The following is a 72,089-nucleotide window of genomic DNA, read 5'->3' as shown; positions in this document are numbered from 1 at the left end:
CAGCATACCATGAAAAGAAAAGGAGTACTTGTGGCACCTTAGAGACTAACCAATTTATTTGAGCATAAGCTTTCGTGAGCTACAGCTCACTTCATTGGATGCATACTGTGGAAAGTATAGAAGATCTTTTTATACACACAAAGCATGAAAAAATGGGTGTTTACCACTACAAAAGGTTTTCTCTCCCCCCACCCCACTCTCCTGCTGGTTATAGCTTATCTAAAGTGATCACTCTCCTTACAATGTGTATGATAATCAAGGTGGAAACGATCTGAATATCTTTAAAGTATTAACTTGATAAAATAGGCTAGTAGCTAAAAAACAATAAGTATTTGGTATATTGTGGTGTCTGGGATGAAATCTTGGTTCCACTAAGATCAGTGAGAATTTTGTCCTTGACTTCAATAAGGCCAGCATTTCATCCCTAAACTCCAATCTGATCTGCCAAAGCCTGGATTTGGTAATTTTCCAGGCACACTGCACAGGTCATTTCTTTTCTCAGGCACTTGAGGAAGGAAGCTAGCAGGATTTTAATTATTATGACCACTATGGAGCAGGTCTTATTTTTATTGTATCTGCTGGTGCATTTTTGTATATAACTGGCATGGGATGGACAGGCCATTCTGACATTTTACTGTGAAATTTAAATTATGTACAGGTACTCCGAGCCTAAAATGGGGGATATTTCTGCTTTAAAAAAATCAAAATTAATTAATGCATTAAATCAAACTTTTATGTAGGACATGAGAACCACAGAGCTGTTACAGTAAGGTGCTGCTGTAATATAATCATCCTGTAGAATAAAGATTAAGTACATACTCTTTCTGTTGCTCCAGATGACATAGATGTTCTTGGTGATTACTGATTATATAAATGATGGGTCTCACTAACCTATATGTGTCAGATAGATGAGGTGTGGTACATCTAGACAAACTCACTCTGCTATCTCAAACAACAGGGAAGGAGCACGTTCTGTGAGGAGAGGGTGCACTATGCTAATTACTGTATTAATTCAGGGAGCAAGCCCAGTATCAAGCAGATTTTTCCTGAAATTTGAGAAGATTCAATGAGAGCTGAGTGTTTGTGCTATTTAGAACTAGTCACATATTTTCCATCCAAATGATTTTTTTGACAGAAAATGCAGTTTCCATAAAATTGAAACTTTTCACAATTTTTTTTTATTATTATTATTTCAAGAAAACCAAAACAAGATATTTTGTTTGGGGCTGGCTTGAAACAAATTGAAATATTTTGAATTGTTGAACAGGCCTGAAACATTTAATTTCAAGTCAGTTCAACATTAAACTATATTTCCCTATTGTGGCACATTGCCTCATATGGATGATAGTTCAGCCCCTCTCTTCCATTTGACTCCCATGATACATCAAACAGTCTGGTCCGTAGGGATTCCACTGTGGATTATGGGATGTGCAGTCCAGCCAGGGACCTTAGTCCATAGGAGAAAATGGGGTCATCAGGTTCCCCAATTCCTATAAGGCACTGCACCATAATAAGGAAATGGAGTTTAATGTTGAAATGAATCAAAAGGAAGTGTTTGGGGTCAGTTCACAAATCAAAACAAAATATTTTGATTCAGGAATTTCAGAATGTTTCATTAGGATCCAAAATATCAAAACAAAAAGTTTCACCATTCCCTAATCAAATTTATTTTTTGGAATATTTTGTTCTGAGATACTTTTTGCTATTTCCATTTTTCCTCCCCATTTATGAAGAAAGCAAATGTTGATATATTGGAATTTTCTGCAGGATGGGGAAGACAATTTTACTCTGCTTTATCACTGTTAATAAAAGTGCCATAACTTCTTTCCATCCGGGAGTGTCACCTCTGAGAGAGTTCTAAAACAAAGTTCCAAATACGTGTTACTTAGTTTCCTGTAATTCCTCCCATCCACATCCTATAGGAAAACTATTTTCAAAATCTTGAATGCTTAATAACTCTGAAGTTACTCCATGAAGTCAGTGAATGTCTTTTTATTGATTTCAATGGGCTTTAATCAGGCTCTGGCCCTGTCATTTGTATAACACCCTTCTGCTTCTACTTCCCCACACCCTTGTCATTTTGAAATCATCTACTGCACTGAGGGCTGGTCTGCACAAGAAAAATAGATCAACCAACTACATTTCTCAGGGATGGGAAAAATACACAATCCTGAGTGATGTAGTAAAGACAACCTAAGAATTCTTCCATCAACCAAGCCACTGCCTATTGGGGTGGTGGATTACCTATGCCAATGGGAGAACCCCTTCCATCAGCTACAGCTGTGCCACTGGAGTGTTTCAAGTGTAGACAAGCTCTGAGAGATTCTGAGTTGATGAAGTTCAGCCTCCTCAGCTTCTGAACTAATTTAACAAGTGGCTCGTGACTCATGGCTCTGGCAGATGTTTCTGGTATCAAGGACATTAGGAATTTTATGGGCCTTTTCTTAAGTCCCTGACAGGAATGGGATTTCTCACCGAAACTTGAAATTAATTTAATAGTTCAGTAAATTGCTACATATTTTTACAGTCCATACCACATCACTTAGGGAAAATACTGATCTCAATTTCAGTCCTATAACAACCAAACCAAAAATATAATTTATTTTAAAGCTGGTTGCCTAATTACCTGACTCAGGGTTGCCTCTGGAGACAATTTTTTATCTCACATGTTTGTGTCAATTGTTACTTAGTATAAATATTCAAGTATTGCTGTTTATAGTGCAAAATGTACTTTGGCCATTAGCAGAATTATTCAAATGCAGTTTTGCAAAAAAAAAAAATATTTATTAATAAAATCTACATATTCATTTCAGCGCTATTCACAACCCCTTTTGTTACCTACCTGTAAGAATGTGGGCAGGCTAAATTTTGTTGGAATAATGTTCCTTGAGAAGTGAAATTGTCACAAATATTTTTATAAATGTATAAGGAATGGGCAGTCTGGATCACCTAATAACCATTTCTCCCTAAAACACTGCCTATCTTCTTCCTTAAGGAATCAGTCCCTCCCCACCACCAGTGACTTGTTCAGGCATTTCTCCTGTTTATAAAATGTACATCATCCAGTCAGGCATCAGAAACAATACCATGTGACTTACAAGATGACACACAGCACAAACTTTCAATATTCAAGTAAACAGTTACAGCAAACAATTTGTGAGCAATCCATTGGCTGAAATTTGTTTGCATAAAAAAAACTAACAGGTATGAATACCAAATAAATCTTTAAAAAATATGTTTTGCAAACAATTTGCCCAGCTTCAGTTATAAGTAATACAAAAGATGATTGGGCCTTCCAGAATATTTTAATACAATGTCTTAGTCTCACTTTCACTCTCAGTATTTTTACAGGAAGTGAAAACAACAATTACTCCCTTCCCTCTTTTTTTCTCTCCTGTCCCTCTAACTGTCCCTTGAAGCATATCCTATCATTCATTTTTGTTAGGCCTAGTAATAGACAGTGGTTGCCATTAAAAAGTAATCACTTATAAATAATTATATACAGCCAACAGAACAATTATTTCTTATTTTGCATATAGGCAAATGTGGAGTATGTCTTAGATATCACATTGTGATAACTTTTCGTACATGTGGTTTTATTAATGGCACCCATTCTAGTGCTGGGCAAAAAGTCACTTTCATTATCCCAATTCTACCTAGGATATGAAAGTTCACAAATGCAAAATTGAGGGCTGGCTGTGAAGGTTGTTATGAAACTAGTCCCCAGTAAGAACATGACTGTCTCATTATTTGTTCACACACGTTACTTCAGGACTGCTGACAGCATGTAATTATTCCTACTGAAGGGCACTACCACTACATCAGGTGTTTCAATTGATCTGCTATTATCTAGCATCATATAGTTTTAAACCCACTGTGTGCAGATGTCTGACAATATGTAGTTTGCCTTGGAAAGCAACTTGCAAAGACAGCAACTAATAGCCAACCAACTGTCAGTCATTATGCCCAGTTCATTTTGAGATTCTGCTGCTCAGATGTGTGAATGATTTCCATCTGTTCTATTGCATGATAAAGGTTTATAACTACTGGCACTGGTGAGCATTCTCTAAAAAGGCCAACTTATGTCAGTGTGGGTTGGTTGTTCATGTATACATGTATCTTTGTAACAAGCACTGTGCAAATTGTCAATCTCTTGACAAACAAACCATACAGACTTCATTTCTTATGGATATTACTTTTCTAGCTACAATCAAAAAGCCTCTTTTTTTTTTTTTTGTAGACAGTGTGATGGCACCAGATGCTGTTGTGTCTGCCAACTGGTGGCCGACAATAGAACAGATTTAACCGATTATTAGAGGCCCCCTATGGCTGGAGTTGCTGCACATACATCCTGAATATTACCGTACCTAAGACTCAAACACAGCTCTGCCAGATAAGCCAAAAGGGTTCCCTGTGTCTGAGCCAGAAGACAAGCTTGCTGAAGACCGAAGTTAGGTTTTGCATCACTTGCACCTAGCACACATGCAGTAACACTGGCTGGGTTAAATTTACCTTCAGACTTGCTAAACCCATGAAAAAAATGTAGAAATTGGGCTTGCTTTTTGCTTAATTGGCTTGTGAGTTGTTTGTTGGCTAGTTTTTGGCTTGTAGCTTGTTGCTTCTTTTTTTTTTTATCAGCTCCCGGCAAGCAGAGTCGGGGGGGGGGGGGGGGGAGAGTCAGGGGGCCCACCACAGTCCCAGATTGCATGCCTGGGGGATCTAGTCACATAGAGTGCTGAGGTTTTTAGGGATTGGCTTGTTTTGGCCTTGTTTTAAAATGGGATTAGCTTGATTTTTAGCATATTATGAAAGTCAGGGTGCTTATTTACCATGTGAAAGTTGGCAACTGTGTTTACAAGACGATATGGGTGTCCCCAGCAAAAGAAAGACCAATTTCCTTGCAAGTGGCAATAGAAAGGAGAAACATCGAGGAGTCCTTGTGGCACCTTAGAGACTATTTATATAAACTTTCGTGGGCTAAAACCCACTTCATCAGATGCATGGAGTGGAAAATACAGTGGAGAGGTATAAATACACAGTATATGAAAAGATAGGAATTGCTTTACCACGTAGCGGGTCAGTGCTAACAAGCCAATTCAATTAAAGTGGAAGTGGGCTATTCTCAGCAGTTGAGAAGAGGGAGGAAAAATCACTTTTGGAGTGCTAATGAGTTCAATGTAATCAAGGTGGCCCATTTCAAACAGTTGACAAGAAGATGTGAGTATCAGCAGGGGGAAAATTAGTTTTTGTAATGACCCATTCACTCCCAGTCTTTATTCAGGCCTAATGTGATGGTGTCCAGTTTGCAAATTAATTCCAGTTCTGCAGTTTCTCGCTGGAGTCTGTTTTTGAAGTTTTTTTGTTGAAGAATGGCCACTTTTAAATCTGTTATTGAGGGTCCAGGGTGACTGAAGTCTTCTCCTACTGGAAGAAGTGTTCTCCTATTGGTTTTTGAATGTTATAATTTTGAATTGTTATAATTCAGAAAGGAGGTTAATCATAGCTCTGATTTGTGGAACATATCTTCAAAAGTTTCTGTTCATCTGCTCATAGATGAGCGAATCTTCGACAATGTCTTCGGTACCAAATACTGTGACGGGGCAAGGCCAGATGGCTATAGAAAAGTAGTCGGAGATAGGTAAATTAGTTCCAGGCTAAACAAATCCCTGGTACCTGGATAAGTGAAATGGCAGCTGCTCCAGTTCTATTAAGACACCTGGGGCCAATTAAGAACTTTCCAGAAGGCAGGGAGAATGCTAGGTTGATTGGGACACCTGAAGCCAATCAGGAGGTGGCTGAAAGTAGTTAAAAGCCTCCCAGTTAGTCAGGTGGGGGTGGATGTCAGGAGCTGTGGGAGGAAGTTGCCCTGTTGGAGAGACTGAGCAGTACACACCATATCAGGCACAAGGAACCAGGCCCTGAGGTAGGGGTGAAGTGGAGCTTGAGGAAGTGGGGGCTGCTGTGGGGAAGTAGCCCAGGGAATTGTACGTGTCATGTTTCTAAAAGGTCAGCTACTATAGCTGATACTATTAGGGTTCCTGGGCTGGAGCCTGGAGTAGAGGGCAGGCCTGGGCTCCCCCTTTTGTCCCCCCATTAATCACTGAGACTGGGAGACATCAGAGACTGTGCAAGCAAGGATAGCTTCTCCTCACCTCCCTCGCTGGCTTATGATGAAAATGGCTCAGTAGACTGTGGCCCTTGTCTCTAGAGAGAGAAGGGTTATGTGGAGGGTCACAGTGAGCCTCTGAGGCTAGCAAAATCCACCAGGAAATGAGGGACCCATGGAGACAAGGATAGAGCTTTGTCACAATACCTACTTACTAAAGGGAGTTTCACAGGGAAGTTTAAGAGTAATTGCCTTCCCATATCTTGCCTCTGGCATGGAGAAAGGGCAGGACCTGTGTATTTAATACCAATCAGGTAGGCAGGGTGTGTGGAGCAGGCAGGGCACACAGAAGATGGGAGTGGGCAGTAATTTTGCATTTATCTCTTGGAGAAAGATAAGAGCAGAAAGCCTGAATTCCTTCTCAGGACTCCTCTTTGGGCAGTGCAGTGCAGGCCTGAGCCTAAAGGCTTTGGGTAGCCCTAAGTGGGATGACTTTCACTCTGGCACATCATTCACTGTGGTCATGTCATGTTAATTTCCTCATTGTCCAATCAGCATGAACTGTATATATCTTATTGTATATATCCTACTGTGTATGTTGAGACCAAGCAATTCATTGTTAACAACACACAAACCTTAATTCAACTAGTCAAGCCAAGGAGTGTGATCTGTAGCTCTGGGTACAATATATTTCATATACTCTTGAGCAACAGTACCAACTTAATTAATTATGCAGGGGAACATTAAAATTGCAGTATGCATGGGACAAGTAGTAAAATAGAGTTTCTATGAAGCCATCATATTAATGCTGTTGCTTAGTGACATTGATTGGGAAAGAATACAAATTGCTTCTAATGTCTACAGTTTAGGCAGCTAAATTATTTGCAGCACAGATCTGCACAAGGAAGCAGTCTCCTTAACTAATGCCAATTTTTTTGTACTTCCTCTTAGCTTTTGAAGAGATCTGTCTGGATTTCAATTATGTGTACAATTATTGACTCAAGAGACAAAGGTGATGGGTGAGTAGAGGTTGTAGGACAGGACTGAGGTGTGCGAGAAAAGCTACTTAGGGAAGCTTGCAAAGTACCGACATACACTGTATCCGTCTTAAAGCAGTGCTATCAGTTCCTAACTTTCACATATATGAAATGCCAAAACTTGGTCCAGTCCGCTTTCTAAATGGACACCCATCTTTTGTTCTTCTAAGCCCCTGGGGGCTGGGCAATGACTGATAACTGTTGTCTAAAGTGCACACCCAGTTTTCGTCCCCATGTCTGACAACTTTCTTGGAAAGTGGGACCCCCACAGTTGGGCTGCTTAGACCTGGAACCAGTGACTCAGCCCTACCAGGTTCCCCCAGTGCTTAGACATGTACCCCCTCAACACATTCCACTGGCTTTGGGAGCTTTTATTTTCTAGTTACACCTTTCAGTGACCACATATCGCTAAAGAAGAAAACAGGCTTGGCAAAGAAATTTCTTCTACAAAAACTTTACTCTCAAAGCGCAAAAGAGTTACAGACCTACAGTAAACAGCAAAATCCTGAGCACAAACATTGTGTGTCCTCACCACATCTGTGAGCCTAGGGTAAGGTCAGCCTGCTTAAGGGAAGCCTAGTCCCTCCTGCCTCCACTCTCTCACTTGGATCTTCTGTTTCTGGCTATGAAATGGCTTCCTTGCTCAAAACAGTATTCCTGTTTTAAAATGGCTTATGACACCTTTCCTGCCCCTGCATTTCTGCTAAGGAACCGTGCCTCACTTTCCCCTGGGCTCCTAGGCAGAGAGTCATTCAAAGTTAATGGCCCTGCTGGAAGCAAATCTGTTGTTCCAATGGGGTGAAGCCATTCAGTTCTGATGACCCTTGATTGCTCTCTCACAGCTTACCAAATATAGTCTATCCACTAAATATCAAGCTACACTTTCAAAATGAATGCTGAAAACCACACACTTATGTTTACATTCAAAATGGAGTTTGAAATAAAACAGTGCATTCAGAAAACCAATGGCTGACAAAGACATACCTCCCAAACTGTCACACTAAATCACTGTTAATATTTTGGATGCGGATGGTAGGGGGAAATGTATCAGAGAGAAAACACTTTTTGCAGGGCTCGTAGACCCTCCCATTACTAAGCTTGACCAACACTTCCCATTATAAGACCCTGTTTTCAGTTACTTATAACTTTGCCAAACGCTAACCATTTAGACTGAAATTATCCAGGTTGGCTGTCTGCCTCAGGCTGAATTAAAAAAAACAACCTAAAAATGTTCTACCATTTCTGAGAACAAGGCTATAGAAAAGTGCATTGTTTTGCTGAATGAGGCAATGGTCCTGTGGAAAAATATTATGATCATTTCAAAAATACTTAGGCACCTAACTCCCATCAATTTCAATGGGAGTTAAGCACTGTCAAGGTTCCTTCCCCACTCTGAACTCTAGGGTACAGATGTGGGGACCTGCATGAAAACCTCCTAAGCTCACTTTTACCAGCTTAGGTTAAAACTTCCCCAAGGTACAAACTATTTTACCTTTTGCCCTTGGACTTCATCACTGCCACCACCAAATGTCTAACATGTATATAACTGGGAAATAGCCCGATTGGAAATGTCTTTCCCCCCAGAATCCTCCCAAATTTTACACTCCCTTTCCTGGGGAAGGTTTGATAAAAATCCTCACCAATTTGCATAGGTGACCACAGACCCAAACCCTGGATCATAAGAACAATGAAAAAGCATTCAGTTTCTTAAAAGAAGAATTTTAATAGAAGAAAAAGTAAAAAGAATCACCTCTGTAAAATCAGGATGGTAAATACCTTACAGGGTAATCAGATTCAAAACACAGATAATCCCTCTAGGCAAAACCTTAAATTACAAAAAGACACAAAAACAAGAATCTACATTCCATTCAGCACAGCTTATTTTCTCAGCCATATAAAGGCATCAGAATCTAACGCATATCTAGCTAGATTACTTACTAAGTTCTAAGACTCCATTCCCGTTCTGTCCCTGGCAAAAGCATCACACAGACAGAGAGAGAGGCTTTGTTTCTCCCTCCCCCCAGCTTTTGAAAGTACCTTGTCTCCTCATTGGTCATTTTGGTCAGGTGCCAGCGAGGTTATCCTAGCTTCTTAACCCTTTACAGGTGAAAGGGTTTTTTCTCTGGCCAGGAGGGATTTTAAAGGTGTTTACCCTTCCCTTTATATTTATGACAGGCACCTAAACCCATTGCTTTAAAAATGTATTTTGGTGCCTAATTCCCATTTAAACTGATGGGAGGCAGGCCCCCAAAACCTTTGAGAATCTGGGATCTAGGCACTTAAAAAAAAAACCCAGTAGGTGCTTTGCTGAATCTTATGCACTTAAATACCTATAAAATGCATGCATTTAGTCTCATTGTATCTCAGATCCCCATGCTTTAAAATGGGGATAATGGTATTTCCCTACCTCACGGGTGTGCGGTGGGGATAAATACATTAAATTTTGTGAGATGATCAGATAATACAGTAATGGAGGGGCCATGCAAGTACCTAACTTAGCTGCTTGATGCTCAACACTTTTGATAATCAGCCAATTTAGGGCCTGATCCAAAGTCCATTGCTGTCAATAGGAAGGTTTCTATTGACTTCATTGGGTTTGCATCAGGCCCTTAGTGAGGTACCTAAATACAGATTTAAGAGCCTAATTTTGGTTTTTATTTTTTTATCTCTTATTTTATGTGAATGAATAACAAGCCACAGACTGAGATTTTCAAACACATCAAAACGTGTTAGAAAGCCCAAATCCCATTGAATTTCAACTAAATTTGGGTAGCTAGCTAACTCTTTTGGGGTCCTTTGAAAACCTCACCCAATAGAAACCTTTTGTATTTGCCATTGCTTAGTAATTACTGTATCATATTACTAGGGTATTTGTCTAAGGAGCTTACAGGACACAAAGAGATTCACATATTGATGATTCTGTTAAGTGCACAGTGCTCTGCAGTGGTGTGACTACTTTCAACTCCAAAATACACAGATCTCTAAAAATACAGCTTGTCCACACTCAGAACTAGAGTAGTCTTCCCTGGTGCCATTTCCAACATACCCATTCTCTAAAAAGTACACTATTTCCTTTGGGATATAAAGGTTCAGCAGGGTTTGGGATATAAAGGTTCAGCAGGGTTTGGGATATTTTTTAGTCCTCTAAATTGTGTCAAAACATACATCTGTTTATGGTATTTAGCTAACTGTGAGTATTAGAGTATTGTTATCATTGAGCTTAAATGCAGTGCTAACTGATAAATTATCATGCAGAGTTCCCAAGATAGGAGAAGTGAAGCAATGGTAGAATACTATAGTCTTGTTGTGCAAAATAAGGTATGGTTTCCTTATGAGAGGGCAGGATGACCATTTCCGTCATATGATAGGTTGTTAGCCTCTTCCTCAATAAATCTTCTCCTGTTATGAACAATCTTCTAACTACCATCCTATTTCTAGTCATCCCTAGATGATTGAGAAGGTTGTGGCACATCAACTCTGGTGCCAAATGGAGTCCTTAGTCTTCCTTGACCCTTTTTGATGTGATTTCCAGCCTGGGGACAGCACAGAGGCAGAATTGATTTCATTGATCAATGATCTTCTCTTGGAGAAAGACAGAGGTCAAGTTCCCATGCTGGCTCCTACTTCTGTCAGCACGCTTCAATTCCACTGACTGTAATATTTCATAGACTCAGCGGGGATTATGGTAGGGGTGGATAGAATCAAATTTCATTGTTCTATTCTTTCCTCTGTGAGAAGTCCCAGAAGCTAGTATTGGCTAATTGTTCATCTGTCCTCATATAAACTATTCCAGCTTGACAGCTCCTTAGCTCAAGGCTACTCTGCCAGAAGGCACTAGGAGAGTTAAAAATGAAGGTCTTTTTGAACCCACAAGTAATGCTGTGCCTTCTGTCACTTGTGGGTGATTAATAACAAAGTGTTTGACTCTGCTGCAAGTACACATGACTTTCTGTGCTTCTCTCCTGCCTTCACGACAGATGATATGGTGTCAGAACAAGCTGCATGCCACCTCCAGAGATAGAAGAAAACAAACAAAAAATGAAAGTCAGACTATTCTATAGTGAGGAGCTGTGTAGTGCCCCCATCCCATAGATACAGGAGCAACTTGCAGAACAGGCCATACTACCAGGTACCAGTCAGCAACAGAAGGGTAAAGAGCCTGAGATTTTCATCTTGGCTGCTCCCTGACCACATCTCCAAGAGATTGTGTTTGTTTGTTTTATCCACATGTAAAATAAAATAATAACCAATCAACTCCTTAACTTTAATTAGTTTCAGACAACAGGGATTTCAGACAACAGTATTCTTCGTGGTCTGCCTAAACAGGGTCCCATTTCCTTATTCCTCCTCTCTTCTGCTGAAAGTCATGGTCACAGCTGCAACTCTACACAGCCTGAGGGCCTGAGAAATCCCACACATGTCTGTGGCTCAGGTCAAAAGTCTGAGATTAGACAGGTTTGCTGCCAGGGTTCCCTTGAAAAAGTAGGGAGCTGCTAAAGGTTCAGAGAATGGCTGTGAAGGCACGAAAAGCAACAACCTGATGAGGTGGAAAAGAGAAAAGCAGACAGGGCAGAGAAAAATAAATTCCCTTAAAATTAGACTCAGCTGAGAAACTTGGCTGCAGGCCCAAAACACAGCAGCTGAATCAAGATGGCCCATATCCCATGGAAACAGAAGATCCTAAGCCATCTCCACTGGAGCAGTGAGAAAAAACAAGCTGTCGCCTTATAGACACAGAAGTAGCAGGAAGAAAACATTAGAGCAAGGAGTTTGTTAAGAAACAAGTTATTTTGAAGTGCAATGGAGATAATATTTCTTATCCTGTTATATACTGTAAAATTTTTATAGGTGGGGCCAAAACGGTTCATTTGGAACAGTTTCATGTTGTACATAGTTCAGTGATTGCTAATGAGAGTGATAAATACTAAGTACGTTTCTTCCTCAGCTATGTGACGGCATCATTTTCTAATGATATCAGTCTTAATTTGTGATTTTCGGTGTTTGTGGTTAAGCTTCACCTCCCAGATTCATGTGATTCTCAGGTTTCCTTTTATTTTAATTAAAAGAATAAGTTTCTAGTCCTCATGATTGTGGAGAAAAGCTTGAAAATGTGACATGAGTTAACATTAAAGACTCAAAAACCAGAATACAAATGGAGTCACCCCAAATTTATTATTTTTGTACAATTCTTTTAATTTTTTTTTGGGGGGGGGGGCTTTGGCTCATTTTTTAATGCTTGGAGTTGTCAATACTGCAGATTATATAAAATGTGTATAAAATAGAGAAGTTGTTCGACATGTCACAGGAAACCCAAGAAACACCCACACAGAAAATCAAAGAGAACTCTGAGGATGTGTATTTTACAAACTTTTCTGTGCTATAAACTTCTTTGTTGTTCTTGTTCCTGACTACACCACCACATGGCAGCTGTTAAAGAGGTGTTTGAACTGCAAGGCTGTCATTAGGCTAGGGTTATTATTACAATGCTATTTTTTTATTATTTGGTGATGTTTGTTCTTGGAGTGCATTATCTGAGACAAGGTCTTAGATAAGAGTGAGTTAGCTAAACTTCATTAGACAAAAGGTACAGAAAGACAGTGGAAGCATCTAAAGAGTGGAGTTCACCTCTACCGCTGAATTATGTCAACAAGTCGTGCAATCTGATGGTGCTTCTGCTAGCAGCTTCTTCCGGCTCTTCGGGTTTCAATCGCAGCCACAGGTGTTTCTCTTCTGGTTTTGGCTTTAAGCTTCCAACCCTTCTTCTACTACACTGACCTCACCAGCTAACTCATTCATCTGTGATCTACAGATTAAATTAGTATAATAGTGTCATAACAGACTAACACTAACGATTATTTGAAAAAGTCACCTGATGGAGGATGCAGAGGCCCATTTACAGTGTTTACCATGGTTAGCCCTGGAAAGGATACTATAATGGTTTTTCAAAATCTGGTGACCCAGGTGACTCTAGGGTGCAATTCCAGGGGTCAAATTTTGCTTGATGAAAGTAAAATGGATGAGGACTATGCCATTTACACAAGGAATATATTTGGCTCCTATCAAAGCTCTCTAAGGTTTGGATCCTGGCTGCTCTGGATCTCTTTCTATGCATCACTGCAGCATCTGAAGGCTTGTCTACACCTAAAGTGCTACTATAGTGCAGCTGCACCACTGTAGTGCTTCACTGTAAACACTACCTCTGCCAATGGATAGCGTTCTCTCATCATTTTAGGTAATCCAGCTCCCCTAGTGGTGGTAGTTACACTGATGGAAGAACTCTTCTGTTGACCAACACTATCTACATGGGGACTCAGGCTGTCTTAACTACATCACTTAGGGGTGTGGATTTTTCACACTCCTGAGCAACATAGCTGGGTTGACCTAACTTTCTCATGTAAACCTTGAAATTCACAACAGTGCTGCAGACAGTTGATGTTTTTTTTGTTTTTTCCCCCACAATATGTTTCAAAGGATCACCAATTAAATTTATAAAGTCATGGTCCAATACCCAGCAAAGACAATGGAAGTGTTCCCATCAACTTAAGGGTGCATTGTATTGGACCGATATGTTATACTCCAGTTCTCCAAGGACCCGTAACAAGTCTTCTGAATTTGAGGAATCTTACAGCTACATTTCAGCCTTGAATTACAGTATTTCTGAAAATGCAGTTCAGGATATAGATTAGTAACCTGAGGAAATTAGGGCAAATTGGTACAAGACTTAGTAACCATGAAGAAGGGTATGTATACCTGTTTTCATTAATACTATTGATCAGGGACAGTGTGTGCTCATTGCTGGAACAAGAATCCCTAATTTGAGCAAGTTCAGCGTCAAGATTAGACAGATTACAAATTATCCACAGCTGTGGATAAAATGTGTATAACCCTCTGTTTTAAGGGAAGAGTAATGATTAGCACTGAAATGAAGACACTTATATATCATTTCCTAGAGACAGAAAACAATAAAGAGCTATCTGATGAATTGCCATTTTGTAATCCAAAAAAATAAAAATTAAAAAAAAGAAAGATGGCTTTTCTTTCAGTTTTCCTTGTGAACTGAATAGCAAAATGTCTCATGTTTAAAATATCTAAAAAATTATTTGCAGAATGCCTTTTCTTTTCTTTCTGGTTCCGTTTCTTTTAAACACACATCATTGTTAACATGAATTCTCATTAAAGGCAGATTACATGTAGCATGACTTCAGCTTTTACCTGAAATGATCTTGAGATTTATTTAAACCCAGACATTCTGCTATTAAATTCATATTTAAAAAGAAAAAGAGGAAGAAAATCTTGACTGAGGAGCAGAGCAGAACAGATGTACATTGGACGGCTCTCCAGATTTCTTTGTTTAATGATTCTGTAATCTTTCCTTTTTATTCAAAAGCCCCTGTAAAAGTAGATGATGGATGAAATATTAGTGCCAGTGCTCCTGAAACACCAAAGTGTAAAGATAAAGGCTCTCAGTTTGAATCTTTTACATTCTATTCTCCGATTAACAGAGTAAGGAGGGCCTTGTTCTCATCAATGCAAGGCATTTATCTCAGTCCCTGTATACAGCTGTATTGAACGTAAAGAATATTCTTGCTTCTCAAAGAAATGAATGTTAAATGTGATTATGTAGAAAATGCTTTAAACAGTCTGGATAACAAATTTGATCAAATGCAACAGTAGACTTTAACAAAAATAATAAAAACAGAGATGCAGCTATTGTTTGAACAATTAACTGTTATAGCACCGCTCCACTTTTAGTTCCCCTTCCCCACCAGCAAAAAAATCCACTCCATGAAAATACATGGACCCTGACAATACAGTGTCTGATTCTCCTCTCATTTGCCCAGATTTTACAGTGGTATAAAAATGGGTGCCTTCAATGGAGGTACTCCTGATTTACAGCTGTATGATTAAGAGAAGAAACAGGCCTATGGCATCAATCTGTTTGCAATTTTTTTTTGTGGTTTGGTGGTGTGTTTTATTTTGTAGTGAAAAAGCAGATTGCCAGGTCACAACCATCCCACCTTGCTTCCATATGCAAAAACAAACTTCATGACACCACAAACCAAAGACTAGTGAAAACCAAACCACATAAAGGGAATAAAATCAACCAAATGCTTACTTGTCTGAACAACTTTTCTCACAGTAGTAGCACGACTGATGTACAGTGGGACTGCTTGCCTAAGTAAAGTTCCTCAAATGTGACAGTATTAAAAGGGTCAGAACCTAGGTGATTTTGGAAAGGGTAACAGATTGCAGGGAGTCATTATACATGTAATAAGTAGTTGCCAAAACCTCTGTGCATGGGGGTGGTGGGTGTAATTATATAATCATAAAGAGTTACTGGGAGGCTACCTGGTCTAAGGAATTTATCATATTGTAGGGCTGTGATTACCTTCTGGATTTTAATCTCAGTCATTTCATTTTCTAAATACTCCTTAAATTCTTCCATATCAATGAAGTTATGACAAATAGATCAAGGGCAAGTATATCTTTCAGTTTTAGGAGGTTATTTTGTGGAATTGATAAGTAAGGCTGGATGACTATGTTTTTATAATATTGCAAACATATTGTGTTTATGTATCCATTTTATATGTAAGTCTGTTGTTTTCTGGCCACTTCCCAATTCTAGTTCAGGAATAAATCTTGCAGATCTTCCAGTCTAGTTATGCAAACCAAAAGAGTTCTGGGGTTGTTTTATTCACCCCATTCAGACCATCTTTGTTTTAAACATATGTAAGCAGTGTCAGGATGAGCTCCACCCTGACATCTGGTGGTGAGGTGTGGCAAGTTGTGGAAAAGAACTTCAGGGGCTGATCTCATTTGCATAGGCACAACCACCCCGCCTAGCATGAGCCCATAGCTGCCCAAATGGTCACTTTGGCTGCTGTGGGATCCCCAGTGTCTCTGTTATTGGGGCAGGAAGAATAAATTGTTATTACCCTGATTATGGGAACTGTGCTTGGAACTGTACTTGGCCTTTTGTTATGATGGAGGGACTCACCATCAACTAAGTAGCACTCACTAGGCAAGGCTCATGGGTTCCAAAGCTCTGTGAATAGAAAGAGGCTGGGGACAAGTGTTAATACTTGGTGGTATGGGCCCCTTTGTAAGGGCCTTACATGCTAATTGCACTTTCTTCTCTCTCCACTGTGGAACATCAGAGCTAATTTTGATTTCATTAGAAGTCTAGTTACAGGCTGCTGAACTCACTTTGGGCTAATAGTACACCAGTACTGAGGCTCCCCTACTACAAGCTGAATTCACCAAAGAGCTGAACTGACTAAGAGCTGAAATCACTGAGTGTTGTGTTAAGTAGTGGGGGAGCCTGAAGATATATTGTGGAGCAGTTTGCGGGACAGTTGGAGTGCCTTGTGGACAGGCTGCTGGAGCAGTTCATAGAATGGCGGGAGCTGCTGGTAGGACGCGGAGCAGTTCATGGATCAGCTGGTGGAGCAGTTCGTGGGACGGCGGGAGTTGCATGTGGGCCGCAGAGCAAAGCGGAGCTGAACAAAACAGTTTGTGGGGTGGCTGGCGGAGCAAAGCGGAGTGAAGCGAAGGCCTCTGGAGCTGTGGGGCGGTCAGCTTCAGATCATGTAAGGTGCCTCTTACCTCCGCCCCCATCTCCACCCAGGTTGGGAGGTAAAGCTCTGTAGATAAACTTTTGAACTCTGGGGCTGCCCTGACCAGGGACAGAGACTTTTGGGTCATTGGACTTTTGGGACTTTGGGTGATTTGGGGTTGCTGGACTCAAGAACAAAAGGGAATTTTGCCCCAATTTGCTTGGGGTGGGTTTTTTTGCTCATGGGTTGTGTTATGAATCCTGTTGGTGGTGTTTCCCCAACACAATGCCACATTGTTTCTCTCTGTTATTAAAAGGCTTTTTGCTACACTCAGACTATGTGCTTGCGAGAGGGGAAGTATTGCCTCTTGAAGGCGCCCAGCAGTGGTGGTATATATTTGTCCCAGGTCACTGGGTGGGGGCTCGGTCCAGTTTGCATTGTGTTATTGGAATGGATCCCCTAGATATTGAACCCGACCCTTGTTGCTGCCAACTCTGACAGGCAGAAGGGTTACACATACAGACTTTTTGTTCTCAGTAATCAGTTGTTTATTCAAGCTAAGTTATTTTTATTATTAGCAATTAGGTATCTTTCTTTCTTCCTTCCTTTCTTTCAGTTCCTAGAATTCCTCTTTTGTTCCTTCTGCTGTTTCTATAAGGAATAATACTGTCCCCTTATGGCAGCCTGAAAAGTTTCTCATCTGTAGTCAGGGATGGTCAGTGTGCTATTATTTCTCAAGTATTCTTCTCTCTGTGTTGGTATTGTTATTTAAAATGGGAAACTGCATTTCCAAGAATAGTTCTGTTTAACCAGAGGGTACAGACATTCTATTGCTAATAGCAATGGGGAGTGAACTCTCCCCACTTGGGGATCATGCATAAGCCTCTATTTTGCTAAATAGCTCAAACAGAAGAAGCAATTATGTACATGTAAACAGGAAGAAAATTGTGAATCCTAGGTTCACTATATTGCCAGGGTCCTAACTGTTCTCATTCTGTATGTTTTAAACTGACAGTCTTCTTTTTAATATCCTGAAGAGAAGTCACTATGTGGCACCATATTCAGAGGATGGTTTAGACAACTTTGTATGTTACTTAAAATAGGTAGCCAGAAGAATAAGGTCTTACAACTTAAGACCAAAGAAAGTTCTGTTATCCTCTGGAGAACATATTGAGACCACTACTAGAGTTGTCTATAATCAGACATTGCCCTTCTAGATCACAAATACTTTACTTTTGAAAGGACAGACTTTTGTGTACATGAATCACTACCTCCCTAATTCATGATATTGGATACTGCAAATCTTCATCCCATCCACAAGTTTATGTAAATTCAGCATATGCTTCTGCACCAAATAGGATTCCTATATAAATGCTATATTGACACAGAGTCTTTTGATTGTCATAAGCATCCTGGTTCTTTTTCATTAGGCTGTAAAGATCATGAACATTCTACATAACAAATCTTAGCAGCGTATACATTGCCCCACCTTTTATATATATCTGCAAAATACCCTTACCATCTCCAGTGTCTGTCCATCCCTTTATTGCTGCTGCTTCTTTCTCCAACCCCTGTTTTCCCTGACAACCTTCTACAGCAGTTTAGTTTCCTTTCCCCTATAGTATTATGCTGTAATGTTCTAAGTTCAGTGAAAACGTTTGTAAAAATAAGATTTGTAGTGACAGCAACAAGATTGAAAGAATATTTTGCTTTTCTTGCATACAACACGTCACAAATAATGAATTTAAATCTTGCAGATATTCTTCGTCTTATAAACAAGTGGGAGAATACTGAAAGAGGGAGTGCACACACATTGCCCTACTAATACATCTCAATGTTGGTCTTGAGTGGGAGGGGTTATTCCCCTAGTACTGAAAAGGATTATGCAGGCACCATGGTCTATACAATTTGTGACCCTCTCTGCAGTCTAGAAATTAGTACACAGCATTGAGGTGAGTTTTTGATGTAAGATTTGGAACTGAGACCCCAGCTAACTCATCTCATAGAGGAGCCACAAAAAATCCATTAGATGGAAATTACTTTCAGTCTCCACTAAATTAGACTGGATTCAAAATGATACAAATGAAAGGATCTTTCATTCATTAGCAATGCCCTGAGGCACTGAGTCCCCCAGTAAACTCTAACTTGTTTGTAATAGGATTACATACCAAAAAACTATGCTACAAGAACTTTAAGGCTGCAAGGTCAACCATCTGAATGTTAGGAAGTGCTAGGATTAAGGCTGCTTCTATAACATTAATAGGGCCCCTTTGTGTTTATACATTAAGATACAGGCTTAAATTATATGATTATATACCATCAGCAGGACTTTAATCTAGGATCTTCATAGCCACAGCAACAAACCTTTTCCACTTGAGCTCAGGTTGCTACTGGCAAAAATCAATATAAGCAGGTTGTGATGGATTGGGAGCAGCAGCCTGGGGGCTGATAATAGTGAGGGACCAGCACCATCTTCCTCCACATTCTGACCTGGCTCCTTTCAGCTTTTCTGCCCCATTCTATCCATTTTGAGATTTTCCCCTGTTGTGACAATTGGGCCTAAAACTTTTTGTCTGCTTGGGAATTAACTGTGAAAAGTAGGCCAAAAGTTATCATCAATAAAGAATGTTATTAACAGGTGCAAGAAAACCAGACAGAGACTGAACTTGTCCAAACAAAAAGGCCTATGAGTACAACTCCAGGACTGTGTTAGGTCCATGCTTGGTAAACAAGAAGATGTGGGTCTAGAAATTAATGGACCAAAATGGGTATGGCAGATATTAGGCCTAACTGGTGGTCAAATAGCGAGCTAATATGCCGACCATCTTCCTCCCCATACTTTTTTAGGGAGGGTCATAAAAGGATCATTTGAAAAATCATCTTATGTCAATTTGACTCATCTCCTCCAGCTCATGTTTTCTCACTCCCCTGAGCCCCAAGACAGAAGAGCAGGCAAGACGCCAAGGATGTTCTTCCCAAGAACAAGGTGTTATAAAAATAAAGGGAAGGGAAAACCCCTTTAAATCCTTCCTGGCCAGAGGAAAAACCCTTTCACCTGTAAAGGGTTAAGAAGCTAAGACAACCTCGCTGGCACCTGACCAAAATGACCAATGAGGAGACAAGATACTTTCAAAACTGGAGGGGGCAGAACAAAGGGTTCTCTCAGTCTGTGTGTTGCTTTTGCCGGGACTAGAGCAGGAAGGCAGGTCAGAACTCCTGTAAAAAGTCAGTAAGCAATCCAGTTAGATATGCATTAGATTCTGTTTTGTTTAAATGGCTGATAAAATAAGTTGTGCTGAATGGAACGTATATTCCTGTTTTTGTGTCTCTTTGTAACTTAAGGTTTAGCCTAGAGGGATTCTCTATGTGTTGAATCTGATTACCCTCTAAGGTATTTACCATCCTGATTTTACAGAGGTGATTCTTTTACTTTTTCTTTAATTCAAATTCTTCTTTTAAGAACCTTGTTGTTTTTTCATTGTTCTTAAGATCCAAGGGTTTGGGTCTGTGTTCACCAATGCAAATGGGTGAGGATTTTTATCAAGCCTTCCCCAGGAAAGGGGGTGTAGGGCTTGGGGGGATTTTGGGGAGAGACATTTCCAAGTGGGCTCTTTCCCTGTTATATTTATTAGACACTTGGTGGTGGCAGCAATAAAGTCCAGGAACTAATGGTAAAATAGTTTGTACCTTGGGGAAGTTTTAAGGTAAGCTGGTCAGAATAAGCTTGGGGGTTTTTCATGCAGGTCCCCACATCTGTACCCTAGAGTTCAGAGTCGGGAAGGAACCTTGACAAAAGGCCATTAGACCTTCCTCTTGTTTAAGGAAGTTTGTTTTTAATCTGAGTCCTGAAAGTCATCAAATCATGCTAAAAGAACTTTAAGGTTGTGTCATGAATATAAAGGGAAGGGTAAACCCCTTTAAAATCCCTCCTGGCCAGAGGAAAAATCCTCTCACCTGTAAAGGGTTAAGAAGCTAAAAGGTAACCTCGCTGGCACCTGACCAAAATGACCAATGAGGACAAAAGATACTTTCAAAAGCTGGGAGGAGGGAGAGAAACAAAGGGTCTGTGTCTCTGTCAGTATGCTGCTTTTGCCGGGGATAGACCAGGAATGGAGTCTTAGAACTTTTAGTAAGTAATCTAGCTAGGTATGTGTTAGATTATGATTTCTTTAAATAGCTGAGGAAAGAATTGTGCTGAATAGAATGACTATTTCTGTCTGTGTGTCTTTTTTGTAACTTAAGGTTTTGCCTAGAGGGATTCTCTATGTTTTGAATCTAATTACCCTGTAAGGTATCTACCATCCTGATTTTACAGGGGTGATTCCTTTACTTCTATTTACTTCTATTTCTATTAAAAGTCTTCTTGTAAGAAAACTGAATGCTTTTTCATTGTTCTCAGATCCAAGGGTTTGGGTCTGTGGTCACCTATGCAAATTGAGGATTTTTACCAAACCTTTCCCAGGAAGTGGGGTGCAAGGGTTGGGAGGATTTTGGGGGGAAGACGTGTCCAAACTATGTTTCCCAGTAAACCCAGTTAGAGTTTGGTGGTGGCAGTGGATATTCCAAGGACAAAGGATAAAATTAATTTGTACCTTGGGGAAGTTTTAACCTAAGCTGGTAAAAGTAAGCTTAGGAGGTTTTCATGCAGGTCCCCACATCTGTACCTAGGGCTCAGAGTGGGGGAGGAACTTTGACAGGTTGCAAGATCATCAGCCCATCAGAGGGGATTTCTAATTGTCAGCACCACAGGGGCTCCAGGCAGAAGGCATGTAAGATACCATTACACTTCCCTTCCTTCTTGTGTTACTTTCTGTCCCACTATTCTATTTTCTAGCCTATATCTTACTTTCTTGACTTTTCATCAGCTCCTCAAATCAACGACACTGTACGGATCAGCAGAGGAGATGAGACAGCCCACCCAGCCCTGCCCAGTCTACGGAGAAAGCATCCAACAAGATTATATCCTTCACAGTAATATGAGCCAGTGTCCAAGTAACTGCTGTCCTGGCCAACCTGCCAGCCTAAAGCATCCAGTCATGACTGACCAATGTTCTACTAACATCAACAAAAGCCATATTCCCCACCTTTTCTATCCTGTCTCTCCTCCACTTTGCGTGTCTGCCTGTCTGTTCAAAACAGGAGAAGTGAACACCCTTCACACATCAGGACTGAGAATAAAATTAACCCTTTCCTTTTTAGTTTTTTCTTATTTTGTTTGTTTGTTTGGATTCTTGTTCTTTCTTGCATTTTGATCAATAAACTTCCAACTTTCGAATGAATGATTTTGGGTGTTTGCTAAGAAACCAAGTAAACCAGGGTGTCTGTAGAAAACCCCAAAACTTTTGTAATACCGTTTCAGTGTCAGACAGTGAAAGAGTTTACAACACTCTTTTGGCCCTTGATATCAATATAACAGCCCTTAGCCCTACTTCTGTGCCACCTCTAAGCCCCTTCTTTCTCTGTCCTGCATTCCCTATCTGCTGCTGTCATCCCCACCAGCTGCCTCTTGCACTGTAGGGCTTCAAATCAGATGGGCACAAGGAACCAGAGTATAAAGGAGAGAAGCAGACAGGATACCTTGGTGCACGAAACCAGGCCCACCACAGCCTCTGGAGTCATTAGGACAAAACTGCAACTCATGCCTGCGGCTTTGCTGGAAGAGTGAGAATGTAGCTTGGATGTAGGAATGGATGACAGGGCTGCCAAAAAAGTGAGTGGCAGGTGAGAAATGTGACACTTTACTGCCATTTCCAGTAAACATTTAGCAATGTTTCCACTTTTTTGCCATTTCCATATTTTACTCATATTTTAGCTTGCCCACTCCAATTTAATTATTACTCCTGCTCCCATTAGCCACCACTTCTATTCTTTGTATTACAAAGAATAACACCACCTCTTGAGACCAGCTGAGATTGGGACCATGGTGCGATATGCTGCAGCACACATTTTGTAAGAGACAATCCCTGTGCTGATGAGCTTTCATGCTAAATAGTCAAGACTGATACAATGTGGAAGAAAGGAGATATTTTAGATGGGAAACTGAGGCACAGAGATTAAGCTCTACCTAGTCTTTAGTTTGACCTCATGCATGTCAAAACTACCAATTGCCTTGTCTTCACTAGAACTTTACCTAGTGATTGTTAACAAAAATTAGCTATGTCGATTTAAAAACACACACCTTTTTTTTTTCCTACTGAAGGTAAGGCAACTGTGACATTGTTTTTTATCATCACTATCAGACTATTTAGAATGTCACGGAAAACATGCAGTTATAAGAATGTTAGCGATGTCGAAATAAAGCATGCAGGTATTTTATTATTTATTCAGAGGCTTTTCTTTGGTCCTCATCAATACAGTGTTTGAATTTGCCAGAACTCAAACCTTTATATTGTTAATTGTGCCAGTCTTATTTTTTGTCTTAGACTCTCTCAGATAACTTTGGTCAGCTGTCAGTATTTGTTGTTCTTCCAGCAGTCTGTTACACAGCTTTGTGTTACACGTGTGTTGTATCTGTCACGTTTCTCTCTTCCCTTCTACTAATGCTGGGGTGTTCCTTTTAGTTCTAAAATTACCCTTCTCTGCTCTCTACTAGGCTTATTTGAGTGTTGTCTTTCTCCTTATTACACTAAAAAGACACTGGAACTAATTAGCAGAACTAATGATACTTAAGATTAGCATTTATTAAAATGAAAATATCACAGATACTGCAGTCAAAATGTGAGGAAATACACATAACAGTGAGTGACCAAACAATTATCTGAGCTTAAATCAGGAAAAAGCAAAGACAAAATACCAGTTCTCCCATGACACAATTGTCATGATACCTGTATGATAAGTTCCATAACATCCATCCAATAAACACAAGCAGCACGAATTGCTTATAAAAAAAATCTTCTGTGACTTTTTTCTGTGTATTTTTTTCTGGGATTTACAAACACATTGTTTTGGTCACCAGTGGCCAAATACAAGACTTGAATGGCCAGGCTAGTCTCGATGTACTGATTAATATTCCTGCTAGAGCAAGTGCATCTCATAACTGAATGAACAGCTCCTGAGGAGAAACATGTTATGTGAGGCTCTTCCATAGTGATCCCACTGTACGTGGTGAGGGAGCCCTGCTGGAAGCAGAGGGATTCTATGACAAGCAGTGAGGTCATAGAGTCATAGAGCTCAAGGCCGGAAAGTACCACCAGCTCATCTAGTCTGACTTCCTGTATATTACAGCCCACTACCAACACCAAACACCCAAAATTAGACCAAAATACCCCAATCCACAGGAAACTAGACTATTATCAGCCACAGAGAGAGAACAGGCAAATAGGAAGGACGGAGATGCATCAGCACTCAAGGTCCCTGCAGTAGCAGGGAAAAGATTAAGTGATATATACCCAGATAACATAGGCAAGTGACTTGCACCCACACAATGCAAAGGAAGGAATCTGAGGAATTGCCTCTAACTTCTCCTACTCAGTGCGGGAAGAGGCCTACCCACTACTCATATTTTTCCTTTAATATAAATTTAGAGATGCTATTTCTTTACCAACAGTGATAGAATGCACAGTGTGAATCTCTAAGAAGGAGGTGGCTCACACATCCTATGGGACACAACCCAGAGGATATATACTTCTAGCTGTCCACTTTGGAATTCTACTTTGTTTATTGCCATCATGCCTAGTAGTGTCAATTTTGGAAGATAGTACTTCTGGCAGGTAAATCATATCATTACAGATCTGATTTAATGTTGTCTGACATACTCCTGTGGAACAATGTAATTTAAATGCAGTACTTCTGCCTATGCCATGATAGAGCAGTGGGTTAATTAAGCAAGCACTGTGTGCACCTGCAAAGAGATGTAAACAGCGGATATTTTAACATCTGTAAACATTTTCTTTAAGTCAATCGAATTAGCATCCATTTTTCTTTATCAGGTACTTTTAACAAGGCATTTGAGATTTGAAATGCATTTATTTAGTGAAGTCACATGAGCTCAAAAATGTCAGAAAAACAGTTTCTGCACTCATTTAGGTTTAGGGTCAAATCAGAAGTGATGTAAAGCAGACACTCTTAGACTCTTACATTTACTGAGGTCAGGTCTACACTACCACTTACTTCAGTATAACTTATGTGACCAGGGATGTGAACAAGCCACCCCACTGAGCGATGTAAGTTACACCAACCTAAGCGCCGCTGTGAAGAGCGCTATGTTGGCGGGAGAGCGTCTCCTGCTGATATAGCTACCGCGTGGAGGTCAATTTATTATGCTATTGGGAGAGCTCTCTCCCATTGGCATAGAGTGTCTTCACCAGATGTGCTACTGAGGTGCAGCAGCATCAGTGCAGCTTCTAGTGTAGCACTTTTAGTGTAGACTAACTCTGAGAATGCTTTTCACTCAGACACCTTTAGATCTACTGACTAGTGTGTGTGGGAGTCTGAATTGGTGTAACAACTACTCTCCCATCATCTGGTTCCTCAGAGTGTGAGTTACACCAAATTACAGCCCCTAATACTCAAGACTTTAGAAACAACATGTATGGTAAGGTGCAAGTTGCATACTGACAAATGGGTTAGTGTAAGTAGTGAGTTTAAGGGAATCTGTAGAGAGATTCTAAGTAAGCGTATTTACATGTTGGGGAGATGGAAGAAGCTCTGAGACACATCAATTTAGAATCCCTCTGGTTTCCTAAAGTGCATCAATCCCCTCTAAATTTGGCCCATAGTCTCTGAAGATCATTAATGACTCAGAACATTTCCAGAGGTTCCTATGTCCACAATGGAATACAATGTATGCCAAATCAACTGAAAAGAAAAACACCAAAAGGAACATTATCTAAGCTAACACTGCCATCTAAGTCCCAGCAATTTGATATTTGTTTTCATCACAGTGCCGTTGACTTTAAAGTACTGCTTGTAATTCAAGAGAAATACCATACAGTGTGCTCTGTTTATTGGAACAAATTTCAGTCTTGAATTTGAGTTTCACATGGTGCCTCTGCTCAGCTGTTGAAATTACATCTTATAAAGACCTTTAACAAATACCTCTAAACTTAAGTTTCTTTACAATGTATGAAAACATGAAGCATTTTCTTTACATTAAATAAACTTCTGCTTGGCAGTTGTAGACATTATGGGCTAGATTCTCAGCTGGTGTAAATAGGAATAGCTGTACTGAAATCAATATTTCTAGATAAATATGCCTGGTCAATTCAGTCTGTAGTTTAGGGGTTCTCATGGATTCTTTGATGCCGCTAAGCTTTCATATAGCAAGATCCAGAACCAATGTCGTCTACTACCTCCAGTTGACTAGGAGACTCTAACTCATCCTGGCAGACAATGACATGTACTCAGTTGTACAGGCTGTCATTTCCTCCCATCTGGACTACAGCAATGTAATATACATGGACGTGAGGCCACCAGCCCTTAGGTAATACCAACTCATACAAAATGCTGCAGTATGTCTCCTCCCCAACATGGGCTACCATCAGCAAATAAGTCCCATCTTCTGCTTTCTATGCTGGGTTCCCATAAAACAGAACTAAGTTCAAGATCTCACTCCTTATCTTCAAGGTGCTCATTGGCCTAGGTACAGCATATCTAAAAGATCACCTGAAGTTCTGGGGTGAACTCCATGGACAGCAATTACACTCCTCAGGCATAATGGAATTTTCTACCATAAGGGTAAACTCAGCTCTGCGGAAGACAGAACTGTCAAAGGGGCTGTCCCAAAACAGAAACAAACTCCCACTGGCCTAAACGGTAGGGCTGTCCACCTTCCAGGATTGGCCTGAAGTCTCCAAGAGTTAAATATAAACCTTTACTTAAGGATTATGGCATGTGATGAAATCTCCAGGAATACATCCAACCAAAACTGGCAACCCTATCAAAGGGCCATGACAAATCTCACCATCTTCCACTCCAAGTGCAAGGCACACTTCTTTGATCTTCCCTCTCTAATACAAACACAGAGCAGTGTGTACAGTTAATGAAACTCCCAAATCAAAACACTACACTGAACACACAATTCTTCCTACTGGGGAGCGCACGAGAGAAAAAAAGAAAACCACACCTGCCAAAATGTTTGTCACTGTGATGGGTTGGACCCCCCTTTCTGGGATGCCACCTGATGTACTGGGATTTCCCTGAGCTCCTCCTGCTCCACCATCCTGAATTTCCCTATCCCAGTTTTGCTGAATTAGGCTCTCTTGCCGTGCGCACACACACAGATAGGGACACATCACCTGTAGAATCGCATCTTCTGCGAACAGCTCTCTATGGGAAGGATCAGCTAGGAAATTGCCCTTCACTCAAGTGCACCTCCCCTCTGGAGAGGACACCCAAGATAATATTGTCTTGCGCTCTAGAGAAATCTATACAGCATAAGTTCATAAATTTTCCCCCTCCCTCAATGTGGAAGAAGATATGCACAGCTTCTTGCCCCCTCCCCCAGTTATAAATTGTACAAACTGGGTTTTATAACAAACAAAAACAAGTTTATTAACTACAAAAGGCAGATTTTATGTGATTATAAGGGATAGCAAACAGAACAAAGCAGATTACTAAGCAAATAAACAAAACATGCATACTAAGTTTAAGATCTTAAAGAAACTGGTTTCAAGACATTTTTTCTCACCCTAAATGTTGCTTTTGGGGCAAGTAGCAGTAATTTTTGAAGTTTAGCTACCCTGCTTGCAGCTTAATTCTTCAGACACCATATTCATACACCAGATTCCTTTTTCAGCCTGGGCGCAACTCTTCCCCTGCTGTGTCTTTGTTTCTCAGATCTTTCCAGCTGTCATCCTGGGTGAGGATTCAGTGAAGAGTGAACCAAGATCAACTTACTCCCCAACCTTAAATAGAATTTACATTAGGCGGGAACCCTTTGTTTCCCGGTCTTGACCTCCTCCTCCTTTTAATGGAAAATCACTAAAAGTCCAAGATGGTGTTTAGTACCAGGTGATATGATCACATGACCTTATAGTGTCAAAGGAACTTCCCAGGAACCTTCTCAGGAAGGAGAGCAAGATTAGTAACTTCAAAGTCTTATTGTTTCTTCCTAATGGTCCATCAAAAAGCCCATGCTGTTTGGTGGGTGTTTCCCCAAGTACACACACAGTTGTAATTGTTACATAGTCAATATACCTATCTTTAGATACTGTCAAGGTTCCTCCCCCACTCTGAACTCTAGGGTACAGATGTGGGGACCTGCATGAAAACCTCCTAAGCTTACTTTTACCAGCTTAGGTTAAAATTTCCCCAAGGTACAAATTAATTTTATCCTTTGTCCTTGGAATATCCACTGCCACCACCAAACTCTAACTGGGTTTACTGGGAAACATAGTTTGGACACATCTTTCCCCCCAAAATCCTCCCAACCCTTGCACCCCACTTCCTGGGAAAGGTTTGGTAAAAATCCTCACCAATTTGCATAGGTGACCACAGACCCAAACCCTTGGATCTGAGAACAATGAAAAAGCATTCAGTTTTCTTACAAGAAGATTTTTAATAGAAGTAAAGAATTCACCTCTGTAAAATCAGGATGGTAGAAACCTTAAAGGGTAATTAGATTCAAAACATAGAGAATCCCTCTAGGCAAAAACTTAAGTTACAAAAAAGACACACAGACAGAAATAGTCATTCTATTCAGCACAATTCTTTTCTCAGCCATTTAAAGAAATCATAATCTAACACATACCTAGCTAGATTACTTACTAAAAATTCTAAGACTCCATTCCTGGTCTATCCCCGGCAAAAGCAGCATATAGACAGACACAGACCCTTTGTTTCTCTCCCTCCTCCCAGCTTTTGAAAGTATCTTGTCTCCTCATTGGTCATTTTGGTCAGGTACCAGCGAGGTTACCTTTAGCTTCTTAACCCTTTACAGGTGAGAGGATTTTTCCTCTGGTCAGGAGGGATTTTAAAGGGGTTTACCCTTCCCTTTATATTTATGACAGATACAGAAATGATACATGCATACAAATTGGATAATCACATTCAGTAAATCATAACCTTTCCAATGATATCTTACACGACCCATTTTGCATAAAATATATCTTAGTTATGCAATATCCATTTAATAAGCATATTTCTATAAAGAATATGGAGTGTATCGCCACAGTCACATCACTTAATGAATTACTGGAAGGCGCTCAGGTGCTATGGTGATCACAGCAATTTAAGAATCTGGATAGAACAGCATAGAATAGCAGGGTTTATGCAAGATATTGGGCTCAAGTTTCCCATGCTTCTGGGGTACATACAGCACAGGAGTATGAGCAGTTTCAGCTCCCTATTTCTTCACAGGATTGTTCCTAACATGAATTAAAGCAGCCTAAAACTGCTTAAAACTGCTCTCACTTACACCAATGGTGAATTATCCCCAAGGGAACTAATGGCAGTGGAGGATGAACAGAGCAGAGCTCCCTTACAGTGGTGGTGGTTAGACAGCTGGCATGGGAGCTTGCTCTGCCAGTTTTACACTCATGGTCTGCTCTCCTTTCCAGTGAAACCCTCTGCTGGTGAGTTCTATACGGAATATGGCCCCCTATACGTTGCATTTTTTTAAAAAAAAAATTCTGACTGTGTCCTTCAATAACATTGGCTCTGTCTGTGAGTACCAGAAGTACTGCAATTAATAATAAAAAAAAATATTATCATGTGCCCAGGCCTTTGAAGTGCTAAGTGAGCTCCACTCATTAACTTCAATAGGAGCTTTGGGTTCAGGGATCATTTTGCTACTAACTTCAAAGGGTGCAAGCCGCAGGTGCTGGGTGCTCTGTACTACTTGGTATTCTGCAACCCTCACAAGAGTTGCATAATGTGAGTGGCCCCAAACTAATGTTGAGTTAAGGGATGTAGACATGAACCCTGATAAGAAACGATAATTAGCTGTGTTATAGGGGTGTTGTCATGATAAAAGTGTCTGTAGAGCACTTTACAAACTGAGTTTTCAAGGCATCTGACCAGCTTTCCAGATTGGGGTAGCATTCATCTAAGGTGCCCAAATACTAGAAGAAGGTTAAGAAGTCAGCCAGGCCTAAACCTTGGGGTGTCAATTGACAACTGGCAAAGAGAAGCGATGCAGGCCCATCTTCCTCTGGGTTTCTTGTCTCCAGTGCAGATTGGCTCTAATATTCTTTATGTTTTTCATTCACTGTGTGACCCTGAAGAAGAAAAAAAATCACATTCCTGGCTCTGTCATTTTCCATCTCTACCTTGACAGGGAATAAAAAGATCAGCTAGCAGCACTTTAATTTAGGGAAAAACAGAGAATTTGAAAAGACGCTGACTTGATAAATCTGCATTTTCACTAGTTCAGAAAGCTTTGTTGAGGTGTAAGAACCATTCTTTCAATCTGAAAATTAATTTGATATGTAAAGCCAAGAGACCTGGAGCCATATCTTCAGCTGATGGAAGCAGATACAGCCCTATTGATACACTGATTTATGCCTAGCCTTCAAACAGAGGAATGCTACAATAAAGCCTTCAAATCTCAGATGACTATAGCTTTAAATGCATCAGGCATTGTAGCTGAAAGGTCTATTACTTGTAATATCCTTTTTGCATAATACCTGTACTGTATTTGTGAAAGATTTCCTGAAATGTTAATGTTTGAGGATTAGTTTTGTGTAGGTAACTAGGCAATCTATTTCCGTTTGTTTTTAAAATCACTTCTTTACAAATCCCTTTTGTGCCTCTAAATTTGCATGCATTTTTTAATAAAATGATTCTTCCAGTCTCCTACACACACAGCTTGAGCAACTGTATTCACAGAGGCTCTGCAGAGCATAAAAATCCTCCAGTAGTTCTATTAAAAATGTTTTCTTCCTAAAGCAGAAACATTGTCAATCATTCAGAAATACAGTATATGCATAGAGGCAGTCACTAAAAGTTCTACATTCATTGCCTGAAGTATCTGCAGTAACTGAGGTACTTTCCTGGCCTTTTGAAAATCTACTCTTATGGAAATCTGAGTTTCCTAAACCCAAATTACTTGAATGTTCTATGCCATGAGGTCAGACTGAAGACTGGGTAATTATAATAGCAGTTGTCAGAATAAGCTGGGCAGATCTGGCACGAGATCATTTTGTAGAATCTGCTCAAGAATCAACTTCTAGAATTCATAGCGTGTCTTGATTTTATGTGAACCTGGAGCAATCATGTCACTTAATAAAATTTCCCCAATATTTCACAAATTCATTCTTGCGCTAAGACGTAGCCTCATGGATTCAATGCCACACCATTTGTAAAAGATGCAGGTGCTTCATTCGGATGGAAATGTACTCTTTTACATAATCTAGGTAGGTGAAAATCTACTTCAAACATCACACAGTTTAGTCATTAATCTCTTAAAAGTATCCACTGGTAACCCCAAAAGACTTAACTGTGAACTCATAATGATGTGGTCCAACCAAAAAGGCTCTTTTTTCTGCAGTTTCTTTAACAGTAGCTGACAATATCCACAAGCCACTGGACAACTTCAGATTGCTCCAAAATATAATTTGTTTGTTGAAATTGCTATTCACCTTTCTTTGTAACATTAGACATCTTAATCTCAAGCGGTATGTTTTACCTTTTTTTTTTAAACCAGAAGAGTTGAAGATGCCATGGATTTAGGGATGGATGAATTGCACCCTTTGTAAGGCAGCCTGCACCTGAATGTCATTCTGAGCCAGGAGTTTGTTAGGATGTCTTTGATGTGCATCAATGCAGTGTTCTGTCATGTGAGTCACTTCCAGCTTTTCAGTAGGTCCTGTCACAAGGATATATTTGTAACTGAAGCCTCAGCCTTCTATCTGTCAGAGCAGATGGAACTGATTACATTGATGTCAGTGTCCAATTTAGCATGATGTTTATCCCATCTCACTAACAGATTTCCCCCATCTATCACCATCAGATTCCAGACTATAAAATATGTTCTCAACACAGAGTCAGGCATTATATCAATAAAGGTGTGTTGCCTCGTTTATTTGCCAACATAAATAGTAAAGGTTTCTGAATGCATCCGATGAAGTGAGCTGTAGCTCACGAAAGCTCATGCTCAAATAAATTGGTTAGTCTCTAAAGTGCCACAAGTCCTCCTGTTCTTTTTATAAATAGTAAAGTCTGCCATTCCGCTAACAATTCTTGGCTCCCATTTTCTTGAGCACAAAACCAATGAGGAGAAATCAGAAGAATATCTCCAAAGTTCCTCGTCATTAGTACAACAGTAGCGCCAATGTCCACCAACAAAAACAGGTCTTCTGAGGCACAATGGCCTGTACAGCAACAGCATTTATTGTAATACTGCCTATAGAAATGGCTTCATTAGGCTGTTCCCTGGCCACCAACACCAGAACTGCGCTAATTTCCAGGCATTATTTCCAACCCTGCATACACATGGTAAATGTTCTATCTGCCCACACATGTAACAGCCCATTACTCTACTATCGAGATGGACCTGCAGACAGCTGCCACAAGTGCTGAGGAACCATGCTTGACAAATGCAATAAGCACTACCATTTTAAGCGTAGGAAATTAATCCACAGGTGAGAATTTTGTAGTGAGGTTCATAATCCTGGACCTGCTAGCTAGAGCAACAGGGAATCATGTAAAACAGGGCAGGAAGAAATCTATGTCATTGACATTGACAAAGATAATGTTATTTTATTATGGTCCATGCCCTGAACGGACAGTGGAGCAGATAACTTTTGCCATTTTATAGAAAGTTGATTGGTTTATGTTTGTGCTAAAATGTCAAGTTTTTTATGGACAATAAGCAAGAGATTGCTAGAGTTGCTGCTCACCCAGTGGTAGTTATCAACTAATGAGTTGTCCATTTGCTATCTCCAAGTAATAACGATTAATGTGATATTCACAATAACCACTATACTATGTGATACCATCTATTGTGCAACCGGTAATAGGGTAGAGATTCTAGTGGAAATCACTGTAGGTGTAGGCTTTTTAGCTACTGTCCAAAATATGTTTAACCAGCAATGATGCTAAATCTGATTTGTTTCTCTTCTATTTTATTTCTTTATCATAATATCCTGCAGCTGTACCCAGGAAAGAATTATACCTTATCCATCCAGCTGTTTGTTACAAAAACATCATAGGTTTATAAAACATAGTGCACATTGCCAGTTTAAATTACATCATCCAAGTAAAAAAAAAAAAAAGGGAATAGCTGGTATATTCTTAAAAGCCTATGTCACGATGTTATATTGAAATATATGAATGAGCTGACATGCCAGAATACAACTCAAACTGCAAAGGCAGCAGGTGCAAGGCCGTTGAGAAGCAAAGCAATCAATGGAAAAATGCCAAGTTTCATAAAATAAAGATGATTACTGATTCTTCAAATTATTACCCAAAGAATGTATTGTGACAGCACGTTTGAAAAACAACTTGGACGGTGAAGCACTCAAAGTTGGAAATCATTGTTTCGTACTCAGGATGTAAAAAAAATATTTATTTTAGCAGGAGTAGCATAAGAAGTACACCTGTTCAACAGAAATAGGACAAAATTAGAACCATTAATCCAAATTACCTTGAATTTTTGTGGTTTTGATACAATGGATATAAATGGCCTTCATTTGTCAATAGGAGAAGTGGGGAAAACTTTTTTCCTGAACTCCCTTGTCCTGAACTTTGGTGGTTTGCTGATAATTAATTTACTGGTTAGTTTGCCTCTTTTGTTTGTTTGAACAAAGAAAACAATGGAAACTTCTGAGATAATTGAATTTAGAAATTTCATTAAGTTCTCCAGTGCAGCTGGAAACTTCCTTGATCTTGAGATATTCAGCTTGCACTCTTATCTCTCTTAAACTCATCCCTCTTTAACTGAATTATCCTTTACTGAGCTATCCTTAACAAATTCATCCTTAATTATGAGCTCACTAGCAATGTTATCCTTAAATGTATTTTTAAAAGAATAGACAAAATTCTAACTTGTCTACAATAAGTTATCAAAGTTACAAGATCATGACTACACCTAGGGAAAATCCGCACCACTGTGAAAATGCAGAATTCATGTCTCCTGCAGATTCCTCCCTCTCCTCCCCACTGCCAGAATAAAGGATTTTGCCAGGAAGGAGCTGCAATGATAACTTTCACCCACCAGGAGCTGCTGTACTGCCAGAACGGAGGGCAGCTGGCTCACCACCAAAGCAGATATCCACAGAGAGGGAGGAGTTAGAGGCTGCCTTCCTCACAGCATCCTGCCTGTGAGGCCAGGTGAGGAGATATGGGACATGAAGGGACAGATAGAGGGGGTCACACAAGGCTGCTGGGGGGGTCACATACACTGGGGTTCAGAAGGGCTGAGGGGACAGATTGGGGCAGGGGCATAGGAGCTAGTGGGGTGACAACACTGAGCCAGGGGCTGAATGAGAGTGGGGGTGCAGGGCCACATGGGAACAGGGGGCAGGGGGCGCAGGGACACATGGTGAGGTAAAGGGACACATGGGGACAGGGGCAGATATGCCTGACTGAGTGGGAGAGGCTGGGGTGAGCCAGGGTCTGTATGGGGGAGACTCCCCAACGCCCTACCAATCTCTCCTCCCCACCCCCAAATGTCCCATGCTTCTCCCACCCACACCCAACAACCCTAGAGGTTCCCTCACAGGCTCCTTCCCAGCAATTACTTCCCTCCTCCTCAGCTCCTCCGTTACCCGACTCCCCCAAGCCTTTGCACTGCTTCTGAGGGGTGCAGGAAATACATTTTTGTACTGTAGTTTAAATGAATTATTGCTCAGAGTTCTTATTAATATGCCTAAAAAGGAATCTATTTTTCAAAATACATTTCCTGAATCATCTTTTTTGTTGTCTGTGTTGTTGCAGAGATACTTGCTGACAGGGATTTTGAAATAAATTACCAAAATAATTGAAACAGGTGTTATTATATTGTGTTATTTTGACAAATAAAATATGCAGAATTTTAAAATATTGTGTGTCAAAATTTAAATGTCTTGGTGCAGAATTACCCCAGAACTATCATAATGTATAAATAATTGTAGATGCAGAACATTGTGTGCATACTTCAATATTATTGTGGAATATTTTAAGTGAGTAATTCTTACTCAAGTGAGAAGTTTAAATGAGGTCAATGGGATTGCTCACATGAGTAAAGATTTTACTTCAATATATAATGCTCTGATAGATCAAGCCTACAAAGACTGCCACAGTTTTAAGGTTACTGTTAGAAATATTTCAAGCAGATTTAGTCTTCCTATCACAATTTGCTCCCATAACTGATCCCAGTTTGCCAAGTGTATTTTGCCTCAGTGCCTCATCATAAAATTCAAGATACATTATTACTTCTATTTTGATAAGACCTAGAGGATGCCACTGAGAACTGGCCTCCATTGTGTGAGGCCATGCACTTATCCATAGCAAGAGTCAGTCCCTGCCTCACAAATTTTACATTCTAAATAAAAAAAATAAAGGGTGGAAAAAAAGAGGTTCCACAATTTTACAGATAGGGAATTGAGGTACACACAGATTGTCATTTGCCCATGGTCCGCACAGCAAATCTGTGGCAGAACTGGAAAACGGAATCTTTTGGGTGCTGTGCATTATCCATAGCACCATCGTCCTCTTCTCCTACCTTTACATTGCCTATTTAGATTGTAGGCAGGGTTCATTCTCTATATATTTATACAGTGTCTAGCACAGTGGGGGTCCAAATTTCATTTAGTGCCTCTAAGCATTACTGCAATACAAATAATTAAAACAATAAATCAAACATAACCAATGCAACACAAGTTTGGATATTGAATAGTCACAATAATCATGAACAACTTACAGAGCAATTATTTGGCAAGGATTTTTTTTTTTTTGAGGGAGGGGGAAAACAAGCTGTAATTGTGTGAAAGTCATAGACTACATAGGGTATGTCTACACTGCAAGTAAACATCCGTGGCTGGCTTATGTCAGCTGACACAGGCTCATGGGGCTTTGGCTATAGGGCTGTAAAATGACAGTGTAGATGGGTGCGCTCGGGCTGAAGCCTGAGCTCTGGGACTCCGTGAGGAGGTCAAATCTCTGAGCCGGAACATCTACGTTGCAATTTTACAGCCCCATAGCCCAAGCCCCTTGAGCTTGAGTCAACTGAGAGAGGTCATCTGCCAGGGATTAACTGCTGTGTAAACATACCAATGAAGTCTAGGTGAACTAATCAGAACAAACAATTTATGTATTGAATGTTGCCTTTTTTTTCTGCTACTTCTGCCTATTATCCTGCCCTTAGTTAACCAGTAAAATTCCACTGACTTCAGTGAGGTTTCACTGTATAACCGAGAACAGAATTTGACCCTTTGTTTCTAGGCCAGTGTATTACATATGGTTATCCAAATCAGGCCTCATAGCTGCCATTCTGGTATGTGACTATCATCCCATTAGCAGTTCAGCAGGCATTTGCTTTTTAAACTATTCAAGGCTGTTTGGTAAGATAGCAGGAAAGAAGCTATTTGCTATATTAAAGATAGTGTATCTCCTTTGACAATTTTTACCTTTCTAACAAAGTATTTGGCTTCTCTATTAAAAGCATGGATGCTAGAGGCAGATAAAAAATAAGACGTTTGTGATCATGACTATGTTCATTTTCAGTCACAAAAATATTTGTGAAAGCTCCACACTCCAAAAATAAGTTTTGCTAAAGGTCTTGAGGCATAAACAATGGGATGTGCCCCAGACTTGACATAACTGATCCATATACTAAATGATAAGAGGAAGAATCAGAGAGTATCTAGGTCACAGTGTACCAAACTATTAGTGGATACAACCGCATATTTTTGTGTTTAAATGTTGGGCAGGTTGAAATATATCTCCAGGAAATCAACTCTCTGATAATAACTGAGTCAAAAGATTTACCAGTGAGAATCCCTTCAGGACTGCACGTAAACATTTGTTTAAGTCCCAGTGAAGTTTGGCTGAATCAGAAACTGGACATGCAATTACATTTTTTGTAGTTGTTTGCAAGCACAAGGAACAGATGAAACTCTTCTGGAGGTGCTCTTACAACATCTGCCACAGAGGATGGCCTTATATGTCCAGAATTTACAAAAATCCAAGATGCTGAGGAGAGTTTCATGAAGAAGCACTTGGACATGCACTGCTCATCTAAATGATTTAAGACAATCTCCGGATTTTGGTAATGCCCATCACTATTTTTCCAGTGACTGTTAAACCAACTACAGAATACAGCAGTGTCAATGGTCTATTGACATATGTTCTGCCTTTGGCATGAGGACGCATTTTGCTTGGTATGCATGTATATAAATATATTAAGAATAAATAGAAGAAAAAAGGAAATAGAACAAATTATCTGAAAAACAAAATATAAATAATAAATTCTGGCCCTTCATACGTTTGTAACCTCAGTCCTTTCCTGCCTGAACTCTATAGCACATCACCTTCAACCTCTTTTGTCTATCCTCTGTGCCCAATTTCCTAGCATTCCTTTGTGTCATATGTCCACATCTAGGTCAAATGCAATGAGACTTACATCAACACCCATGCTCCTGAGTGCAACTGCTTTAGTTTGCGGAATCCTGTCATTTTGAGTCTGAACCGCATTGTGCAGGAAATGTTAGTTGTTTTAATTAAATATTTTTTAAAAGTTGTGATAGAACATGTGAATGATTATCCCAGTGGACCATGAGAAATACAATTTGACAGTCTTTAAAAGAAGTGTGTAGAGTATTAAATGTCCATTGAAGCTGAGAGAAAAATTAATTTTAAATAAAAGGTCATCATTTTAAAAAAAAAAATTCAGCCATCTCTAATGTCTTTTAGATTTGTTTAAATGCTGCAGTTATCATTTCTGTGATGTATATTCACACACACTCCCTGGAAGAGTGAATCTAATAGATTTTATTTTTCAGAAACACTCCCCATAGCCTAATATATAAAGTAAGTTTGCCTGCAGCATCCACAAGTTCAGCCAATCGCAGCTTCCACTGGCCGCAGTTTACCGTTCCAGGCCAATGGGGGCTGTGGAAAGCGGCCGCCAGCACATCCCTCAGCCTGTGCCGCTTCCCACTGGCTGTGATTCACCTTTCCGGGCCAATGGGGACTGCGGGAAGCAGCATGGGCCACGGGATGTGCTGGCCGCCACTTTCCACAGCCCCCATTGGCCTAGAGCGGCGAACCACGGCTAGTGAGAGCTGCAATCAGCCAAACCTGTGGACACTGCAGGTAAACAAACTGTCCTGGCCTGCCAGCGGATTTCCCTGACGGGCTGCATGCCAAAGGTTGCCAATCCCTGATATAAAGGAAGTACTGGACTGCTACTACAGCACTGCAGCCCTTTGATCTGAAACAGGAGATCCTAAAGGCGGTGTCACTGCTTCATCGTCTCCCTTGTGCCCATACCCAAGGACTCAGTTCCCTTGCTGTATGGACTGCAAACTGGGGGCCTGATCCAAGGCCCACTAGAGTCAACAGAAGTCTTTCCACTTACTTCAAGAGGCTGTGGATTAAGCCTTGAAAGGGCAGCCCTGCCCTGGCTGCTATTCTTCTTCTCTGCCTAGTAGCAGCTAGGACATGATTCTCAGAGAGTATGGTGTAGAGCCTGCAAAGATAAAGGGGCCTTGCCTTTGGTCTGGGGTAAGAGAGAAGCCCCTTCTCTGAGGAAAAGAAGAGTTGCTGTGCATGGCAGAAGTCTGATAAGGGGAATTCTTTCTGAAGGTGGAGGCAGAAGATGATGCTGGAGCAGAGAGATGATCGCTCAGAACTAACCAACTGCTAATGGTTTAAAAGAACTTTTTTGTTTCTTTGTTTGTTTTACAGACTTCACTCACCAGCAGATTGGAGAATGACAGCAGATAATAAGCTTAACAAAGTAACAGCATATGCAATGAAACTGGGTATAGACTGGATACTGGAAAGTGAAAACACTTCCATTCCTTGAGAAAACATCAAGAAAATTCAGCTACTTTCATGGGCAGGGCTGGCAATATCAAAGAACTATGCCAGTCATACTCAGATATTAATGGGAAGTCACTGAATAACTTCTTGAAGACCTGACACCTATAAAATTCTTTACAATTTGGCATCAAGATCTCAAATCTCTAGATATTGATGACATCAAAACGGTTATGGTTGAGTGACAGGATAATGCTACCTGGAAAACCAAGTGTGTTTCTAGGTTGGTTACTAGCTGAAAATTATTAAATATGGCAGGATTGAACAAAACAATCAATCCACTCCCCAAAATTTTGCAAGTGTGGAGCACATTGCTTGATTATTATGTTTCTAAGAATAAACTAGCCATGGCTTTCTTGATGACCTTCAGATTAATGCATTAATGCAAACAAGTTTTTCAAGAATGAACTTCATCAAGTCTGATACCAAGAATCAGCTCGTAAATTATATGAGTACACTATGTGTGGCTCTGAAAACCATCCAATGCAAGCTTATCATTTGAAAAAAAAAAAAACCTGTCATCCAAAATTCAAGAGCAGAAGTCTCGCTGTCTGTTGGTCAGCTGCCTCTGCAAATCATGTGATACTGAGTACATCTTTTCTAACCACTTCACATAGTAAAGGATAATGGTCACTGGAAGATAGCATCCCAGTGCAAGATCTCGAGGAATCATATCCACTGATTGTTAGAAAACAGGTGATGATGAGGCTACAGCCATTCAGTAATGTTTTATAGAAATATAAACCTATCAAAGTATTTATGGTGACACAATCTCATTATTATTTGCTGAAGGCTTGTGACAGGGCCCACTTTCTGCCCTCTGAGTTTCATAGGTCACTGCCTCCTCTAGTTTTCTAACTAGAGGCACTCTTTGACCTGTGAAACTTTTTAGCTCAGCATTTGAGGTTCACGTGGTACTTTTAAAAATCTTTCCTTATAATAGCTTATTTCAGATGGCAAAAATATTGACTGATATAGTTGTGCCCAATTCCATAGTGATGAAATTATCTTGATTTCAAATTCAATCACAGTTTCTGATATTCTTTTGACTTGACACCAATTTATGGTGTGAATAGCAATTCACTATCTGATGTATAATCTCTTTCCCTCAGCAGACTTGACTTGTTTTTCACCTGTAGTCACTCATGTTTGAACTTGTTTCTTTTTAGTTTTCTCATAAATTTTTATTTTGTTCCCTTTCTTTCTTTCTACCTCCCATTAGCATTTTGTTAGGATCACTAAGGTATAAACAACCAATGGATTTTTTTGGATCCCAATCCTGCAATGAGCTCTGCATAAATGCAGGGGACTGGCTGTGTGCAGTTCATCATTCACTATTTGTTGTGAATTTGACAGCCCTGCACTTTTAAGCAGGGCAGGATGGGGGGTGTTGGCTGTCTGACTGAATGAAGGGAACAGTGCTTTATGGCTGGGAGGGGGAGGGGGAGAGAGAGAGATGAAAACCATTGCAAAAGGTCAGTGTGGTCGCTGACTCATTCCCCAGGAATGCATGGTTTAAAAGGGCCTGAAGCTCTTTTACATGGAGCAGGCTGAGGAGGGACTCGCCCTCCCTCCCCTTTATGTGGTAAAATACCAGGTTTGGTCAAGACTTGCTGGAGGCATTACGTTAGCCGCCCCTTTTTTAGGGGGGCTGGGAAGGATTTTTTCCCATATCATCATATTGGCTTGGGTTCAGTTGGGTTTTTTTTTGCCTTCCCCACAGTGGGTTCAGGAAGGGCTCTGTTCATGCATGACATGAAGGGCTGTAGGCTGTATGTTGCAACTTATTATTTAAGTGTAGGGTGGATGTCCAGTGCAGGTACTCCATAGGAAAGGTATACAGTGACCGGAAAAATGGCTTGGAAAAGGACTTTAAAAGGTGTTCATTAAAGGAATAAACAGGGCTGTTGGGGACTCCTATGATTGATACAGCAGGGAGCCAGCCCCCCATTTTTGTAGCCCACCATAACCATCCTACGGGGAGGGGGGTGGATGGTATGCTCCTGGCAATAAATTTGCTGGAGGGACCTGGATGGAAAAAGAGGGGGAGCTGGTAAAATCCCCTGGGTAATTACAGAATAAACGTGGGATTACCTGCAATGTACACTTTTATCTGCTGGGTGGTCCAAGACATCTAATAATAAAGTTGTGGCCTAATTAAAGCCATGTCAAATGTCTCCTGTCCTTCTTTCGGGATAGCCAGACAATAGGACAAAGGGCTCAGAATCCAAAAAAAGAGACAGTTTTTGATTGTATATTTATCCAATAAAACCAACATATTGTCTCAGATGAACAACAGTACTATCAGCTGTATGGCATCGTTAGTGGAACAAAGTACTACAGTGCCAAGGACTGGTAAGCATAAAGTATTGCTTTTATAAAATTTGTTTAAAGAATACTGTATTAATAATAGAAAATACTTTCCATTATTTAACATGAATTAATATTGAAGACTGGAGAAAAATTATGCAAGTAATATTTTTGGAAAGCATCATTTGTATAACAGCCAGTTTTGCAACAATTCATGATGCTGTTTGCATTTTTCTTCTGGATCATTTTCTTTGCTATAACATAGTATTTAAGTTTTAAGAAATTCGATCATATATCACAATATACTTAATTCCTTGTTGTGGCGTTCAAATCAATGATTAAATCCTTTATCCACTAGGTTTTGATTTTACTGTTCAGTTAGAACCTGCTTTATGGAATTTTCTATTGATCCATGAATGTGTACATTGGTTATTCAAAGGCAGGTATTAATTTTAAATAACTGCAGTCATTCCAAACGTATCTGTTCTGTTTGCCTATGTTTACCTCTTAAACTTCATTAAAGCTTAAACCCCTTAAAGTTTAATTACATGTAAGTGCCACATTTTGTAATACAAGAGAGTTATGTTATTTCTGGAATAACACAAGTGACTGTATGTTATTGTGGAATAGATCTTTAATGAAGAAAGAACCAGATTCAGTATGGTGTTTCAGCAAAAATATTTGAAGATTTTTGGATAATGCTTTGTCAGACCACAAGGGTTGTTACCAAATAAAGCAGTCTCCTTGGCAGCATTTGAGAACTTCAGGGCATTAGACCAAATTTCACTCTTTTGGCTTCTGTGTCCTAGGGTAAAACATATTCTTGTTTTGTTTGTTTGTTTTTTTAAAGAGGATTGATACTCCATCGCTTATACCAGATTTACTCCAGTGTAACTCCACTGATTTCAAAGACATTAAGTCCAGTTTACATGACTATGAGAAGACTGAAAGGCCTACAGAGCATTTATCTATATATTGTGTCAGAAAGAGTCTGTTATTCTGTTGTGGGTGAGCTACATTTGGGTCATGACAAGATATGAAATGTAATTCAGATGGAAGGTTAAAAACAAGCTAGAAAGTGGCAGCCCCTGCCTCCAATCCTGGAGGTAGAATTATTGGGCCAGATCCTCAGGAGATGTAAAAAAGTATCTCCAGTGTCTTTAATGGGAGGTACACTGAATTACACCAGTTGAGGCTCTGGCACCAGCTGAGGAGTTATCCAGTGATGACAACTGCTCCATACAAAGGAAGCAATTGCAGTACCCTAGCTTTAAAAATAAAGATTGGGCAGGATAACTGGAATAGTAGTAAATAAACTATTAATTTGGGGAAGAATTCTCTTGTGAATCACACTGATTTTCCATTAAGAGCCATTATAAAAAGTGTCCTTAACTCTTCAAATCATTTAATAATTTTGTTAAAAAAGAGGACTGTTCAAACAGCCTATTTTTGTCCTAATGCTAAGAGCACCTACAAAGTAAAGTATTTATTTGAGCAGATTGGATAGTGGTAGCTGTAGAATTCAGAGAGCTATACTAACTATTACAGACTTCTCCCAGTTAATATGTAGTCATCAATATTCCCCAGATTCTCTGAGTAAGGATGTTGAAGAAATATTAACAGATCACTAGTATATAGAAAAGCATTGCTGGAAACATTGCCACTCTGAATTCAAGTGAGGAGTAGGTTGTTTCATAGCAAAACTGCTAAGGGTTCTATAGCCTGATTTAACTCCCACTGAGTTAACTCAATGAGAAAATTCCCATTTATTGTTATGGGAGCTGTATCAGGACTTGTAACCTGATAAGCCCTTATAAACATAAAAGAAGAGGGGAAAGCACATGCCTCTATGGAAGTTAAGTTTGGGGGAAGGTTGCAATTGATTATGATTATGCTTTGTCAGTTACTAAATACCATGTTTATCATTTTAATCATATTGAGGCCAAAGCCAGTTCTATCAGCATATTCCATACAGATGCTAAAGCTACTTCCGCAATCCCCCTTGCCTGATATCATCTCTCCCAATTTTTCATGTCACATCTAACCTAGGCCCTGATCCTGCAGTGGGGTCTACGTGGGCACAGAGATCCATGTGTACAGAGTTCATTGTGTGATTAGGATCCTAGACTGCAAGCTCCTCAAGGACACGGACTGTCTTTGTTCTCTCTCTAGAGTGCCATACACTCTCACAGCAAAATGCTAGTAATAAATAATAAAGTTAATGAATTCCCAAGAGGAGAAGGTGGGTGGTGGTGGTTGGGGACTCTCTCCTCCGGGGGACTGAGTCATCTATCTGCCGCCCTGACCGGGAAAACCGAGAAGTCTGCTGCTTGCCGGGGGCTAAGATTCGCGATGTGACGGAGAGACTGCCGAGACTCATCAAGCCCTCAGATCGCTACCCCTTCCTGCTTCTCCACGTGGGCACCAATGATACTGCCAAGAATGACCTTGAGCGGATCACTGCGGACTATGTGGCTCTAGGAAGAAGGATAAAGGAGTTGAAGGCGCAAGTGGTGTTCTCGTCCATCCTCCCCGTGGAAGGAAAAGGCCTAGGTAGGGAGCGTCGAATCGTGGAAGTCAATGAATGGCTACGCAGGTGGTGTCGGAGAGAAGGCTTTGGATTCTTCGACCATGGGATGGTGTTCCAAGAAGGAGTGCTAGGCAGAGACGGGCTCCACTTAACGAAGAGAGGGAAGAGCATCTTCGCGAGCAGGCTGGCTAACCTAGTGAGGAGGGCTTTAAACTAGGTTCACCGGGGGAAGGAGACCAAAGCCCTGAGGTAAGTGGGAAAGCGGGATACCAGGAGGAAGCACAGGCAGGAATGTCTGTGAGGGGAGGGCTCCTGCCTCATATTGGGAATGAGGGGCGATCAACAGGTTATCTCAAGTGCTTATATACAAATGCACAAAGCCTTGGAAACAAGCAGGGAGAACTGGAGGTCCTGGTGATGTCAAAGAACTATGACGTGATCGGAATAACAGAGACTTGGTGGGATAACTCACATGACTGGAGTACTGTCATGGATGGTTATAAACTGTTCAGGAAGGACAGGCAGGGCAGAAAAGGTGGGGGAGTAGCACTGTATGTAAGGGAGCAGTATGACTGCTCAGAGCTCCGGTACGAAACTGCAGAAAAACCTGAATGTCTCTGGATTAAGTTTAGAAGTGTGTGCAACAAGAGTGATGTAGTGGTGGGAGTCTGCTATAGACCACCGGACCAGGGGGATGAGGTAGATGAGGCTTTCTTCCGGCAGCTCACGGAAGCTACTGGATCGCATGCCCTGATTCTCATGGGTGACTTTAATTTTCCTGATATCTGCTGGGAGAGCAATACAGCGGTGCATAGACAATCCAGGAAGTTTTTGGAAAGCGTAGGGGACAATTTCCTGGTGCAAGTGCTAGAGGAGCCAACTAGGGGGGGCACTTTTCTTGACCTGCTGCTCACAAACCGGGTAGAATTAGTGGGGGAAGCAAAAGTGGATGGGAATCTGGGAGGCAGTGACCATGAGTTGGTTGAGTTCAGGATCCTGACACAGGGAAGAAAGGTAAGCAGCACGATACGGACCCTGGACTTCAGGAAAGCAGACTTCGACTCCCTCAGGGAACGGATGGCCAGGATCCCCTGGGGGACTAACTTGAAGGGGAAAGGAGTCCAGGAGAGCTGGCTGTATTTCAAGGAATCCCTGTTGAGGTTACAGGGACAAACCATCCCAATGAGTCGAAAGAATAGTAAATATGGCAGGCGACCAGCTTGGCTTAATGGTGAAATCTTAGCAGATCTTAAACATAAAAAAGAAGCTTACAAGAAGTGGAAGGTTGGACATATGACCAGGGAAGAGTATAAAAATATTGCTCGGGCATGTAGGAATGTTATCAGGAGGGCCAAATCGCACCTGGAGCTGCAGCTAGCCAGAGATGTCAAGAGTAACAAGAAGGGTTTCTTCAGGTATGTTGGCAACAAGAAGAAAGCCAAGGAATGTGTGGGCCCCTTACTGAATGAGGGAGGCAAACTAGTGACAGAGGATGTGGAAAAAGCTAATGTACTCAATGCTTTTTTTGCCTCTGTTTTCACTAACAAGGTCAGCTCCCAGACTGCTACGCTGGGCATCACAAAATGGGGAAGAGATGGACAGCCCTCTGTGGAGATAGAGGTGGTTAGGGACTATTTAGAAAAGCTGGACGTGCACAAGTCCATGGGGCCGGACGAGTTGCATCCGAGAGTGCTGAAGGAACTGGCGGCTGTGATTGCAGAGCCATTGGCCATTATCTTTGAAAACTCGTGGCGAACCGGGGAAGTCCCGGATGACTGGAAAAAGGCTAATGTAGTGCCAATCTTTAAAAAAGGGAAGAAGGAGGATCCTGGGAACTACAGGCCAGTCAGCCTCACTTCAGTCCCTGGAAAAATCATGGAGCAGGTCCTCAAAGAATCAATCCTGAAGCACTTGCATGAGAGGAAAGTGATCAGGAACAGCCAGCATGGATTCACCAAGGGAAGGTCATGCCTGACTAATCTAATCGCCTTCTATGATGAGATTACTGCTTCTGTGGATGAAGGGAAAGCAGTGGATGTATTGTTTCTTGACTTTAGCAAAGCTTTTGACACGGTCTCCCACAGTATTCTTGTCAGCAAGTTAAGGAAGTATGGGCTGGATGAATGGACTATAAGGTGGATAGAAAGTTGGCTAGATTGTCGGGCTCAACGGGTAGTTATCAATGGCTCCATGTCTAGTTGGCAGCCGGTATCAAGTGGAGTCCCCCAAGGGTCGGTCCTGGGGCCGGTTTTGTTCAATATCTTCATAAATGATCTGGAGGATGGTGTGGATTGCACTCTCAGCAAATTTGCGGATGATACTAAACTGGGAGGAGTGGTAGATACGCTGGAGGGGAGGGATAGGATACAGAAGGACCTAGACAAATTGGAGGATTGGGCCAAAAGAAATCTGATGAGGTTCAATAAGGATAAGTGCAGGGTCCTGCACTTAGGATGGAAGAATCCAATGCACCGCTACAGACTAGGGACCGAATGGCTAGGCAGCAGTTCTGCGGAAAAGGACCTAGGGGTGACAGTGGACGAGAAGCTGGATATGAGTCAGCAGTGTGCCCTTGTTGCCAAGAAGGCCAATGGCATTTTGGGATGTATAAGTAGGGGCATAGCGAGCAGATCGAGGGACGTGATCGTTCCCCTCTATTCGACACTGGTGAGGCCTCATCTGGAGTACTGTGTCCAGTTTTGGGCCCCACACTTCAAGAAGGATGTGGATAAATTGGAGAGAGTCCAGCGAAGGGCAACAAAAATGATTAGGGGGCTGGAACACATGAGTTATGAGGAGAGGCTGAGGGAGCTGGGATTGTTTAGCCTGCAGAAGAGAAGAATGAGGGGGGATTTGATAGCTGCTTTCAACTACCTGAAAGGGGGTTCCAAAGAGGATGGCTCTAGACTGTTCTCAATGGTATCAGATGACAGAATGAGGAGTAATGGTCTCAAGCTGCAGTGGGGGAGGTTTAGATTGGATATTAGGAAAAACTTTTTCACTAAGAGGGTGGTGAAACACTGGAATGCGTTACCTAGGGAGGTGGTAGAATCTCCTTCCTTAGAGGTTTTTAAGGTCAGGCTTGACAAAGCCCTGGCTGGGATGATTTAACTGGGAATTGGTCCTGCTTTGAGCAGGGGGTTGGACTAGATGACCTTCTGGGGTCCCTTCCAACCCTTATATTCTATGATTCTATGATTCTATGAAATTGAACTTCCTGAAGTACATATGACAGACATATAAGGGCTACATTAATTCATTAAAGTTAGTGCTATTAGAGTGAACACTGAATGTGTTTCTAATGTCTGGACACTAAACATAAAGTGGGCAACATTTTACAATTTGAAGTTCAGTGCTACAGCATCAATCATATTCAACAACTAATGCAGATTATATATAGCTTGGTGATTATACTTGCAGGTTCACCCCCCACTCCTCATCCACGTTTCATCCTATTCCACATTTCTGCTAAAGACCAGGGGCGGGTCAGGGGAGATGTTGTATCACTTTGCTTAGCTTTGTAAAGTTTAGCATTCTTTCACTGCTATTGATGGTGATAAAAAAGGACTAAATTCAGTAACTCCAAAATGAATGGTTCCTCTTACAGATTGCAATCTGAGCAATAGAATACAGGAAATCATTGGAAGTTTATTACTTGTTTGCCTGTGACTGTCACTGAAATATGGGTTGACTGTCTGCAAAAAATCAATGGTTTCCCTAAAAGAAAGCACACTTGGGATAGAAGAATGCAGGGCCCAAGTAATTTACTGGCTTCTGTGTTTGTCTGATTGAAGCATTGCTGAAGCTGACGGGGTAACCAGCGGATTCCTGAACCAAACAAGCTCTCAGTCACACAATGGAAAGATGAAACACAGGGTGAGCATTATACTGCTTTGTGTTCTGCATGTAACGTATTCTACCACACTTCTTCTCCCTCCCCTCCCCCCACCCCGCATGCTACTTCGCTAGGAAAAAAAGAAGTAGCTTTGTTTGGGTTTTTTCATTGCACATTGGAGAGGTCGGAGGGACCCCCCCACACAAAAAAAATCAACCACTTGTTATGTTAATTCAATAGGATCAAGAGGTAAGTCCCTGTTCTAAAGCAGCATTTGAAACTGTCCTGAGTTTCAGGTGGTCAGATTCAGTAGTTTGGGTTAGCCCAGGTTAAGGATATTAGCCATTCAGACCTGGATTAAGATTCCAAAACCTCCCAGAATCCAGGGATGTTCAGATCTGGTACTTGTGTTTAGGGCCTCTCAACAATGTTAATAATTTCAGTCTTCACACGTGGCTCAATCCTGCAAGGTGCAGAGCACCCTAGCTCAGATCCAGCAAAACACTTAAGCACATGCTTAATTCTAAGCATGTGAATAGTTCCACTGAAGTCAATGGGACTATTCATATGCTTAGAGTTAAGTATGTGCTTAAGTGCTTTGTTGGATCTCTGCTAGGGTGCTCAGCATTTTGAAGGATCAAGCCAAATTAATGTAAACACTTAGAAAGACCTGTATTCCCCCAGTAAAACCACTGGCTTCAGGTGGTAGTATAATAACTGCAACTTCAATTTTTGAGGCAAACCATGCCATTTTCCATTACCTACAAGCTCAAGCATGCTGAATAGGTGCCTTGGTGTGGCACTTTTTGGAAGATGGCAACAGCCTGGTGAAGCAGCAGACAGTATTCTAGCTGCTGGTAATGTGTATCTATGTATGTGAGTTCAGAATTACTCAATTCTAAATGTGAAAACTATCCACCGTCTCCTCGTTTAAAGCACTCACAAAGATTCACTTCTCCCATGACACATAAGAAATGTCAGCCAAGTCATCTGAGTGAACTGCTCAACTACAAGGAGGAAAATTATTGAACATAGGGAGAGAGAGAGTATAAGGGCTCTTGACAGGGAATCAATGTAGGAGAAAGATGAGAGCACAGAATTATGAAGGAAGAGTGAAGGAAGGGAATTCAGTATGTTTAACTTAATGCACATTTTTTTAAAAAAAGAGTAGGTAATATACCATAGGGCAGATGCTGAGCTTCTGTAAATGACTATAGCGCAATTGAAGTCAGTGAACACTGAAACTATGACAATTTACACAAGCTGAGGATCTGCTGCCATGTGTCTATCATGAGCCTGATCACTCTGTACTGTGTATTTCTCCCACACCTCATTGGTCTTTTAGACTGTAGCTTCTTCAGGCTTCATGTATATTTGAAAAGCAACGTCCACCCTGTGAGTACTGCTGCAATCTAAATAATAATAATTTTAAGGGGACTATTATGTGTAATTAGAGTAGAGCAGAAAGACACTAAGATCATGGCCCCTCTGTAAAAGGCACTATAAAAACACATGGTGAAAGAAAATGCCAGTGCTAGCCCATTGGGAGACCTAAACAGGATTATATTGGGCCCCCTGCCAAATACAACACATATTAATAATTAAAAGTGGGCTCCCTTGATCCGCTCAGGGCCCTAAGCAATTGCTTAGTCTGCTTATGCCTAACGCTGGCTCTGAGAAGAGATTTCCTTCTCTGAAGAGTTCTACACAAGGCAGGAAAAGGGTTGTGTGGGTGGGGGGAAGGACAGAGATTTGAAATTACTTGCCCAAAGTGACACTGCAAGTCTGTGGCAGAGCCAGGCACAGAACCCAAGACTTGTACCTCCTAGTCTGGGCAACCAACCAAAAAGCAATAAAGCAAATAATAACAACATGGATCAGCGTATTCTTCTTCACACCACTCATGACCAGAAGACCTTGGTTTCTTCCTGAACAGGGAACTGCCATTCTGTTCTTACAGGCCTGGTGCTGACCAGCTGAACAGGAGTGAAAAGCAACTGGGATTTGGCCATTTGGCCCCAAAAGTATGTGCCATTAAGGAGCATTTCCTTTTAATATTGTACAGCAACAACAAGGGATTCCAACTTCATTACCCTTCTCAAGTCCTAGGAGAAATAGCAAAGCTCTAGGTTTGAAACAATAATTGGTATTATAAAAAATACAGGACTCAATTTCCAAAACAGTTTAGCACACAGCAACATCTATTTAGGCATCTACATTAAGAATTTCAAAATTCCTTCCTTATTAAATATAGGGGGTGCCACAGTAAAACTGTCTTCTTGCAAAGGCAAAATTGTTAATATTTTATGTCCCAGTTCATCAAGATACTTAAGCATGTGCTTAATTGCAGTGGGATTGTTAACTTTAAGCACATTCTTAAGTGCTTTGCTTGATCAGGTCCTTAGAGAATAAGCCAACACTAAAGTTCTAATTCTGTAATATTGAAGTCAAAGGGACTTTGCCATTGAATTCCTTGGGAGCAGTATCAGATGCTAAGTAGCTGAGATTAAGTTATTCCATAATTGCCTGTTATCAGAATATCTTAAATTCCTACGAAGCGCTTGACAGCAGTCACTGATGGAGACAGACTAGTGTACAAGAGGGACCACAGGTCTAAATTGGTACCGAAATTCCTATGTTCCTATACCTTGTTTAATATTCATAGAAATGTAGGGCTGGAAGGGACCTTGAGAGCTCAATTAGTCCAGCCCCCAGCACTGTGGCAGGACCAAAGTATACCTGGACCATCCCTTACAGGTTTTTGTCTAAAAACCTGTTCTTAAAAACCTTCAGAGATTCCATTACCTTCCTTGGTTACGTATTCCAGTACTTAGCTAACTTTATAGTTAGATACTAGGAAAAAACTTTCTAACCTAAATCTCCCTTGCTGAAGATAGAACGGATTACCTCTTGTTCTACCTTCAATGGACATGGAGAACAATTGATCACTATTCCCTTTTTAATAGCCTTTAACAGATTTCAAGACTTATCAGGCTCCCCCTCAATCTTCTTTTCTGAAGATTAAACATGCCCAGTTATTTTTACCTTTCTTCATAGGTCAGGTTTTCTAAACATTTTATCATTTTTGTCACTCTTCCAGAGACTCTCTCCAATTCATCCACATTTTTCCTAAAGTGTGGCACCTAGAATTGGACCTCACTACTGCTGAGAAGAATGGGACAATTACCTCCCAGTCTTATATACAAAACTCCTGTTAATACAGTATATTAGCCTTGTTTTAAAACTGCACCACACTGTTGACTCTCATTCAATTTATTATCCACCATAACCGCCAGATCCTTTTTCAGCAGTACTACCACCTAACCAGTTATTCCCCATTTTGTAGTTGTGCATTTGATTTTTCCTTCTTAAGTGTAGCACTCTGCATTTGCAGTTACTGAAGTTCATCTTTTTGATTTCAGACCAATTCTCCAGTATAACATGGTCATTTTGAATTCTAATCCTGTCCTCCAAAGTGCTTTCACCAGCCTGGTGGTGTCACTATAAGCAAACTCCCCCTTATCCAACTAATTAATGCAAATATTGAAATAATACTGGACCCAAGACAGAGCCCTGCTGGACCCCACTAGATATGTCATTCCAGTTTGACAATGAATTATTAGTCTGTATGTTTTTCAGGACTGGGACCTTGTCTTTTGATTTCTACAGTGAGGTTTCTAACACACTTTTTGGTGCTTTAAATGATAAATAAATAAATAAACAAACCAACAACAACAACAACTGGGATGTTTGTCTAAGAGCAGAAAATGGACTCTGATCAAGAAACATCCTTAAGTCAGAACAGCACCTGTTTAAGTCCAATGGAAGCCTATGGAACCTAAACACCCTCTTACAAGCTTTCGAAAATTGGGCCCTTAATGTCTCCAGCTGCACCTTGTTTTATTTTCAGAAAAGCTGTGAAGTGCAAAGACAGCTCTGCATTGCCATCTTTTAAATGGAACACTTTCATTACTTCTGGTATTCAGTGGGACTAAGGGTGGGCTGACACATATTTACATTTAAAATTAGGGGGTGGGGGAACTTAAGATTTTAAAAATGCTCTCACTCCACAGTTTTTTCATGTTAAAATTAAGGGGGGGGGACTTACCTATCATGCTTGTAGTAAAACAGAAAAGAAATGTGATACTGATATTAAATATCTGATAGTTATCAATTATTCATCTTATTTCCTAACATATGCAAAAAGAAGATATTAGTTCCCATTGAAAGATCATTGTTCCATAACATTCTGACGCTAGCTTACTTTCTGATAAATATCAAAATACAGGGTAAACATCCTAACAGTAGCATTTCCTTTAGCCAAAACTCTGTAGTGCTTATATTTATCTGAGTTCTGCACATGTTGAGTGTATTGAAATTGATAATCTAGGAAAATGTTTCTAGGTCACCAATTTGAATGACTGCACTGCACAAGAACACACTTGATCTTTTCCCCCCATGAGTTTTAGAAGTTAAACATTTTGATGTTCTGTTGTAAGGAAACAGACACATGACTGATGGCATAGGTGGGTAATCAACAGACCTCAACACTAGATCAGCTGCACTTGCCTTCTTTTTGTTAAGTATAGGAAACATTACAGTAACATTATTTACTTGCAAGGATTTTAGGTCTTGATTTAGCAACATATTGAAGCACAAACCTTTCTCTAAGCACATGATGACCAATATAAAATGTGTTTTAAATATTAAGGTCTTAACATTGGTATTGCCTGAACCAGGGGCGAGGGGGGCCGTCCCCCCACTTTTTAACAAAAAAATATAAGCGCAGAATTCATGTCCCCCGCAGATTTTTCCCACTGCAGAATAATAGATTCTTCTGGGTAGGCACTACAATTACATCTTTCACCCACCAGGGGCTGTTGTAGCACCAGAAGAGAGGGCAGCTGGCTCACTGCCAGAGCAGCCAGCCTGGGGAGAGAGGGGGCACTTTAGGTTTGCCCCTTCCACCCCCACTTCTACAAAGGTTTCAGCACCTTGATCAGTATTCTATACAATGCAAAATTATGTATGCCTGTCTAGTAATATTATAGTCATATTTTCTATATGCAAATACAGGAGCTCCCCCAATTTAACTGTTTTAAAGCTTTTGCACTTGATCCTCCTTCCACTGAATTCAACAAACATTTTTCTGCTTTTGGAGACCTGATTCAGATCCCATTTACTTCAATTTTATCCTGGAGTGACTCCATTATTTTAAACTGAATTCCTCCCAATTTAGACTGATGTAAATGAGATCAGAATCAAGTCCTTCGAGTTTTGCAAGATGAGATCCACATATTTTAAGAGAAAAATGTACACTAATAATGTAAAATACTGTTTGCAAAACCATACCTTATTATTTAATATTTTTACTAATATTGTTCTTTGAACAGGACCCTGCCAATCCCTGGAGAAGATCTGAGTCATGAGGCCAGCAAGCGATCATGGTCCCAGAAATCACTTTTTTCCAATACTCAACAAGGATCTTTTCAGTGTAATGAAAATGATATTCTGAAGAGACATGCTTTATTTCACTGTAGAGCTTCTGTCTAAATCCTTTTCCAGCCTCCCTCTTGCCCAGGTTCCTGGTACAGATTTAAAGAAACAGCTTCAGCTCAAATCATGATTTAGCCATCATCTGGTGTGTAGAAACTTTGTACAGATAATTCAGTTGGATCATCAAATTGCTTAATTTCTTTTCAGGATGTTGAGGTGACTCTTCTCAATAGGATTAGCTTCCTTTACTAGATGGTGGTATGATTACCACTGCTAGTAGGTCCATAAAGCAATTCAGCTGGGTTTGGAGGCAGTTGAAGATGATACTTGTTTTTCTATATTGAGTACCTTAATTAGTTTCAAGTATGTAGGATCGCTACTGTAGCTCTGTCCAATGACAACAACTGAAGTGGTCCACTATTTTACTCAGTCAATATTATTAGGGATCTTTCTCCTGGTTTAAGTTTGGGTAGCTTTGGCCTTGCCAAGGTGACACTGAGACCACTTAGATTTGGTATCTCATTTACACATCCAATAAGCAGTTCCATTTGGGATGAATATTTATCTCTAAAGTTAGCAATGCTCTCATCTATCAACACAGAAGGCACCAGATGGCCTTACTACAGTGATTATTATTAGTGGTGAGCCGGAGCCAGTTCGCACCGGTTCACTAGAACAAGTTGTTAAATTTAGAAGTCCTTTTCGAACTGGTTGTTCCACGAGGGACAACCGGTTCTAAAAGGACTTCTAAATTTAACCGGCCAAAAGTGGCGCCTTAGGCACCGACTCCATGGGTGCTCCAGCCCTGGAGTACCCAAGGGGAAAATTTGGTGGGTGCAAAGCACCCACCAGCAGCTCCCCGCCCCACCCCCAGCTCACCTCCACTCCGCCTCCGCCTCCTCCCCTGAATGCGCTGCCCCGCTCTGCTTCTCCGCCCCCCAACAGGCTTCCCACGAATCAGCTGTTCATGCAGGAAGCTGGGGCAGGCTGAGAAGCAGGCTGCCGGCTTCTTGCTCAGGCCCAGGGATGCGCAGGTGAGCTGGGGCGGGGGGGCGCGAGGAGGGCTGCCCGCGCTGCAGCAGATAACCTGGGAGGGGGGGCATGCAGGGGAACCGCTCTCCGCCCCAGCTCACCTCAGCCACCCTCGGCCTGAGTATGAAGCCACCGCCAGCTTCTCTGCCCCCCTCCACTCCCCCCCGGCTTCCTGCCGAACAGCTGATTCTCACGGGAAGCCAGGGCAGGCTGAGAAGCAGGCTGCGGCTTCCCGCTCAGGCCTAGGGATGCACAGGTGAGCTGGGGCTGGGAGGCGCGAGGAGGGCCGCCCACACTGCAGCAGGTAACCCGGGGGGCGGGGGCGCGCAGGGGAACCACTCCCAGCGTCAGCTCACCTCCGCCTCCCTGGGCCTGAGCGGGAAGCCACTGCCTGTTCTCAGCCTGCCCGAGCTTCCTGCCAAACAGCTGATTCGTGGGAAGCCAGGGCGGGCGTGGAGAAGCAGAGCGGGGCGGTGCTTTCAGGGGAGGAGGCGGAGCGGAGGTGATCTGGGGCCAAGTGCAGGGTGGGGAGCTGCTAGTGGGTGCTCTGCACCCACCAATTTTCCCCGTGGGTGCTCCAGCCCCAGAGCACCCAGGGAGTCGGCACCTAAGGCGCCACTTTTGATGTGATCAGTGGGGGAGCGGCTGCTCCCCTCCTAGCTACACTCCCCCACCCCTGGGAGCCAGAGGGACCTGCTGGATGCTTCCTGGGAGCTGCCCCAGGTAAGCACCTCCGGGACTCCACACCTCACCCCCCCGGCGGGTACCTCTGGCTCTTAGGGGTGGGGTGGGCACCCACTATGATGGCCTACAAGACCCTCCTGCCCAGTTCTGGGGGCAGTCAGGGGACAGGGGAGGGGGGTGAATGGGGCAGGGGTCCTAGGGGGGTGGGCATCAAGGAATGGTGGGGTGTTGGATGGGGCAGGAGTCCCGGGGGGTGGAGGTGGGCAACAACCCCCTCGTGGGGTGAGGAGGGAACCCGTAGTTAAGATTTTGGCAGCTCATCACTGATTATTATGGAAGTTGTCATACAGCAGTATTAATACTGGGTGGTATTTGTGAATAATTTTCTTGGCAATAGCACTGCTCTGCCCCACAGTCCATTCTCTTGAATGTGTGTGGGGCTGGACTTTAGCATCCTGTATCCCAAAAGTTTGGAATTCAGAACTTGGAATGCAAACTCTGACATGTCAATTACTATTTCTTCCAGAGGGCCAAAATGAGAAACAATGCCTCAATATGCACATTAACCATTCATCGACTAAATTAAAATAAGGAACATATATGAAAAAAGCTAAAGCGGGTAATTCATGAACGAAAAACAAATTTGTTGAACATGTCATTCCCTTTGACTAGTTCAGCCAGTTCCAAAACAACCACCATAAGGAGATCCAAATATAAAGCTTGCTGCCTAAAGTTGCTGCTACTGAAAAGTCAAAAAACTAACATCAGGGTACTTCTTGTATTTAGAGAAGACCATTTGTATCTTATTGGTCTTGCGGGCAGTCATTTCTTAAATGGCAATTCCTCTCCACTCTTAAAGCACTAGAACAATAGTTTTCTACCTGTGGTCCATGGACCCCTGAGGGTCTACAGACTCTGTCTAAGATTTCCAAAGGGACCACACCACCATTCAAAACATTTTAAGGGTCCGCAAATGAAAAAATGTTGAAAACCACTGCAGCAGAGCAATGATTTAATTTCACAAGTGTGGTTTATTTTTGGAAATCAGAGTGACTGAAAACAGATTCTGCTCTGATTTACAAAAATAAATTACATTTTGAAAAAAACATCACTCTAGTACTTTCATGAGGGAGAGTAACAGCTATCTAAAAATTTGTCACTTAGCAACAAAGTCATACTACGCCTCCGGTGACTTCTCAAGACCAGCTGCTATGGAGTTTATCTTCATGAGAGCTTTCCAACTTTGTCTGCTGGCTGATCAGCATTCCAGCAGGGACAATTTTGAGCCTCTCAGCCTTGATCAACTTTCAGGGCCATCAACAATGTGATAATAAACTAGCACCACATACTACAAGGTGTCAACTATTCAGGGTCCTTATTGCAATTATTTCATAAGTTAATATATGTTATCATCTGCAAAGAAGAATACACTCTGGCAGAAAAGATAGCATATCCTATTCCCTAGCAGCCAGTTTTCACACTAGACAAAATCACCATTCGTCTTTATGATGCTTATAATTCCGCATATAAATATGTTATTGTAGCTATCACATTTAATTATTACAAACAGTATATAAAAAGTCATTTTTGCATACACAGTGGGGACCACTAAAAACCTTCATTACCATTCCCGACATAGCATGCAGAATGCACAGGACTCACACAGGATGATTCAAAGCATTCTGGGGCGTATGCCATTTTATAACCACTCCGTTGTTATTTTATTGCAGGTAAAATTTATTCCACTGTTGTGAATAGCTGTTCATTTTCAGTTTCAAGTGTTTTCAAAGTAACATTCAATTGTATTTAGTTAGGCTGTTTTCAGGAGGGATGGCTCCCAGTTACAGTAGCATGAGATGTGACAAAAAAACGTGGGGAGGAGAATAAGTGAGAAAGAAAGAGTGGAAAGAAGGAGAGATGGAAAGGAGGGAAGGAACAGGAATGAAGTGTGTCAGTGGAAAGTGAGATATGACAAAGGGAAAAAGAAAGAACTATAGTAAAGGAATACAGCTTTGCACAAAATAATGTTGTACTGAATAAGGTACAAAAGGAGGTATTGCTGTAGGATGACCAGACAGCAAGTGTGAAAACTCGGGACATGGAGGTGGGGGGGTGATAGGAGCCTATATAAGAAAAAGATCCCAAAATCGGGACTGTCCCTACAAAATCAGGACATCTGGTCATCCTATATTCCTGGAAAATTTACAACAGAAAATAACGAGCAGAAGAGTGATGCAGGTACAACCATACCTTTGAAGACCAAGAATAGGTGAAAGAAGAGAACTTCAGTGAGAGGGAGAAAGCAGAGACTCTATAAGGGAATTAAACATATGAATCCAAAAAACAACACACAAATGTACAGGCAAATTCCCTACTGGCATAAGTGGGCCAAGCAGAGATCAACCGTGCCTGCAAATAGTGAGGGGGGGAGGGGGCAGAGCGAGGGCAGCGGCTTCAGCAATATTACTGAGCATGCTCAGTCCGTGTGAGCATGTTCAATACAAGCCAAACAGCAAATCTGGGTGGGGGGCACAGGAGCCCACATGTCCCCCAATTTGTGTCACCTGTGGGGCCAAGCCCAGGGGAGTTATGCCTCCCTATGCCAGCAGTGAATTGACCTATGAACATCACATGGCCCAATCAAAGTGGTTTGCCACATATTTTAAATTTCGGAGAGCCCAGCAGTCTGTCAGCCTCCCTCCTGGACCCCAGCTGCCATTGCATGTATACATTCAGCTCCAGACTACATTGCATGCCATACCCCAGAAAGAAAGCAGCTCGTTCTAAAATACAGTTGTATCATTCTAACCAACCACACTTAGGTGTCTTACTATAATTATGTAAAAGGTTGGCCTATACATTACTAATGATTTTTGTTAGCAAAGTTATCAAGTCATTAAAGAAAGTATTGAACAACTACCAGATTCTTAAGGCCATATCAGCAGCTCATCTAATAATGTAACCCATGTTTTGCTGTTAGCGCTGCCTAGAAATCAATCAATCTTATTCCTTCTGAGAAAAATCCACCCTGTCTCATTCACTGAAGGATAATTGAGCTACATAGGTGTCACTGAGGGCATAAATGGAGGACATCAGGGATGCACAGGTGTTATTCAGCACATCATTTGGTCCCAGTATCTTTACTGCTATAGACACTCCCAAATCAAGTTTCTGTGGCTACCATTAAATAAGTTAAAATGCTTTTTTTCTTGAATATTGATTAAATTTTGGATGAAATCATTGAGAAAAAGATGCCACTAAGTCATTTTACAGTCACTTTTCAGAGTAGAAGAGAATTTTTAAGCATTTCCTTCCATGAAAACTGTTTTATGAAATGTGTTACTAAAGATACTGTTAGGAAAGTAGAATGTATAACATGGAAACATTTTTCAAATGGCAGAGAGAAAGCTGTGTCATTAAAGAACATTTAGAGGAACTGGTCTTTGGAATTCATTGAGTGAACACAAAGATACAATTCATGCAATGTGTCCTGGAGATGCAATAAGTTAGCAGAGAGTAGTTCAAACAATTTAAAATTGGCAACAAAGCCTCAGGAATGAATTACAACCTTTCATTGCATTAAGTGATCAACTGTGGTCTTTATCAAACAGAAATTTAAATTTTTTTCCAAGTTCAATGCTGCCCTGAGATTCTTAGCTCATTTACCAAAATGCCCTCATGAATACTTAATAGAGGAGTGAGGGCTTTGTTTGAATTTTTCTTTTGTATTCCCCCCCAATTTGTTCACTACAAACCCATCCTCAACACAAACATTTTACAGTTTAATATATATATATATATATATATATATATATATATATATATATAGTATCTTCTACAATGCAATTCCCATTAAGTAAGCATCTATGAAAAATGAAGTAATTGTGCATCCAGGAAGTCATTTGGAGGTGTTTCATAGTAGTTAGTAACAAATTTGGTAATAAACTGAATAGATTGGAAGTCAACTCCCAGTTATTTAACTAGGTTCTACATACTCTGTCCCAGCCAGATTACCTCTGTACCTGGATCTTACCTCTGTACCTGCATCTTCAAAGAATTCCTTTGACATGATTTTGTAACTTTACCAAATGGTTGATTTCTGTTTCTGTCTCTCTGTGTGAAATGAATGCCTGTGGGGAAATCAAACAGAAAAAGCTCAGAAATGCTGCACTGCTAATTTCACACAATGTATTTGTTTTATAAGTGCTACTGAGGTGCTGTAGACATAAATAGACAATATATAAAAAAGAATTCAAAATGTCCCCAGAGCATGCCTATTTTAGTATCAAATGTATAAAATGAAAGAATCAATATGTCTTATGCTGTTTTGAAACCCAGAGAGGAATAATGCAAAGGCAATTAGGGCACCCTGGACCACACCACAACCTTGGATCAAAATTCAAGATTTAGATCTGAACTTCGTGGACCAGATGCCTGGCTGAAGTAAACACAGTTGCACTAAGTTCAACGGAGTTATGCCAATTTACACAAACTGCGGATCTGTAACAAACAGAACAAGAACTCTGGATTCCAACTCTCCTTTCTTTGGGAATACAAAATCCAGATATGATCCTCCTTTTTTCAAATTTCAGTTGTTCTGGATTGTTGTTCGAGTTTATCCCATTTTACGGACAGGACTGAGAATCGCAAATGCTGATCCCAGAGTTTAATACTGGGCCACTTTGTGATTGCTGTTGCAAGTGTGTACAAAAGGTATTGGGGGGGGAGGGAATCACAGGGCTTAACTCAGGAAAGCATTTATGCACATGATTAAGTCTATTCTTATTTAGGAAAGCACTTAAATGAGACTTAAGCACATGCCAAGTACTCTTCCTGATTTGGGGTGCTTTCCTGAAACAGTGCTCCATAAAGGAAGCAGATACTGAGAACGGGTGAGAGGGCTACCATGATCTGAAGTCCACCACACCCCAAATGGATATAGGTAGACATGGCAGAGGTGAGAGCACCATACTTTCTGGACCCTCTGTCATTCAGAGGTGGGAGTTAGTGGACACACATGCCATTTAAAAAGGTTTAGTAGTTACTGCTGCTGAAATTGCACCTCATTCTGCCTGCCTCAGAATCCAGAGGCAAAAATCATCCAGCAACTGTCACTAGAGTGCTACTCCTCTGCACCACTTTCTAATTGTCCCTGGGTAAAATTTTCAAAAGCACCGGAGTGATTTTAGGACTGCAAGTCTCATTTTCAAAAGTGACTGAAGCACTTTGACTTTGGAGCCTTACTGAAAGTCCATGGGACCTTTTACCCTGTGGCTGGAAAGGTTACACACTGGAGCCCAGATAGCAAAGACAATGTTCAAAAGCAGCAGTTCTCAACTATGGGGCGGGACACCAAGGGAGGTGCGGGTATATGTCAAGGAAGGCACGAGCTGTGTGCTTTTTTTTGTTTGTTTGAAGAGCTCTGGCTGTCAGCCCCAGGTGTCTGGTGCTTGTGCTGAAGGGTCGTGCACACCCATGAGGCGGGGATAAAGGGGAGAGCCAGAGCCCTGCCACCTGGGCTCTCCTCCCCACTCCCTCACCTGGGGGCAGTGGGGCTCTCGCTGTCAGCCCCAGAGTGCCAGCAGCTGCTCAGAAGCAATGGGGCAGTAAGTCTGCTGTGAAAAGTGATATTGACGAATATCACTTTTCACATTACCACACTTACTTCTGGGCTGCTGCTGGCATGGTGCTGTTTTCAGAGCTAAGTGTTGGTATATGTATTTGACACATAAACAACTACAGACATAAAGAAAGGGACCCCATCAAATAAGTTTGAGAACCACTATTCTAAAGAGATGTAATAAATGTAAGGCTGGTTAATTCATAAGCCCAAAGATTTGTATATAAAAGATACTTAAACAGGAATATAAAATGAAAAGTAAGTGTGTGTGTGTGTGTGTGTGTGTGAGAGAGAGAGAGAGAGAGAGAGGATGTGTTAGCTGAAGTAAAGCAAAAATATTCTGACTAATAATTATCAGTACATGTATCATTGCTTACTATATTAGTTTATTTAATTAAAATACATGACATATTGTCCTTCAAGTCTTATTTTTTATTGTAGCAGAGTTATTTGATTTATGATTATGGTTTCCATATACCAGGCTCAGTTAAAAATAAATACATAAATATTATAATGCAGGAGAGAAAAGGTAAGGTATGCTAGAAAATGGGATTACAAAGGAGAAACTGGAGCCAGTGGTAAACATTCTGTGAACGAAAGGAAACAAGCAGAAAGTTTAATCACAAATTAATCACAAACAGTACAGCCCACTTAAATGTTCATACAAATAATGAAGACAACTGAATAACTGAACAAACTCTACAGTAGGTGGTCCTAAAATTGCTAATACATTAAGATCATCAAGCAAAGCAACCTGCACAACAGAGTAGTGTTGTTGTGAAGAAGGAATGAAATCCTTGGCTGTCTCTGCTTTGAGGAACAGCAAATACAATTTAATAGCGATGTGTGATGCTGTATGCACTATGAGGAAGATGTAGCAAAGTATAGGTAGGCCAAAATTTTCAAGATACCGCAGCACACACAATTTGCACCAAAATAAATTGGCCAAATGTTCAAAAGAGCCTAACGCTCTGCGTGCTTATTTCTTTTGCACATCTGTCCCCTGCTGAGGTGCCTAAATAGGATCTGAACTCTTCTGAAAATCATGCCTCGATTGGGGGTGCTGAGCATTTGAAAATCTGTCCCTTAGGGCTCAGTTTTGTTCTCACTGAAATCAATGACAAAGATCCCATTGTATTCATTATGAGCGGATCTGGGCCCTTATTCATGAAAGGACATTTAGCAAATAGCAGTAAGTTATTTGGCTCTTTTTCACACCACTTATATGAAGTATCAACACAATTGCAAAGAAGATATGATTTCTGCTGCTTATGCAGCACCACACAGCTGAGATTCTGAAGTAAGTAAATGTGGAAGTTACCCAAGTAATGATATAAGTTTATTTTCTAGTTTATTGCATATTTGTTTTCTTTATAGGAAAAAAGGCAGGATAGAGAATATATAAAACAGTCCACAGAAAGAGTACCTCACTTACCCCATTCTGTGTTCAAGGTAGGATCAATTTCAACTTGTGGTCCACAGACCCCCAGAGATCTACAAACTACGTGTAACGGGTCTGCGAAAGATTGTTGTTACCATAGAACAGTGGTTTTCAACCTGTGGTCCGCAGACCCCTGGGCTAAGATCCCACCCCCCCCACCCCCCCCAACAGACCACGGCTAAGATTTCCAAAGGGGTTTTTACCTCCATCTGAAATTTTTTAGGGGTCCACAAATAAAAAAAGTTTGAAAACCACTAGTGTGGATAAAACACTTTCACCAGAGTTCAGACACGGAAGTGAATTCCTTATGATGTTGGTAAAGAGTGGTTTGGGTGGGGGTTTTTCAAATGACTAATGTTAAACTAATTGCTTTTTTGTCCAGCTATTGGAATTAACATGTCAGATAATATAGGTTCAGACGGGGTGTACAAATGGACAGGGTGATAAAGACCTGAAAAAGGTAAATAAAAGGACCAAAAATTAGATTCTGTTTATACAAAAATAAGTGTTAATATTTTTCGGCATTTCTTCATGTTACTCATGTCCTTCAAGTTCTTTCTTTAACCGTAAGTATAAATAGCCTAGGTATAATTTGTCAAGAGGTTTTTTTTCCATTGGGTATCTGTTCTACTAACACCTGAATACTAAGTGTTCTCTGAAATAAAGCTTTCCAATAGCATTAATTAGCAAGCCCTCTGGGAGGGAACAGTAGATGATTGTCAATTAAACCAGTGAAACTGATCTCCTTGTCAATCATTTTCTTATTTAGTTAGCAGAACAGCCCCCTTCCTTTGCACTGATGAGAATAATATAGATATGCAGAACAGAAAATCACTGATCAAACTAATAGCCCAATTTAAGCTATACTCAATATGAGCCTGATCCAAGCCCATTTAAGTTAATGGCTCAATGGACTATAGCAGGGCTTTAATGCTGACCACATGTTGCCATAACAGGTGGAAAGTAAGTATGTTAGTAACAATCCTGTGCTACCTTTACATGTGTGAATAGTTCTCATGATTACAGTTGAGCTCGAGTGTTTCCAGAATCAAGGTCAGTGATTGTCCTGTGTTTGCACAGCACCTACCACACTCCTGGGCAATATGAGGAAAACAATAAATAAGAATAATGACTTATTTTGTATTATTTTGTTGTAATTGAGCTCTACATTTTAATTGTTTTATAAATAAATAAATATTTTTAAATTTCTGGAGTCTGTCAACTGTGGCCGTAACCAGGGGATGGCCCACGAGCCTCCATGATTAATTTGGTGAACTGGATGCAAGAGCATCTATAGTAGTTCAGAACTGAAAAAGTCTGGTGCAAAGCTATACTTTATTAGGGGGTAGGAATTTATTTCTCACATAATGGTCTTAGAGTCTGTTAGAATCTCCCCTAGGCCCTAAACCTGGAATGAACTCTGTGCGGAGGAAGGAGCTCACTGCAGGATTGAGGCTTTGGTCACTAAACAAGTCAGCTAGCTCAAAAGGGAAAGCTAAACTAAATTCTTGTGAAATCCCAAGAGTTCTAGGGCCATTATACACCATAGAGTGCATTGTGTATAAAGAGGTGTTACATTGTATACATCATTTTATTCTTTCAAAAAATTGACATTAATAATCATTGTACTAGAATACAAACACAGAGGTAATTACCTTCCTCTAGAAAAAGGCAAAAGAGTGGAAATACATCATAGTACAATTATTCTAACAATTTCCATGTAAGAGACCAAATATAGAATTTTATATTAAACTATTTTTGAATAGAAAAAGATATTTTTGTCTAGTCTTCAGACTTAGCAGTATCCTATCATTATGATTTCACTGCTGATTTAACTTTAATAAGTGTGCCTTTCACTAACATACATTCTTAATAAACTAATGTGTCATAGAGTATTAAAGTAAAAGGATTAAGACTATAATGATCTTGTTCATATGTGCCTGTTAACCTAAGGCGGCCAAAAGGTAGGCAAGTAGGATTTAAATTTTTGCATACTCATCATAGCTAATCGGTAACAGCTGTTATAATTAATTTATATATTCTGCAACAAGTGCAAAACTGCCTGGAATTTGATATTTCTTAAGTGGTTTTTCATAAAGGGTACATACCATGCTGCAAAGTGTGACTTGGAACAGGAAGGCCTTCTTTCATAGTGAACCAAGAGAGAAACCTCTGGATATTGTTAAGGAATTATGGAGGGAAGCGGAGGAATAGTCTCTCAGAGTCAACATGCCAAAACCCTGATTCATAATATAACCGTTCCAGACAGGAATTTACTGACAGTCTAAAATCTTTTCTGACTCACATCTCATTTTTGTTTTCAACCTTTTTCTTATATCAGTTCTGGAAGATACAGCAGGTAACTCTGAGGACTCAGGTCAACTGAGTAGCCCATGTACTCTAATACTAATTCTTAGCAAACCTACTCACAGCACAGCACAATCATTTTATTGATATCATAGCACATATATACAAATATCTTGCTTTTGCTGCAACTTGAAAATTAATACCAATCTACATGCACACCCAAAACTTCCACAGACTCACGTGGGAATTTTGAGCATTCAAGGAATGCAAGATCGAGCCCATAGTTACAACCAGGCTCCAAAACATTCAGTGTATGGTTGTATAAAGCAACATAAATTTAACCTATTTTTTCATAAGTTAATTGCACATTAGTAACTGTGCTCTGTATGTTATTTTATGGTGTTTCATTTTTTTGAATGGCAAGTTATGTTCTTCTGCTTAGTTTCATTAGACATGCCTGTGGTTTGTAATTTATAATAAGAATTTGACCTTCTAAACAAAGATATAAATAGTCATAACTTCAGCAGTCCACCCACTTATTTTCTGAATTTTGTTTTCTAATCAGCCGGTGATCCCCAATGAGTTTATTTCAAAAGAATCCCAAACTGAACTCATTAATTCAACATCTGTCTAAATGTGCATCTAATTTATATGTGTATGTTGGATGGTCTCTGATCACTAGGCTTCTGCATTTTAATTATTCCCTCTTCTCACAACCCACAGTTCCATGCCCTTAGTGGGTTGTTGATCAGGCTGAGGCTAAGAGAAAGATTGCCACCTTCAACCTCTGGGGAGTCTTCTCTAATACATTATGCATCTTCACTACAATACTGTGTATGGACAACGATAGGGGTTGAAACATTTCCTGTGTCTGCCACCACTAAACAGCAGGGCCACATAGAGTTCCATATCTTTTAGTGTTATAGCTAAGGGTACCAGTGTGGTTCCTGAGCAACCACACAAAAGTTGTTGAGGAACACAAATAGGTTACGAGCCAATGACAGGGCCCTGTGTTGGTACCATGGTTACAGATCAATCTGGTTGTTCACAGGTTTGGCTAGAACCATAACACAACTTTATTTCTGGTTATGTGAGGGGTTCTGGTTTGACCTTTCACATAGCCCTACTGGTAGCCACCTTCTCTGACTAATGGAAAACTCTTCTCCCACATTTACCTCTCAAATACAAATTATTGCAATTTGTGAAATTGCAGTTGGTTTGCAGGAGCTCTCTGATTAGCTGCTGTGAAAGGAAAATGTCTGTGCTATTTAAAACAATATAGAAAACAGAGAATGGAGAATCCCTCCTGAAGAAAGAAAGAAAAGTTCCTAAAAGGTAACTGAAAGATGGAAAGTTACTAAAGGGAACCCAGGTCTGCAATGATATTCTGATTGATTATGCCAGGATGACAGTTTTGACATCTTTATTTACAGTTTCTTTTAACATTTCATCATTCACCAGTACATACACACCAAGCAGAGAACAGCCTATGTGATAAGAGAGAAAGAAGAGAAATAGTCTTCCAGTGTAGACTCTCATCCATCAAGTTTGATAAGCATTAAAAGAATCCGGTGTTTGATTACTTTAACTAACTTCAGACAATTAGATGCAACTGATCATTTTAGTAAACTCCTCTTTCAGATAATTTCTTGATATCATTAACCTTGGTGGTATTCTTTAGCAATTTAACTACATGTGTAGTAAAACTTAGCTCCAAAGAACCGTACTTCCTTCTTTTGGCTGAATTACATTTAGGACAAGTCAATGCATTCTGCGTGCTCTGTCCTAGTATAAATAAGAAACTATCTAAAGCAGTGGTTCTCAAAGCCGGTCCGCCACTTTTTCGGGGGAAGCCCCTGGTGGGCTAGGCCAGTTTGTTTACCTGCCGAGTCCGCAGGTTCGGCCGCTTGCAGCTCCCACTGGCTGTGGTTCGCCACTCCAGGCCAATGGGGGCTGCAGAAAGCGGTGCAGGCCGAGGGATGTGCTGGCCACCCTTCCCGCAGCCCCCATTGGCCTAGAGCGGCGAACTGTGGCCTGTGGGAGCTGCGATCGGCCAAACCTGTGGAAGCGGCAGGTAAAAAAACCGGCCCAGCTCGCCAAGGGCTTTCCCTGAACAAGCGGTGGACCAGCTTTAAGAACCACTGATCTAAAGGACTGTATTTTGTTGCTTAGTAGTTCTATGTCTAGAATAAATAATGTAATACATCCTTTGGCAATTTATTGTAGACAAGTACCGTCTGCCATTCTTTGCATATACCACATGTAAAAAATTAACTACAATAAATAAAAAATGGAAATAAAATTCCTTTTAATATGGCATTCTCAGTATGAATGCATAATATTAGATTGTGGTAAGACTGGAGCTGAGCAAATACCTCAAAAAGTGTAAAATTCTGAGTCAAATTAAAGCAGTGAATTCACTTTAACTGTGTTCACAGACACCCATATGTTGTTAACATTTTGGGGATTGAACAGTGAAAAAATTCACTCGCATGAATCAGTGAAGTTTAAACAAATATTTGAGTATCTTCACAAAACTGAAGTTTTGAACTTGCAAATGTGAGAATTTACACCAGAAACCTAATTATGGGTCAGATTCTGCTATCCTCACTTGCATTCAATGGGACAACTCACAGAATGAGGCACTGCTCAGTAAGATGACGGAGGCAAAATCTAGCTCTCCAAGAGCAACATTCATCCATTCCGGGAATAGAACAGTATCAATTGACTCGTGTCCAATTAAAAATAACCAATTCCTCTTGAATTTCAGATATAAGTTTCTTGCAGCAAACTGATCAGAAAGTAAGAATGCACTAAAACTGCATGTGTTTTTTAAGAGGAAACAAGTCTTCGCAATTTGTTAATAGATTAAAATATTAAGAAAGCTGTGTGACTGAGAAATTCACAGGAACTGGAATTTTCCTTTAAATGTGCAAATAAATGTATCCATCACGGGACAACTCTACCACTCAGTAACAAGAAGACAGTAGAAGGATCTCTGTTTAATTGACACTTGGTCAGATTCTGAAGCCCAGTTATGATCCCATTTGGGACACTAAAGAGACAAAAAGGGGCCATGATCTGGCCACAGAGAATCCCCCTGGCATAGGCAAAGTGTTCTACTGGGCTCAGGTGTGCTTCTTTCAGACCTTGTGCCACCTTCATCTGCTCTCCCAGCAGAAGGGGAGTATCAGAATTTAAAAACGGGGTATTAGCGGAGTCTCACTATGCCTCCCCAGTCATCCATGGTCACTGAATTCAGTGGAATATAAATATGTGCTTAGTGCTTTGCTGAATCAGGGGCTAAATTATTTGTGGACATATGCAAATTATACTTCCTTTTCTTCCCCCTCTGGATCCCAAATTTAAGCAATATGGTTTGTAATCTTTAATAGAATGAACCTGAACTCCATTTACCTTTAACATCCCAACCAAAGATCAACACCAGATAAACTAATTTTTGTATAAGTATTGTATATAATATAAAGAATACTTACCCCAAGGCAACACCAATGTATAGTTTATTAACAGCTCTTCTTATAAACTACAGGGTTCAAAAATAATCTCACAGATTAAAATATCGGTTTCAAAATTCTTGTAAAATTTCTAGTCAATAAAACCAGCACAGATATTATGAACACTTTGTGTGAAATATGAGTTCTAAGGCAAGTCTCATAGAAATAAGAATAAATATGCATTTTAATGAAATTGCATAAAATAAAATATTGATTTTATGCATATTGTGCCAAATAAAATACACAACTAAATGATTCTATGGAGCTCCGTTATGCAGGAAGTCACCCTAGATGATCCTGTGGTCCCTCCTATCCTTTGAAATCTATTAATTCCCAGGATTAGATAAAGTCACAAGAAATTGCAGATACAGAAGACAGTTTTTAAACTGTTATCAGTACAAACTGTGGTATCCTGAGTTTGGGTGATTTCCAGCTTTGCGCTTGCTTGGCACAGTACTATCAGCATTCCATGTAGCATCTTGCATATCATTCTATGAATCCCAAACTTCTTCCCATTAAAGCTACTGTATATTGGAAAAAGGACTATGTTTTTTTTTTTAACCATATCCTTGGATTCCTGTTCGGGAATATGAAATAGAAAGTCACTTATAAGTGCATATAAAATCGGAGTAAAATGTAGACGAGGCAGAGGCAGTGCATGAGGGGTCATGTGGGGTCACATCCCCTCTTCCCCCCAGATTTGCTGCTTGGCTTGTACTGAGCATGTTCAGTAACACTGTTGAAGTCGGCTGCCCTCACTACCCTTCCACTATCAGCAGGAGTGGTTTGTCTCTGAGATGAGGCCAAGATTTTCAAACATGACTAGTGATTTTGGAGTATACGTGGCACACCTTAAAGGGAGCTGATATTCAAAAAGTACCGCACACCTTCTGAAAGAATCAAACCTCTTTAAATGACCCCAAGTTTGGTACCCAAAAATTGTGGCACTCAGAATCACTAATCACTTTTGAAAATCCTGGCCCAAGCAAATATGTGCACAAGTTCCACCTTTGAAATACAAGACTGTGCAGAGTGAACACCTGAAATGTTAAAATGTCAGAATAATAGCTGGTGGGACAAATCTACTACCTATGAATGAATGCATTATTTTTCAAGTCATCTACAGATATATCACAATTTCACAAGTATCAGAACACCCTGTTGGCAATATCTGGCCAGAGGGCTCACTCACCTCTAGAAACAGACAGCAAGCATAAAAGCTGAAGTCAAGAGAGCTATGCCAATTATGTCAACAGACAATCTAATCCTATATTAATGAAAGGCACATAGGAAATTTGTAACTCAAGGCAAAGAGAATGGAGAGTAAGGTTCTAAGCTGCAATATTTATTTTTCATTACTGCCTTCCACACAAGCTTCAATAAACTCTCAGACCTCTCCCATGTTGCACTGGACTTTATATAATCCTGGGAAGAGATTTCTAGGAGTGACCTTTTTGGTTGTCCCCAAATCCTGGTCAGCAATAGAGAAAGATATCCTAGGCTATCACAGGATCCAGATTTGACCTTCCTCCAAGGCTTTGAATCTAGAATTTTTGATGGGTGTAGTTAACAGGTAGGGTCAGACCACCAGGTAGTCATCCATATTCAAATCTAGATGGACAATTTCTAAAGTCATAAATCGTATCTACTGTTCATATACATGTTGCAGAATGACTTTTTTCACCACATATCTGTGACACTATGCCCCATATTCTTCATAGAGGTATGGTTCTGATATGATTCTCACATAACTAACATATATTTTATGTAAGATAGATCATGTAAGATACCACTGAAAAGGTTATGATTCACTGAATATGATTGTCCTATTTGTATGAATGTGTCATTTGGTATCTGAAGTTAGGAATATTGTCTATGCATCTATTACAAATATGTTTGCACCTGGGGAATGCAGAATAAAATCAGTCTAGATAGCTGCCTGGGAAAGGCCATTAAGGAGAACAACAGGTCTTAGAAGAAGCTAATCTCCCACCGGGAAGCCTTCCTGAGGACACTACAGACAGCCTCCGCATTATGGCTGCTGTGACCTGACAGGGACACGTGACCAAGTCACCTGATACTGGACTCCATCTTGGAATACCAGTGTTTTTCCAGTGCGAACTAAGCCTGGAGATAAGCGAGTTCCCGCCATATGCAAAAGCTATTTAAGGCAGGGAAGTGACATCATCATTGTTCTTTGCTGACTCCCCATCCAAAGAGACTCCTGAAAATACCTGAGGAAGAGGGAATGAACTGCGGGGAAGGGCTGAACCCAGGCTAGAGGGATTTCTAGCCTGTGAAAGGAATACCTGGGGTTTTAAGCTGCAAGCAAGTTCATCTTGCCCTTTAATGATCTTTGCAACCAGATTAAATCATCATTTAGAGTGAGAATTTGCGACTCATATACAATCTCTTTAGTATATTAAGCTTAGATTGCATTTTTGTTTATTTGATAGGTAATCTGCTTTGATCTGTTTGCTATCCCTTATAATCACTTAAAATCTATCTTTTGTAGTTAATAAACTGGTTTTTGTTTCTCTAAAACCAGTGTGTGAACATCATACTTGGGGCAAAAAGCTGTTGCATATTTCTGTCCACACTGAGGGAGAGGGTGAATTTAATGAGTTTACGCTGTACAGTTCTCTGTGCAGCGCAAGACGTTATAATTTTCAGAGGGGGTGTGCACCTGAGAAGCTGATAAGTGCCCTAGCTGTATAGCCTTTCCATGCAGGGGCTGGTCAGAAAGCCAGTTTGCATGCTACTACAGCTGGGTGTATCCCTACCTGTGTGCTTGTGAAAGTGTGAGACCGGGAACATGTCTGCAGCTTGTCACAGCATTACAGGGGGAGGGGGAGCCCAAACTGGTGGGTCAGGGATCTCAGTAGTACCCCAGTTCCAGACAGCACCCCAGAGGGAACCCATCATAATATCCAATTGTTTCATGTTGAATTAGAACACATTTGTATGAAACGTGGCTTTTACAGGGATATGTTCAAATATCTTGGGGGGAGGGGGCATTCTACATAGGTGTGTACCAAATACATACCTTCCATTCCCAAGCTTTGAGTTTCAAATTCAAATTAATTCAAAATCTCAAAGTAAAATATAATCAGCACCACCAATTTTTGCCTAATAATTCAAATTTATGAATTCCACATGATTGCAATGCAAACCATAAATAGGCTCAGGTTTGCTCCAAGGTGCCTGAACCACAGCAAGTATTCAGATGAACTTGGTATGAGTACCAAATGTATAATCAACGTTAAAAAAGGCAGATTTCTTTGCAAAGATTTTGCACAGCTCTAAACTAGAAATCTGAACTAATTTCAAGGGTACAGTAGCATTTTTACATTGTACATGTCAATCAACCGAAAAAATCTTGCTCCAGGTAATAAAGGTGCTATCCTGCTGTCTTCAATAGGAGTTGCACTGCGTGAAATTTGGTTCACTATCTGCATTATAAACTAGGAGCATTGTCCTCATTAGAAGTATTCTAGATGTATAGCCTGATTGTGATACACACTTGCACTGGTTTTATACTGCTATCACATTATTGCCGTTAATGGAATTATCCAAGGTAAACTAGCACAGTGGTTCTCAACCAGGCATTCGTGTACCCTGGGTGGTATGCAGAGGTCTTCTGGGGGTACATCAACTCATCTAGATATTTGCCTAGTTTTACAACAGGCTACATAAAAAGCATCAGTGCAGTCAGTGCAAACTAAAATTTCATACAAACAATGATTAGTTTATACTGCTCTGTATATTATACACTGAAATGCAAGTACAATATTTATATTCCAATTGATTTATAATTATATGGTAAAAATGCGGAAGTCAGCATTTTCTTCTGTAATAGTGTGCTGTGACCCTTTTGTATTTTTGACAGGTTTCAGAGTAACAGCCGTGTTAGTCTGTATTCGCAAAAAGAAAAGGAGTACTTGTGGCACCTTAGAGACTAACCAATTTATTTGAGCATGAGCTTTCGTGAGCTACAGCTCACTTCATCGGATGCATACCGTGGAAACTGCAGCAGACTTTATATACACACAGAGAATATGAAACAATACCTCCTCCCACCCCACTGTCCTGCTGGTAATAGCTTATCTAAAGTGATCATCAGGTTGGGCCATTTCCAGCACAAATCCAGGTTTTCTCACCCTCCACCCCCCCACACAAATTCACTCTCCTGCTGGTGATAGCCCATCCAAAGTGACAACTCTTTACACAATGTGCATGATAATCAAGTTGGGCCATTTCCTGCACAAATCCAGGTTCTCTCACCCCGTCACAAAAACCACACATACAAACTCACTATCCTGCTGGTAATAGCTCATCCAAAGTGACCACTCTCCCTACAATGTGCATGATAATCAAGGTGGGCCATTTCCAGCACAAATCCAGGTTTTCTCACACCCCCCCCCCACCCCACCCCCATACACACACAAACTCACTCTCCTGCTGGTAATAGCTCATCCAAACTGACCACTCTCCAAGTTTAAATCCAAGTTAAACCAGAACATCGGGGGGGGGGGGTAGGAAAAAACAAGGGGAAATAGGCTACCTTGCATAATGACTTAGCCACTCCCAGTCTCTATTTAAGCCTAAATTAATAGTATCCAATTTGCAAATTGGATACTATTGGATACTATTAATTTAGGCTTAAATAGAGACTGGGAGTGGCTAAGTCATTATGCAAGGTAGCCTATTTCCCCT

At 40.7% G+C, this 72,089-nt stretch overlaps 1 long non-coding RNA gene across 1 annotated transcript; it reads left to right on the top strand.

The window, feature by feature from the left end:
• Positions 1-40,878: 40,878 nt before the first annotated feature.
• On the top strand, positions 40,879-53,397 carry LOC142070847 (uncharacterized). The gene is made up of 3 exons (XR_012666769.1): positions 40,879-40,958; positions 47,238-47,319; positions 52,672-53,397. It is a non-coding gene; the product is annotated as an uncharacterized LOC142070847 (long non-coding RNA).
• The last annotated feature ends 18,692 nt before the right edge of the window (positions 53,398-72,089 follow it).

Source organism: Caretta caretta, chromosome 2, assembly GCF_965140235.1.
Source record: "Caretta caretta isolate rCarCar2 chromosome 2, rCarCar1.hap1, whole genome shotgun sequence".
Classification (NCBI taxonomy): Eukaryota; Metazoa; Chordata; order Testudines; family Cheloniidae; genus Caretta; species Caretta caretta.
Note: the sequence above shows the minus strand (reverse complement) of the source record. Positions and strands in the feature narration are given on the sequence as shown.